The 60,604-nt window shown below is 46.9% G+C and overlaps 2 protein-coding genes across 2 annotated transcripts; both read right to left on the bottom strand.

Annotated features, from left to right (window-relative positions):
- Positions 1-11,160: 11,160 nt before the first annotated feature.
- LOC146197005 (high-affinity choline transporter 1-like) lies at positions 11,161-33,081 on the bottom strand. Its single transcript, XM_084597108.1, has 9 exons — positions 33,048-33,081; positions 28,114-28,221; positions 27,479-27,634; positions 26,578-26,726; positions 24,777-24,926; positions 20,921-21,050; positions 17,612-17,829; positions 14,035-14,233; positions 11,161-12,092 (listed from the first exon to the last, which is right to left on the bottom strand). The coding sequence occupies exons 1-9, from the start codon at positions 33,052-33,054 to the stop codon at positions 11,161-11,163; spliced, it is 2,049 nt and encodes a 682-aa protein (XP_084453234.1). The 5' UTR covers positions 33,055-33,081.
- Positions 33,082-38,942: 5,861 nt separating this feature from the next.
- On the bottom strand, positions 38,943-57,416 carry LOC146197004 (high affinity choline transporter 1-like). Its single transcript, XM_084597107.1, has 7 exons — positions 57,261-57,416; positions 56,351-56,499; positions 55,856-56,005; positions 52,744-52,873; positions 45,549-45,766; positions 41,617-41,815; positions 38,943-39,826 (listed from the first exon to the last, which is right to left on the bottom strand). The coding sequence occupies exons 1-7, from the start codon at positions 57,391-57,393 to the stop codon at positions 38,943-38,945; spliced, it is 1,863 nt and encodes a 620-aa protein (XP_084453233.1). The 5' UTR covers positions 57,394-57,416.
- Positions 57,417-60,604: the final 3,188 nt, after the last annotated feature.

Here is a 60,604-nt window from a genome sequence, read left to right as displayed (position 1 = left end):
ACAACGCTTGCGGGAGCGCGCTCAGCGTGCCAAAGAGACCTGCGCCAGTTATATTGAAGTCACAATTTTCCTTTGCGAACGTGCCAACTCGCTTATGTCCGAAGCGGATAAGATCTATAATATCCTGAAATTCATTGCTGACGACGAGTTTTAGATGCTCTTGGAGAAAAGTCCTGCCACTGTCAGTGGCTTCATCAAACTTTCCCAGAGCTACGACCAGCTCCGCAAACAGCGCTCTTCTACTCGGCGATACGGCGTCTCATTCATGTTTAATAACAATAATGTAATAATAATAATAAGCCAAGGTACTGCAGCTTCGCCTACCGTAGGCAGGAACGGTTGGGGCGGCGGGAAAGATCCGCTCGACATGATGGAGAAAGTACAGATTTCGGAACGGAAAACTATGCTCGAGTTCTCGTCGCCATTCTGTGGTGTCCGGTATCCAGACGGTGGGAACGAACAAGCGCAGACAGTAGCTCAGGGTAGACTCTTTATTTACGACAGAGAGTGAGCGTGTGAGCTTGAGAGAAGAGGGGGAGAAAAGTGCTGATGATGATAGCACTGGTTTAGGGAAAGCGAAATTGAAACTTATGCGGGATACAACAGTGTTGTATTAGTTTTTTTCTTGTTCCCTTTTCCTCCCCCTGTGAAGAATATTGTCTGCTGCGAATTTATGTTTATTTTAGAGTATGTTTTGCGATTACATATTTTCTGCACTGCCAACGTGAAGCTGTCATTGTTATTGTTTTGGGGGCCTGCGGCCTTGTCAAGTTGTCATTACGACAACCTTTTCTGCTGTGCTCCCTCATCATGTATACACATCGGGCGTAAATAATAATAATAATAATAATAATAATAATAATAATAATAATAATAATAATAATAATAATAATAATAATAATAATAATAATAATAATAATTTTTTTGCTCGCTTGCCTCTCTGAAAGACCGATCCGACTGACTTGCTCGCTGGGCTTTCCGTCTCCCGGAAAATGACATTCAAGGCATTTATCGATCAGGCCTGAAGCACACAGATGCAGACACTCTTTCCGCTCGCCGTTGCCTAGTGCTTCCTCATCTGACCACGTCTGTGCTTACGATTTACGTCGCTTGCCTCTGTCGGCGTGGCCTCCGAACACTGGAATGACCAGTGGATCACAGCCCTCCTGGGCTTTCTTTCAAGTCCCACTCCCGGTCATTCGTCCAGAGCACTCATACGCCAAGAACATCACTTCTACATTCTTGACGGCCTGCTCTATTGCCGCAGTTGTCTGCTTGACGGACGGAAATGGGTCCTAGTCTTTTCACGTCATCTCCACGCCGACATTTGCGCTGTGCCCAGAGTGGCGCATTGAAAACCTAAACGCACCTCCGTCTGCGGTTTAATTGGTGTGGAATGTACTGCTTTGTACGGAATTTCGTGAGCTCTTGAGAATCTTGTTAACGCCAATAACTCCTCACCCGTCTCCTGCTTCACTTCAGTCGTTACCCTGTCTTTCCCCTCCGTTTGTTTGTATTGGCATAGATCTCTATGGACCTTTTCCTATTACTCCCGCTGGAAAACGCTGGATTATTGTGGCAGTCGATCATCTCACTCGGTACACTGAAACATCACCAGTACCCTCTGCCTCTGCCTCAACACGAGACGTCGCTTTCTTCTCAGAAGCTGATTATTCGCCATGGTGTCCGTTACGAATTAATCATTGACCGCGGACGCGTTTTCCTCTTCGACGCTCTTGAGGCCCTCATGAAAGAACGCTGAATCATTTACCGCATCGCTACTTACCACCCTCAGAGGAATGGCCTGAGAAACGTTTCAACAGTAGTGTGAGTGACATGCTGACCATGTTAGTGAACCCTCCCGCCGCTCTTTCCAACTGGGACCACGTTCTTCACTTCATCGCCTACGCGTACAACTCTGCGACACAGAACATCCACTGAATAATCTCCCTTTTTTCTTCTTTATGGTCGTGAGCCAACCGCGTAATTCCGTCTCCTCAACGGTTAGGTCCCGCAACTTCTTTCTCCTCACTGGTTACCTTTCAGCGGGTTAAATGGCGATAGTTACCGAAAGGTGTCTCTGAACGCAACCTAAAGGTAACATAAACTCACTGAAGGCAGGAAATGATTACGGTGAAGGTGATTAGTGTTACCATTGTCATGCCATCACCTCGTGACTATGTTCAAGGCTGGTTTTGCGGCTATTAAGAAATAAAAACACTACATATTGTAACCTAAAGGGGAACACTCCCCAGGAATGAGCTTGACAGCTTATCGTAATGTTCAGTTAAAAAAAAAACGAAAAATTAAAAAGTTGTTATAACAGGATTCGAACATATGCTTTAATCGCTTATTGCTGAGGTAAGTAGTGTCAATCCATTGCACCACTGAAGCAACGAGCACAGTATGCTTTAAACCCTTTATTATTTATTTTTACAATATTTCCGCTATCTGTCGCCAGGTGACGCTGCTCAGAGGACCCTACCATTGAGGGAACGGAATCACGCCGCTCCGCGCTTACAACGGTCACGTTGATCTGGCGGAAGGACGGCAGGCATGGCTCGGTGAAGGGCGTCGACGTGAGGCTTGTAGGTCTTCGTCGCACAAGACATCAGAGCAGCAAAGTGTGGAAAAGCACGAGGTTAGGAGAATGCGTAAGCGAGATCAGGGTCCATCTCCTCAATGTAGCCGAGACACTCGCCGCGAAGAACAGCCGTCGGGAAGGCAAACTGTTTGGAGGCATAGATGGCACAGCTGCCATCGGTATTCTTTGGAACGGCGAAAGGAACGAAGCGCTGATCGTGGATGGAGGCGGCTATGGGCGTAACGAGGACAAGGCTAGGGTGGGCAGAGGTCGAATTAAGTGGAGCGAGAGCAGAAAAAAGGGAGTATTGTCGGTGTCTGCAGCTACAAGGAACTTAGCAGAGCACACAAGCGTGTCGCTGAAGGAAGCATTACACACGGGGGAAAGCGCAACTTCAGCACTTGCACAATAAATGACAGCACTGCGGGTCAAGAGGAAGCCGTTGCCGAAGATATCGTGACAGCAGTCACACCGCACCATCTTTATTATATACGCAAAGCCTTGTATCATGCACGCTGTCACGGGGTTGAGGCACTGTTAACTGGCTGTACGATGCGCAAAGGCACAAAAGCGGCGTCATGACCTTGCGAATTTGGCGGCAAAGGGCATCACTTATGACAGACATGGCAATGCCCGTATCCACCAGTTAAAGAACAGAAAGGCATTAAACGAATAATTCAATCCCATTGGCAGCGGAGAAGACAGACTTAACGAGTTAATCAAACGCGAATGTCTTACCTTTGGAACTGCGGCATTCAGCTTTCCCTTTAATGTCGCCCGAGCATCGGTGTACCAACATTGGCAAGGCTAAGTCGAGCGTTGTGTGATGTATTGAGCACGAGGTGGAGACTAACCAGAAGAGGCATTGGGCATGGGTGGCTCGGGATCGTATAGGTAATGACGCACATCATTCCCAGGACAAGGCGGACGCTGACGGCAAAGACGGGTGACGCCCAGTCGGAAAAAACTACAGAAAATTTTCTGATGTTACGACAGAATTTCTCTGCGGTTTTTGACAGGAAACCTGTTGTGACAACAGAACATTCTGTAGCAACATCAGAAATTTCTGTAGTTACAACAGTAAAGTGCAACAGAACTACAGACAACTTCGATATTTTACCGGCGCTGCGACAGGGGACGAGGAACAAGAAGAGACGACAAGACAAGCGCTCGGACTAACAAAGACAAGCGCTCGGAGTTGTTAGTCCGAGCGCTTCTCTTGTCGTCTCTTCTTGTTCCTCGTCCCCTGTCGCAGCGCCGGTAAAATATCAAAGTTGAACTAACTAGCTCAAATTTCTGTGTAACTATAGACAACGGAAATATACTACAGAAAAATTACAGAACTACAGCAAAGTACTACAGAACTACAGAAAACTCTGATGGTTACGACAGAACCACAGGATATTTTGTCGTATTTTTGACACAGTTCTGTAGTTGTTTTTCGAGTGGGCGTGGACCGGAAGCCCACAAGCACAGCAGATGGGGCGACTGTCGGCGGTTGTCATGGGCTCGTAATGCGTCTTCGGGGCGAGAAATCGAAGGTGACTGCGGTGGGCCATAAAATGTGGGGCTGCTCTGGGAAGACGGAGTGGGATATGGGCCCCCTTCCTAGCACTTAATTCGGCTTACGTCAGCGATACATCCACAGGAACAAGCGAAACACTCGGTATCAGGAATCCGGTGACTTTCTCTACAATGGCTTGTCGGATAGCTGGCACGATGGATAGCGCGATGTGCGAAGGACAGACGGTGGGCTGGTTGAACGGCATGTAGTAGGGACAGCTGGCATGCAACTTCTTCGCGGATGAAGTCATGAATGCTCTGCATACATTTTGACTGCTCCGTGGACAATGGAGCAAGTACCAAGTCAGCAATTCCCTCGGCAGGTGCGCCAGACTGCGGCTTAGACGCGCGCACGTAGCTTCCGTATAGCTCATCAAAGCTCTGGCACAGGGTTATAAAATCAAATATGAAATTATGAATTCTGGCCATGAGCATTTAAAACGCGTCATCAGCGATCTCTTTGAGAACATGGTTGTTTCTTTCGGTCTCGGGCATGGACAGATTGACACACTAGCAGAGGTCAACCACGCCTTTTACACCGTTTCGTCCGGAAGCTAAGCACCTGCACGCAGGCGTTCTGCGAGGAGTTTACGTATCCCGGGACGTTCGAAGACGTTCGTGAAGCTGCTCTTCAATATGTGTCACGTAGATTTGTTGGCTTCGCGGTAGCGAAACCAAAGATTTGCAACGTCTATGAGATAGAATAGGACGTTGCTTAGTTTAACGAAATCATGCCACCGATTGTAAGTGCTGACGCGATCGAAGGAGGCCAGCCAATCCACCTTTTTCACAAAATGTGGCGCCCTCTGGGAGTGGTTGAAAAGTATTCTGCTACTGGTTGAAAACGTCCTTGGCGCCAGCGAAATGCCGGAATGTTGATGATGATGATGATTTATTGACTCTACCCTTCGTATCGGGCGGGCACCATGTTGGCGCCGCAGGCGTAAAAAAAATTCATAAGCAATACAAAGTACCGTAGACACAACACCACACTTAACTCATACACACACGCACGCACGCACGCACGCACGCACGCACACACACACACACACACACACACACACACACACACACACACACACACACACACACACACACACACACACACACACACACACACACACACACACACACACACACACACACACACACACACACACACACACACACACACACACACACACACACACACACACACACACACACACACCAAAAAAAAACATTTGTTCTGGACAGCTACCGCCATCTGTCGCATACGCCTGTAAAGAATATTAACTATACATAGCCTCCGAGATTAGTTACAGCTGCGTAAATTACGGAGGCCAAGAACTGCGCATGTGCAGCTTAGGCTGGTGGTGTGTTTTCAACCAGGGGAGAGGCGCGCATGCGCAGAGCGGCCGTGTGAAAAAGGCGGTCGGTATACGACTGATGAAAGATGGATCACGCTACAGTTGTTCCCAGTACAGAGGACGGTGGCAGCGATAGCCGCGGATGGTTGGCTCGGAACTTCCATGGTAGCCGAAGAAGCGTAACGTGCGGTTCCGAAGTTCCAGGCTGGGAACCTTTACGAGGACCGAGACACCTCCTCAAAGTGTAAGGTGTTTATTGGAACTTCAGGGTTGTAGGTTACCATGTCGCTGGAACCAGCTCTCTAGTGTCACAAGGCTTCCAGCTCCACTTGGTCGACTTCTTGAATGTGTCGCGTGAGCTGCTCTCACTAGGAATCACTACAATATATAGTAAACATGCAAGTTTGAACGCAGCGAAAAATATTGGAAAAGGCTTAAGCTTCGCATTTAAGAGTTCAACGCGATAGTGTTTAAATCCCAATGCTTTAAGAAGATGGATGGATATATAAGCCTTTGAATCGGCCGGCAGCTCACGCCATCTTTTGCGGCAGCACCGTACGATCGAAGGATTTTTCCACTGATCGCGACATCGCAGGTAAGCAAAGCGGAAATGTTCTTTGCTCCTCGCTTAACAATTATCTATATAATGGCGCACCTAAACATTAGCTGACAATTTAAGACAATGCTTGCATAAGGATCACTTTTATTCGAAAAGAAGCAATGCAGTTTGATGGCGGAATGACTGCGTACTCGCCTCGCGTACTGGGAATACAGAAAACATTTGTTCCTTTACTTCCTTCTGATTTTCGTGTTACAGCCACAACGCCGACGCCGGCTATTCTGCGACACGTGGCCCTTAACGCTATAGCGTTAAAAACAGCCTGCATACCGACCAAGCACCCATCATACGCACTGAACGCCTCAAATTTTCTAACAGCACTTATTCAAGGAAGTTGTCAAGCGCACCACAACGAATCAAGAGGGGCAAGGTAGGCTCAGTTCACTACTAGCAAGCTAATAACACTTCCCAGTAGCTTCATGGTCAAATACCGTAGCGTCTAACACGATGCTACTCGTCGAAACGCTATGCGACACTTGGTGCACGAGTTCCAAAACAAGGAAACCGACGGAAAGACCTTCAGCGTAGTGTTTTACCAGTTATACATATTAGTATGCAAAGGGGTTCCCTGGACGTTTTTTTATTCATAGCGTATCATGGAAATACAAAATAAATTGTTGGACCCATAGCCAAAGGCTAGTTGTGGGTCAAAACTAAATGTTTTGTTTCATATTTAAGCAGTAGCAACCAGCAAAGTAGAAATTATAAATAAGAAATATCCCATGTCAGGTCGAGCGCCTCAACAGAACAAAACATGCTAGTGCAGAATGTTCTTTTCCAGTGAGCAAAGGATTGCAGAAATTTACAAAATACAACAGTCCAAGGAGCTATACCAGCCCCCCAAAACAGATAGTGATTACATTTTGAATAAAATGCACTTCTTGAAGGCAAAGTTTATCAAATCTTTGGTTCTAATAAAATTCAGCTGCATCATTCTACAAAATAAGACATTATGCAAGCATCCTCATTGTTCTCGCAGTCATGCACACGGTCAATATTCTTGCACTTTACCGACAGCACACCTTTATTTCAAAGGTAATACAGAATTCTTCCCCGCTCCTCACGTGCACAGCATAGCTTAACGAAGACTATGGCGTTTGTTTTCATGAAAGACAACAAACCGCCTCAAAGCCTGTGCGCGTGCGAGATTGCAACGAGCTGTGTCATTGACATCGATGTACCTACGGCGTCAAGGTTTGCACATAGCAGCAGAAAAGTGTGCAGTGATCGCATTGACGTACAAATGTGCTAGCCTTTCTCTCCCGATATCTCTTAATGGAGTTGCGATACCTTATGTTTTCAATCGCAAATTCTTGGGAATTATTGACAGCAGGTCACGTGGACATACCGTATCAACGTTTTGTCATGTTCTTCACTTAATAGCAAGTATCAAATGTGGCCCAACTGAGCACTCTGCTACGACTGTATGAGATGCTGTTCGTAGGATACATCTCGTACAGCCATCCGATACACTCTAAGATGAGACTTTTCTGTTTGCGAACTTTAGAGAGCGTATGAGCGCAAGCCTTCAAGATACTGCTTGGCTTGCCATGCTTCGCCTGAAACAAAGGCACGATTGAAGAGACACATATATCCCCCCAATATCAATATATTTGTCGCCCTTACCACTTAGTGTGTATTTACGCGTATTTACACGTAATCGTTAGCACTCAGTAATGAAGATTCTGGATGCGCCTTCGGACAGCAGTTTTTCGAGTGCACTCTTCGTTCATCAGTCGCCATTATGATCAGGCTATATCCGATCACCATGGGCGATGGATAAACCTTCGATGCGCTTGTATGTCCCTGGGATACTGAAGGAATTGATGGTGCCAATTAGCGGGATGAAGTAACTTTGGCATACATTTGAACAGAATATCACAGTTATATGCACATCTATACGGACAGGTCTGTGTCAGCACAAGCATCAACTGCAGGCGAGTTGACACTCGAGCGAGAAAACTCCCCCGTTCCTTCTGTGCCATAACACCATATCAACTGCAGCTGTGCTTGTCATCCTTAGGGAATCCGTTTGCTTGCCCATATCGCCTACTAGTTTCTTGCTCTAAACATCACAGAGCTGCTTACGTCAGCCTATATCCAAGGTCACTCGACAAGAGTTCAATGGATTCCTGCGCACTGCGAGCGTGATTGAAAAGTGCAGGCAGATGCTGAAGCAAAGCACGCCCACTGAAGTGACCTCTAAACAGTTGTGCCTTTTTCATAAGCGGGTATCGCGGTTCTCTCGAACTGTATAAAGAGTGGGATGGCGGCTTCTGGGCCCAGTCAGGCACCCGAAACATTCGCCTCAGAAGACTGGATCGGACACTCATTCTATGTTCGAAGTGGAATTCCGCGCCGTCATGTAGGATTGATCCATAAACTATATTTAAACTTGGCTTTCGCGCACAAATACTTGCATTTAATTGGACAGGCGCACTCTCAGGAATGTTCAACTTGCGCTATTAAGGAGTTGGTGGAGCATGGATTAGTGGTGTGTCCAGTGTATTCGCGCGAAAGGATAATGCTAGCTACTTTAATGAAGAGTTTGAACAGCAGGCGTCTCTCGAAAGCCTGCTGTTCCCATAAAAAAAAAGGTGTTAGGCAAGGAGACAATCTCCCCAGTACTATTCACAGCTTGCTTAGAGGAAGTATTCAGAGACTTGGAATGGGAGCATTTAGGGATAAGGGTAGATGGAGAATACCTCAGTAATCTGCGATTTGCTGATGACATTGCCTTGCTAAGCAACTAGGGGGATGAACTGCAAATAATGATTGATGACCTAGAAAGGAAAAGTAGAAAGGTAGGCTTGAAAATCAATATGCAGAGGACTAAGGTAATGTTCAACAGCCTCGGGAAGGAACAACAGTTTACATTAGGTAGCGAAGTACTGGAAGTAGTAGGCGAATATGTCTACTTAGGACAGGTAGTAACCGCAGATCCGGACCATGAAAAGGAAATAACAAGAAGAATAAGATTGGGATGGAGCGCATTTGGCAAGCACTCTCGGAGGAGAAGGAGCATAAACTATTTCCGTCGACAGGAAGTAGTAAATAGCGGGAGAGCAAAACACCATCAAGTGATAATGACCTCATGGCGCTCAGCGACTTCTAGCGCCCTTGTCACGACCCAGTTCTATGTGTCCGTGTCGGAGCTGAGCAACCGGGCCCCTCACCGATCTTAATTCCAATGCTGCCAATCTTCGAAAGGGGAGGGGGGAGGGGGGGGGGGGGGGGGGGGTCTCGAGGGCAAGTTCAGAGTATCTGTGAGACAGTGGCGGAGGATTTACTACTGGGCGCTTGGCCGGACAAGTGTAAAGTTCTGCAGGCAATGAGGGCCTTTACGGCTCTGGACTATGACAAATTACTGCGACTATATGTCATAACTCTTCTCATCACATCGTCACCCATCACGACCCTCTTTCTTTACCCTTTCTCTTTAAGTTGTAGAGTAGGAGCCCAAATTCTCGACTTTCTGGCCAGTCTGCTTTTGCATTCAATAAACGCCTATATATGTGTGAGCGCTTGGAACTCTACCTGAATAATATGGTGGTCCATTGTAAGCTCGGGCTTGTGATGTGCATTATTCTGTCAATTTTTGCTTTGTGGTGTGTAGTCCAAACAATGCGAATTACAAAACTTCTCTCAACTTTCCAAATTCCCAGATATTCTATCTTTCCTTCAAGCAGTACCCTCCATTTATCACCCCGTGCTGTGTGCCTCCATTACGACTGCTATTTCGGCATTTTACGTGTGTGGGGGATGGGTAAGAAGCTGTTGGGTTGTTCGGAGTGACGTTTAATTTAAGAGAGCTATACACGACTTTAGGAGAATCCGTGTTTGCGGCTGCGGGCTAATTTCAACCATGTGGATTTCTTAATCATGGCCAAACTTCGAAAACAAAAACGTTCGCACAATACGCAGGCGTCTCGCACTTCGCCTCCATCGAGAAGTCGTCACCGCGGACTGAATTTGATTTGAAGCAGTATCTCAAATCAAATTCAGTCCGCGGTAACGACTTCTCGATGGAGGCCTGCTGTTCATGAAAGACAACAAACCGCCTCAAAGCCTGTGCGCGTTAGCCTGAAAAGCCAGTACCGTGTAAAAGCTTTGCGGGCTCGGTGTAATCTGAACTAAGGCTATTTGTGCACGAACGACTGCATCTACATACTAAATATTGTGCCCATTTCCAAGAACGTGAGTAATATCACCCTTTCACTAAGTCCCGCAAGGAATCAATACATTTAATGTGATGACCAAGCCCTTTAGGTAAACTTTGGTATGCCATCGTGTTGCATGCAGCATTTAGCTCCCGTCAAGTGTCCAGACCAAGGGGCTTGGTTCTTAGACCTGCTGCGTGCCTTTTGGATCCTTAGCAACAATTTCTTCAGAAACAAAAAAAAAACAAAAAACGGGGAGAAAACCATGCCCTTCATCCTCCCAGGCTTTGGACAGTGATATGTGACAGTAATCCCCGTTGAACAGTTTACCGGAAAACTCTTTCGGCTATATGCATTTCACACGGGTTTTCCATACGCGAGCCGCCCTGCGCGCTGTCTGAATACAATAGTTATGCGTACTTAAAATCAGTGTTTATAATGAATCAGTGCAACAGTATCAGAGAGCAGCAATTAACTGGCTGTTTTGAATAAAGCAATTCACTTTCAACTAAGGCACTCGATTTTTATTCAATGAGTTGCAGGCGTGAACGAATATGATACTAATTATCCCGCCCAACTACATCGCTGCTGCAGATAAGCCAAACGTTCATAAGAAGCAGGGAGCGTTGCGAAAAGCCATCAGCCCAGCACTCACTTCCCGCGTTGGTTTTTAATCAGAGAATTCATTTTCACGTACGCGCAACCAGACGTATAGTAGTTCGTCCGTAAGCAGTCGTGGACCTATCCAGTTATTCGGTTGTGCGCACAAAGCAATACGTCGTGGAAATTCTCAAATTGTCTTTTGGAGCAGAATGGCACCGAAGGAATCTCAAACAGCAAGAAAGTCTAAAAATGCAATTTTTGGCGGGTCGGTTAGAGAAATCATCAGTCCACATCTTTGGGCGGAGTTTCTTCTGGCTGCGGGTCGGGTGCGTTGGCATTCGACGCGCTTCCAGCGGGTGCTGCCTCGTTGCTGCTTTGTTTTGCGGTGACGCTACGCCTGGATACCCCGCTACCCGCCACCAGACTTCCTTGCCGTTCGACTTCGTGTACCTTAGAATCGTATGTGAGGTCCGGCTTGGATATTTTCATTGAATTTGATCTCATCGCAGCCATCGATTCGGCTTTAGGTGCCTGCTGCAGGTTCAGAGAGCTTGGTCTATTGCGCTTTCCCACGTTCGTCGCACTGGCGTTCATGGCACCGTTCGCCGTTAGGTGACCACTCTTTCTGGTCTTGTTGCTGGAGTCCCTGACGCTGGTCTTGCTCGCCTTCCTTGAGACTGGGCGAGAGCCGGTCCTACGATGTCTGCTGGCGTCTACAAAGCTGCCCTTTTTGGCTGTTGTCATGTCAATAGTGCTGGACTTTTTGGACGCTGTGCTGGATTTGCTGACTGTTGACCCAACTTCTTTGGTGCCCATATCAGGTGCCTCGTCCTCAGCGCCAGGTTTTGTACTCGGAATGTTGCTCCAAGCCTGCTGCGCAGAAGCAGTGATGGAAGCTTTGCTTGAGATGTGACCTATCGTGCTAATGGGCGCAGCGCCACTGACGTCAGCTCCACTACTTTGTAGTTCCTTGTGGTGTTTATGACGGCAGCAGTGGAAGACATCGTAGCGCGCTGGCAACCAGTCTTTCTCGAAGACGCTTTTCGCAACGTAAGAGCCAAGCAGGATGACAACCACACCAAGCGCCATGCAAATCAGCCGCAAAGGAAGCACTTGGCTTTCCGCTTCGTAGTCAAATTGTTGGGTCCTAACCGACGGCATTTCTAGCGATGACTCGCCCAAAAGCCAGCGGAAGCCACAGCCGACGACGAAGGCTGCAAAAGTATAGGCCCATTTTAAGGAAGGGTGGCGAGTATACCTTTCGCAACAGAACGACCGTTATGAGCACAGTGTCCACAGCAGATGAGAAACTATATAGTGCTAGCGGTGTAAACGACCATTTCACACCAAGGTCTGCGTAAGCAAGCAGAAATGGCGCCCATTTGTTCTAAGGATGTTCTAAGAGGTGCCCAATTGTTCTTGAACTGCCATAAGTGCTAGCATGTAACTTGTCTTTCTGCGGCAGAAGATGGTATGTGTTTTGACATGTGCCATGTTTTGTGTTTTGATCCTACGTAAACTCAAGTACGTGTGCTCATTGCTCGTATCGCTTCTTAGAAATGCCGGGCAAGATGCATTTCTTTCTGTTTACGTAGGGGACTGTTTCCTGCAGAAGTGAGTGGTTTTTTTTTTTTTTTGTGTGTGTGTCATCGAGGCGTCTGTTGGTCATGTTAAGACGGTTTGCCGAATTTTCAAATCAGAGTTATGGAGGCAAATTCGGATTTTTAAAGACTGGATTCGTGCTAGAAGTTATGCATTGCACACTGCGTGGGTTGGGGGAAAAAGTTAAAGGAGATACGGCGTCTAGTGGCCCAGACAACAGAGTTTTGTAGCTACGTAAGAGTTAGAGGTACTTTGGATGGTCTTGTCTTACTGAGGTTGACCTAGATGATGAGGAGTGAACGTGAACGTTATATGTGGTAGCCGCAGATGTGTCGTGGTTTTTTCTAGGGTGTGTCTTTGTGGTGGAATTTGTGACTGTCATGATTGGACGATGTTAGTGTTGTACTGGGATGATTGTGCTACTAACTGCTTGGAAAAGAAGAGGTGTGCGAAGATGTACTTGGGTTTAGAAGAGGATGTTGTAGCTGAGTGGTGAAGAGGAAGTGCGTGTTCAGTTCCATAATACAGTCGGTAGTGTGCGCCTATGTTGTGTTTTCTATTCACTTGATTGTGTTATGCCACCTTTCTGGGTACTATGCAGCACCAACTCGCCCCTCAAGCTGTTATGTAGGAACAAATTGGGTTCTGATTCTGAACAAAGCTTCGTCGAGAATGTTGCGTGGGTCGAACAGAATACGGCATTAGTAATTGGCAGGAAACTCTGCCCCTAATTCAGATATTCTTAAGTTAACAAAGCTATTAGATGATTTTGTCTGCTTAAAACGATGGTAACAGAATTGGCAATCGCTTGCTGAAGTGGGCTTGCAAGTGACGCGTACTGCTACGCGCTTCGTTTTCGGCGTTAATGCAAGCGCATTTGTGTGTCGAAGCAGCAGCGACGCTATCGTGCTTCCATCGATCTCAAACCTCATGTGGCATCAGTATTCATACTTTGTGAAGCGCGTGTCTCAATTCCAGCAATTATCATGCGCCGACTGTACCAAAGATTAGATGAAAGCGCAGCAAGCCACCCGCTGCTGACACGGTGCAGTGGCGCCGCAGCGGTGCGGATGTGAACTAGGCGCAACAAGTCTGTTTCGGGTGATGCGACGGGCAGCACTTACTGCGGTTCCACTGAGCGACCGTGGTGTAGTGCTTTCGCTCCTGGATCAAAAAAGCTGATCTGATCGGATGGTGGAACCACCATGCGAGCAGCTCGCTGACACAGATTTTTTTTTAAGGTCAGTGCTAAGGACGTTTTCTGGCCACAGAAAGCATGAGGCAAGAATTCCTTTCACATTAAAATGTGACGAAAATTCAGTAGGTGAACGTGCAACTTTTTTTCACCGTTCGGAAGCAAATGCCACACGGTGCCAAGGCATCGCAATGTCTACAAGCATTATAAAACGGCTGCCAATTGCACGAGGATTATCTACCACAGAAAATTCACTAAATTCTGGTGTCTCGGTCAAATTCCGATTCGCATCACAATGCAAGGACTCGTCACAGTACATCTGCATCCCTATTTAGTATCATGAAACTGTCTTAGCGTACCGATTAATGAGCCGTATGTGTTGCTGCCCTTGAAGTACAGGAGACACAGCAACTGCGGGAACAGAAGAATGTAGACCAGCTCCGAGGAGAGCGACCACACCTCGAACACAGACTCCACGGACAACGCCAAGTATGTGGCCGACGATCCGATCACAAACACCATCAGGCGTAAGACCAGAGCTACCTCAGCTTCAGATGCCTGCAGCGAGCACGAAATCAAAGTGGCCTGTTCGGCGAGTTGGTTGGACATTATGTTAAAACAGCGCTAGATAGAAAGACAAACACACATTGCGCTGAACTGACAACTGAGGTTTTGAACGTATATCTACATCTACTGTATTTATAATTATTTGGCCGTTTTTTTTTTCTGGTGGCTGTCATGCAAACGATTTTTTTTTATTGTTTACGATCATCTACCATGTGGTACACCATTCATCAATTTAGTTCAGATTGCTACTAAGCGTAACATGGTCTGCGGGATTTTCTTTCGTTTTGTACAAAATACAACCACCGGAGAAACGTTTTATGCTGTAGTCAATATTATTGGCAATATCATTGATGAACAGTATAAACAATGCTGGTCCTAGTATAGATCCCTGCGGGATTCCTGATATAACGGAAACTGGTTTGATTGAACTTGTTCGGAAGTCACAAATTGTGAGCGATTGGTAAAAATTCGTGATCCAGCGTAATCCTTTCGCATCTCCGATTATACTGTGTGGTTCCGATGTTAGTTTGTATTAACTAACAAAGTGCTTACAGGCTCATCGTATCGAGAAATATAATCCAGCATCTCACCGTCCTATCATTAAAAAATTTATTAACTACAAAAGCAAGACTTCTATTTTAGTATAGCCCACAATCTGAAAGCTGTATCTGCGCCCAAAGCATGGATAGAGGATTTTTCACCGAAAGTTCAACTCGCACTGAACATTTTGAGAGATTGAACGAAGGCAAATAGAGGTGAAGTACAATTGTTTTTTTTTTTTTTTTTTACAACAGACTAAAATAGAACGACACAATCTACAGATATGACGCATCCAGTGACCGTGCCATAGAACTTAAACAAAACCAACCCTGTCCGAATGTTCATCAAGAACCGTCATTTCAGGACCAACTCGGTTAACAAACTCGGTCCACTGCCTTTTCTTCCTGCAAATTTCCGCACCTTTCTACCAAGAAGGGATGACTTGTCTCTAATTGACAGGTGTGAAGCAAATGTTATCTTAGAAACAGAAATATGGTTTCACCCAAGCATCTCGCCCTCCGAACTTTCTTTTTAATGTGAAAGCATTACTTCGCTATGTTCACAGATTTCTGTCCGCTGACCACGTCCGCAGCATTTGCCAGTATTTAGTAAGTGGTAGAGGTTAATGAGTGGTGTCAATCGATAGAGGGTGACGTAATGTGTTCGAAAAATAACTAGGCCAATAAGTTAATTAAGCAATTAATTAGAGGCAAAAAATGTAAAAGTAAAAACGGAAATGTTCTCATTAGCCATTGGCTTGGTGCCACATTTGAATGTATCAAATTTTAAAATAGTTAATTAAATCAGTCAAAGCGACGTCAAGGATGTGACGTCACACAACCTGAAGTCGAGCCAAAAAAGGGCCTAGGAAAGAATTGGCGCGCAAATTGAAAGCATCAAAGGCAGTCAATTAGGGTGAGGTCAAGGATGTGACGTCCCGCAACCTGAAGTCGATCCAAAAAAGGGCCTAGGAAGGATTTGGCGCGCAATTTGAAAGCATCAAAGTCAGCCAATTAGGGTGACGTCAAGGATGTGACGTCACGCAACCGTAAGTAGGGCCGAAAAAGGGCATAGGAAGGGATTGGAGCGCAATTTGAAAGTACCAAAGACTAAAAATGTAAACAAGAAGTGAATTAAGCAACTAGAAGCAAACAGAACCAACGAACAGCAGCATCCGTGCTTTCGCATTACTCAAATGCAGATTCTGCAGTGCTCTATTTTTTAATGCATTTACAGCTTATAGAAAAGATCACATTAGGGCCAAAGGAGGCAGTGTTATGATCGTTGTGTCGCATTCTGATCCATCTACAATGATCGATGTGCATTCAGAGCTTGAGACTTTATGGGTGAATATCGGTCTGGGCTTTAAATTTCAGGTAGGTGCGCTATACTTTGGCACAAGGAAGAATTACAAAAAGCAAGACAAGACTGGTGCGTGCGCGGACTTTCAACTGTTTATTACATGTATTCCTCTCCTTATAAACTCCCATACTAAGAAAAATGTACAAACGCGTGTTAGATATAAAATGATAAGGGCAATTCATCAAACCGTAATCCGTGTACCGCTTTCCATCGCGCTGCCTGTTAACAATTGAATCTCTATGTGCGTCAGCGCTATCGACGGATTGCTTACACATTCCGTGGAACCGGCCCGTGCCATTTCGTATGCTTCGAAGATAACTCTTTCACAGCGGTCTGTGAAATTCCCGATAACAGCGGTTTCTTCGAACCTTAGGATGCATTTTTTTTTGTCGCTATTAACGTTCTTGGCGAGGTTTCTCAGATAATTAATGGCTGCAAAAAATGGGTAAGGGTAATGTTAAAGCCCGAGACATCTTCTATGACGTGAACCTGAGCACGGTTTTGAGGAAAGTGATCAGGTCTATGATATTACCGATTGAACTATGGGTACGTGTGGGTAGTATAGCGTATTTTGTTGAACAATTATATATTTAACATTAAACTTGTGAGTGCCTTGGAGCAGTTGTATTGTATTGTGCATTGCTGTCCAATTCAATCCAATGCATGTCAGGTAGATTGAAATCTGTCATGATAATAATCCCCCAATTTTGGGTATGGTTCTGAAGCAATTCCTGAATTGCAGAGATGGATTCATGTCTTGCAGAATGACTTCTGTATAAAAGCAACCGGTACCTTTGTCTCTATGTTTACAAGCTATCTTCCAGAAAACAGCTTCCGTACAGGGAACATCTGGGAAAACAACGAAATCTATCTACTTATTTATCAGTGCCGCCACGCCCCGGGCCTCTTCATGAACCACGATCTTTTCTGATGACGGAATAATTCAGTGGGGCGATTTCGTTATTACAAATGTCTGGTGAAAGCCACACGTTTCGGTGATTACAACTGCGTCTGGCTCAAGCAAAGTGAGATGTTTTCAAGTGACTATGTTTTGTTTGCTATACATCTTGCATTTATATTTATGATGTACCATTCTTGTTGGTCACATTTTAGCTGCATGCCACAAATAAAAATGTCCAGACAAGACGTGGACGTTGAAAAAAGAACGAATAGTAGAACACGCTAATAATGTACCTAAGCACTTAATTGCATCCCTTTAAAGTTCTTTTTCCACGAACGAAGTTTCTGTGAAAGCTGCACAGCTCTCATTTGAGCCACATGGCCACGCTTGGGTAGATGCTAATGAGCGATTGCTCGCCTATTACAATTGTATCCTCTCTGGCTGTTTTCTGCTACATCTTTAATTTTCTCGTCAGGCAATTAGTCCAAGAACAATGAGCAACTCCGTTCAGTCTGAAAAGTATCTCTGCCCGTACGCATCGGGGGAAACCGTCACTGGACACGCACCGTAGGCCGAAAGAGGGCCTGGTAGATATTCTTGGTCACCAGAAGAGAGGCGCTGAGCATGGAAGAGTCCACAGACGACAAGATGGCTGCCGTGATGCCCATCATGCCAATGATAGGGACTGGACCAGAAGTCAGATAGCGGATGGAGTAAGGCAGCACTCTGACGCTATCATGGTCACGTAGACGGTACGGTCCCGGGTAGCCAACTGCTGAAAAGTCTGAAAAAAATATTCGGGAATGTTCAAGCGTACTTTTAATGTAGTCACACGAGCTAAAGCAATGGTTTAGCAAGGTTGTACAGGTTTGAGTGATCGGACGCTCACGTTTTCGGCTTAAGAGTGGACGCGATAACGTCTGTAACAACGCCTTTTTATTCAGCAATTTTTTATATCGGTCTTTAAATTGTTTCAAGGAAATGAAGGGGCAGTACCTTTGTCGCTTTTAGGTAGACATCTAGATTTAATAACGTCAATGTCATTCGCATTACGGTAAGCCAAATCTGAAGTTTCATTCCAAGCAGTAGCGCTTACGTGCTAAAAATTGCAGCCCATTTGCACAGGTAGTAAAATGCAGTAGATGGGCTAGCACTGCTTACTTAATTGTTTCACAGGAAGGGAAAGGCGCAGTATCTGTCACACTTGCTATGTGGACACCTGAACCGCGCTGTAAGGGAAGGGACGAAGGTGGGAGTGAAAGTGGAAAGAGAGAAACCCCTTCTATACTTTCTGTCCAAGGAAGTGCGGTTGAAGGCGTGCGCCTGTTAAGGCGGGGGGGGGGGGGGGGGGGGGGGGGACAAGCTGTTTTATGATGCAGCTAACGGCTCTGAGTCGACGTCTTGAAATCGCCGCGTAAGCGTGTTTAATTGATTGATTTATTGATTGATTTATAGGGAAGGGAAAGGCGCGGTAATTGTCTCACTTGTTTTCTGTGGACACCTCAACCGCGCCGTAAGGGAAGGGAAGAAGGTGGGAGTGAAAGTGGAAACAGAGAAAGAGGAGCCGTAGTAGAGGGCTACGGAGCAATTTCGACCACCTGTGGATCTTTAACGTGCGCTGACATCGCACAGCACAGGGACGCCTCTTCGTTTTGCCTCCATCGAAACGCAGCCGCCGAGGTCGGGTTCGAACCCGGGTGCTCCGGCGCACTAGTCGGGCGTCTTACCACTGCACCACCCCGGCGGGGCGCACCTAAACGTGTGCTCTCTGTGAAGGCCTGGTGAAGATGAGGTGATGGACGCAGGAGGAGAGAGACCGAATCTTAAGGTGCACGAGCGGCACGCGACGTACCAGAGACGCACTTGCGCAACACTGCCCGCTGACGCCGCCGCGACTGTCGCAAAAGTGACACGCGCCACTCTCTTATTGGCTCCAGCTCTGTGGCCATTGCGCCTCCTCATTGGCCAGGCCGCGTAAAGCACATGTATACCCTTCTCTTCCCCGTTCAAGTGGACAGAAAGAGTGCCGGAGTACCCGGGTTCGAACCCGACTTCGGCGGCTGCGTTTCGATGGAGGCGAAACGAAGAGGCGTCGTGTGCTGTGCGATGTCAGCGCACGTTAAAGATCCCCAGGTGGTCGAAATTACTCCGAAGCCCTCCACTACGGCTCCTCTTTCTCTTTTTCCACTTTCACTCCCATCTTCCTCCCTTCCCTTACGGCGCGGTTGCGGTGTCCACAGAAATCCAAGTGAGACAGTTACCGTGGCTTTCCCTTCCTATAAATAAATCAGTTTAAATCAGAGAGCGGCCTCAGGCGCATTCCAATGAAATCCGTGACTATTGCTAGTAGTGCTACGCAATAAAAAGGTGCAATGAACGGCATCAGAGCTCACACATGATCGCAGAACTTAGGCACGTATTGTACGTGTCGTGCTCCTTAGCCTATTGGTTTATGGAATGTAAGTCGGGGTACCCTTCGGGAGTCCACTTAGGTTTACGGCATTTTTTCCAGCCCAAATACATTTTTCTACAGTCAGTCGCAATCAGTGGCGATATCTCAGAAGCATGACAATTTAAATGTAGTCCAATTGGAGTGCCGTTTATGCCATTATTGTTCCGATATAATTGAAGGCGCGATTTCACTGCCACATCATTTTAGTAGAGTCTTAAGCCATTGATCCAGTATTGGGCCTCCATTGGTTGCGTGGCGTAATGATCAACAGTAACAAATGTAAGGCTGTCCAGGAGGAGTAGGAAAACTTGGAGGAAACATCCTTTCGCTGATTCCCATCAATCATTCCCATAAGAGTGATTTGGTGTAGGCAATCACTGGGCGAATCGAGTTTTCCGCTCACTTTTCTGCTCGAGTTTTCTGACTACGACGCGGACTACGTACATCACCAAGAATGTCCTTCATGCAATTATTACTGCGAAATATATTCGCTTGCTTGCAGCTGACGGCAGTATGTCCCTGGACGTCACACCGTGGTCTGTGGTTACGTGACTGCTTGAACATGACGGGGCAATCAGAAGGCTCCGCGGAAAAAAAGCTAATTCCAACCCTTCTCAAACCACTGGGCTGTAAAAAAGAAAAGATAGGCGCCTATGGCACATACCTCCAAACTCCAGAATATGGTCTCTACGCCTCATGAAGCCGTGAATAGTGCAAATTCATGAGCAACGCAAAAATTTTCGTTATAACTACTACGTCGATGACATCATTCAAACAAAAACAAAGCTCAAGTGATTTTGTATGGTACAGCTGTAGAAACATAAATCGATGGAGTCCTTCCAACATGATTCCCGACGATGCGAAGGTAAATCCAGTCAGCGTCTATGTTTAGGAGCTGGTGTATATCGTACCAAATGCGATAATTTCTAAGATCTAAACTCTTCCCAGTGTCAGACTAATGCCTCTCGGATTTAGTGGCAGTCCTCTTTACAACAGGTACACGGCCGCGGGAGCAATTTCTAGCGCAGTAGCCGGCTCTCTCCCTTATTTCACTATTGTTGCAAATGTCCAGCTGGTGCCGGAACATTTCAAATGCGCTCTGATCGCCCTCGGCAAGTGACTTCAACGAAGAAAGCGCGCAAGAAACTGTCGACACGCGCGCAGTCTCTGTTCACATACACACGCGCACACACAGAGTTGTGTGTGTAACTTGTACTTTCTGAGCGCCTTATAGCGTGGTTTAGTTGCAGTCATGTGATCGTCATGTGCGCTAACTCGCCCGACCCTTTTTCATGAAGTCAGCGGCACATTTCTATTTTTTAATAAAATATATTTCAGATAAGTGTACCTCTCATCGTACAAAACCTACGAGAAGCCATGAGCAGCAAAAGTTGTTCGACTCATTGAAGAGACAGGCACTCACTGGCAGTCTTGGCGGCACCACCGATTACAACCGGAGGTATGGCCAGGATGATGCAACCCAGAGCAGAAATGTAGGAAACCATGCGGGCGTCGAAGTCTGTGTAGGCGCCTAGCATTCGCTGGAAGTAGACCTGCGTCATAAGAGATAGCAACAACGTTTGCGTATACCACAACGGTTCAAGACCAGGTTGTGATTCAAGTTGTACACGACTTCTAGCAGACAGGTCTTTATCCTTACTTTTGTCGATAACAGCACAAAAATGAACACAAACTCCTTCATGCAGAGTCGGGCACAGTTCAAACTTAACGGTCACTTTGGTTTTGTTGGATTCAAACTGTAGCTCGTGGTATTTGAACGAGCTCTAATTTAGTTTGAAAACGCGGTTTTACAAAAGCGTTAGCTAGCTAGATGTGAGGGATTTCTCATCAGAAATTTGTCGGTACGTTGATGTCGTACTGGAACAAGTTAGAGAAAAACTAATACTGTAGTCGATAGAAGACGAGAAAATCTGCCTGGATTTCAAATTTGGTGCATGTGGGATAAGTAGAAAGTTACTAAACGTGGAAATAGGCTACCGGAGTATTGGCGACGTCCAGAGTGGTCGCGTAATACCTCACTTCCGGTCACGTGACCTACGAGAACTATCAACACGTGAAGTGATGGGAGAAGGTGGCGGCGCGATGGGAAAAAGTGGTGGCGCGTCGGCAAAGGTAGACGCTTTGGAAAAAAAATCCGAGACCACTCCAGAATCTGGACAGGAGAAATGCGTAAGCCTGAGCGATGCTGTCTTGACCGCGAGATGTGTCGTGTTAGCAAGATTTCGCAAGTGACAAATATTGCGCCTTTCCTTTCCTTTAAGTAGAACGCTGGTGAATTGTAATGTATTCAATGGAACGCTAAGTGTGTTCGACAAGGGGCGCGCGATGTACCGTGTGCAGCAGCACCACTCAAGTTTTGCCTATCTGCACTGCAGATTTTGCAGTGCTCCTAAAATTTTTATAACGTTGCTTGTGGAAACTGTTGTTTCAAAGAAGATGCAATAAATCCGCCTGATATGTATGGTAATGGGATTTTGGCCTATACACTTTCTGGGAAGTCTGGTGGTTTATTACAACACACGGATCCCATTCTTAAAAAAGAAGAGACGGTGAAGATATGACAGCGCATGTGTACGGAGTATGTACTATAAGTCTGTTGTCTGTGTGCTGCCTCCACAAGGCAGCAAAAGGCGAGAATCCGAATTGATATGGGACGCACGCCAGAACGGACTGGACAGGCCAGCAAACCACATTTCGTGATTATGATCCAAACATCAAATTCGTGATGCTGGTCGATCAACGGCAGTGTGCGGCAATTTCCATTTCAACAGTGAACACTTCTAGCGCTCCACTTCGTGCTTCCATGTTAGACGCTTTGCCTAAACAAAGTACACGCATGCACTGATGGACGCTGTGGCCCGCTGGAGTGTGGTTAGCCCGCGGTTAACTGCGATTAAATCCAGACTTTTTATTGTTTCATGCAAGAGTCAGCACTTTTTTTGAAGGTGGGGTGCGGGACTTGGAAGATCCTCTTCGGCCTGCGACTTGGCAGGTGGAGCACGTATTATTTCGACTGCGGCGGCCAGTGTGTGTGTTATAACGTTCCTTATTACTTAACGGTGCGGCCATAGTTTGTTTTTGTGTGAGACGCTGGGCCACAGCCTTAAAGGGACACTAAAGAGAGAAAGGAAGTGGGTTTGCATCGATAGAATGCCAGTTCCTGATTACAAAAAGACCACTCTTACTGAAAACAGAGCTAGGTATCGCCACCACAGCAAAACGGCCGAGGCTCGCAACTACAAATCACGTGACGCGCTAGGGATCCCGGAGGCTGACAAATGCGAATTACGTTGAATGTTTGAATGCGGTAGTACGTTTTTTCTCAAACATGATAACACGCTTTTATCATGCGTAAACGACGGCGAAAAGACAACGTAAACGTTGCATGGCAAATACAAAAATATACTTGGAGGCGCCACAGGCGCCCACTTCAGTTTTGGTTATGTTTCGGCTCAGGCATTTCATGCGCACTCGGATAGTTTGTTTGAACCTGCAGCGCCTGAATTACGAGCTTGGAGCAGCAGATGCGCCTTGATGGTTCCCATTTGAGCATTCGGAGGCACGAGCGAGCGAAATCCGCTACCGCCGACACACTCCTTCGTTCACACTTCTGCGCCAACATATCGCCGCCGTTGCCGCTTCGACTACGACCTGACCGCTTGATTGCAGCTACGTACGCCACGAAAAGCATACATATGCTAAGTACCGAAGGAAAAACGCATTATCATTCAATTGTTCACTAAATCATGGCACATCTGACCAACATATACTGCGTCAACAAGACCTTCAACGTGCTATTTGCAGGCGTCGTAAACAAAAGGGGCATACTTGCCGCTCATACCAAGGAGAGCGTCGATATATTGCGCTCGTCGCACGGCGAAAAAAAGGGCCTCGGGCAAAAGTAAAAACTCAAAATAACGAAGCATCAGAAATACATTACAAAAGGTAAAAAAAAAAGACGATTTGTAAAAAAAAAAAAATAAATAAATGCTACAAGCGGACTCGAACTCGCTACTGCTTGCTCCGTAACGATCAGCGCTAACCGCTCGGCTACGCCGCGCCACAAGAACCTTGGAAATATTTTTAGTTTTTATGTCATGGCCCCATTTACAATAAAGTGTTGCCGGTCTAAAAATTAAAACTTCTTGATCATCGGCGCATGCTGCCTGCTCTCACGTCTTGCAACCAATGTCCTGGATGCCTATGCGCACTATATTGTGCACTGGATCCATTTTAACATGTGGAATTTCACAGCGCTGGCAAATGTAGTGGCGCCGGCACTTCGGTCATGTTCTGCTACCGTGGACGTAATTTTCGCTGAACACGGAGCTGTAGCACAAACCTTGAAGGAAAAAAGTGCGACGAAGCTTCAAAACTGACACGCGCAGCAGCGAGGACACTATTTTGCTGGTAACTAAATCTTATTTGTATGTAAACATGTCGGGAAGCGTTGCGATGACCGAGAGCTCGGTTTGTTTATACACAGTGCAAGAAGGAGCGCAAAAGCTTGAGAAACATGTAAAGTATTGTGCATTACAAGCGCTTTATGTTTTTTTTTTCTTCTTGTATGGGCCCATCGCTCGGTAAATTACTCTCTTCATCGTTTTATTTATTTCGGCTGTGGCCGTCATTGCGAGTACGCTGTTGCCATGTTGGCCCTTGAGGGATGCGACGCCGCGGGCCGCCCCGGCTCGCTAGCTATCACGGAGTCTCCGCTTACGTCATAGTGTGCGTCACTCAACTCCAACTACGTAGTTGGAGGCCACAGTTTGAATTCGACCGGCGGGAACAAGAAAAAACCTCAACTTCTTATCGCAATATCTCAGCCATTATTCGATATTTTGCTGCCGGATATGCGGCGACAGCGTCACCAAATGTAGTTTATTAGATTTTCATACCATCTTTGGCTGTCTTTAGTGTCCCTTTAATATATAGTTTTACGGTAGCACCACACCGTTCGTAATAACCGAGCGTTCGTTATAATCAGGACAGCCATTTCACATGTGCTGGACAGTACACTATACCTGTCACTAATGGGCTAATTGAATTATTAATTATAACTGCAGCAAATACGAAGGGGTTCCTCATTTCATGCACTCATTCAGCCTTTTTGGAAGTGAAGGTCTTCTGGTGACGTTTTTAGCGGGTTGATGAAAGAAACGAAAAAGAAGGCAGGCATGATGTGGTGCCCGCTCAGCCAAATGATCTGAAAATCAGTACATGTTCCAGCAGACTTCATCTTGTGTCGCTTTATTCACCTGCCATGGTATTCCTCCGAGCGAAGTCATTAGGAACCGGTCGAAAAGAGGGCTGACATCGCCGGACTTCACGCTGCCAATCCAATCGTTGTGCGGAGGAGCCACCGTGCCAACAACTCTACTTCTCAGACAGGCATCCACGCATATCCACTGCGCGCAAAAAAGAACGACATTACTGCTGGAATGCTTAACTACATCACCGTTACGTACCGGCAAAGCGACGAAGTGGACTACGAAGAGGGAAACCAAATACAAAAGCACAAAAAGCGCTGAGTGGCGAATAGATTTTAATGTCATATTTTAGCAGTTAAGTTGCGGACCAGAATTTAATAATAAGATTTATCTGGTAGCTAAGTCCGTAATGGAGAGATATTCCTGCTCCCTAAAAGACAATTGAGCAATTCGGCGTAACTGAAAAGCTCTCTTATTTCTCTATTCAAATTTTCGTTAGCCTTGCGTATGTGGGCCGTCAGTCTCCTAGCAGACTTATGTTTTGGCAACATTTGGAGATATGGAATTCGCGTCTAGCTGACCTCCCTTTATGCCTGCTACACAGTCTGAAGGCATGATATCATGGTGAAATAACAGGATATTTGCGTTGTTGTTAGGTTCTTAAGGAACTCCAGGCATTCAGGAACGGTCCTTTTACGCAGTGTAGTGTGGCGAGCCCTCTTCAAGCCTGGTGTACAGCCCGCCCAGTTCTAGCCTGTGACGTATGACTTACTGTGGCACACTTATTCCGTCTCTTGTGCCACCAGGGCTGAGTGTATTGCAAAAGAAATTATCAGCAAAGCCACCAGCTAGGCTGAGTGTGTTACAGAAGAAATCATTAGCAAAGCCATCTCCTCCCCCAACACTTCCTAAACAAGTACAATTGCAGATGCCAGAAAACCGTAAACGAGGCAATTGACTGGACAGCAATTCTCTTAGCAACCATAATGCATTCTCCATGCGCTTTAATGATTGTGCGAAATGCACTGAATTACAAGGATTACATAAATATTTGAACAGCAGAGTTAATACAGATTACAGCTTTCTGAAACTGGCCCGTATTCTGAGTTTGCGTCGTTATCGAAGTGTCGCTGTCTCACGTGACCTCGAATCATCTGATTGGTCGAAACGCCGAACTGCGTGTTGCCACTGCGGAACCGGAAGAGGTGGCAATATCTTTTTCCAGTGTTTCCCCCAATCAGGTGATTCGAGGTCGGGGAGATAGCAACACTCACGATAACGATGCAAACTCGGAATACGGGCCATGGAAGACCTGCCTCGGAAGGATTAGGAAGAATATGAGTCCCAGGAACGCACTCGGTTTACTGCATATTGAATGCTGGTCAAAATGACTGAACACGCCTCATCTTGCCGAGGTGATTTAATATATTATTCATTTCTTTAAAAGCAACGCGCGTTCAAGAGCTCTGTATCAGACATCGAGGCACGCCGGTAGCCTCCGGTAGATTTGGAGCCACTATTAGTAGGGCAGCAAGAAGGCACATTAGCACATTGGCAAGACTTGCCAGAATTGGAAGACTTGTCAGAAGAAATGGGCATGGGTAGGACATGTAGGGCGAAGAGAGGATAACCGATGGTCTCTTAGGGTAACAAATTGTATTCCCAGGGAAGGAAAGCGTAGCAGGGGGCGGGAGAAAGTTAGGTGGACGGTTGAGGTTAATAAGTTCGCAGGGGCCAAGTGGATGCAGCTAGCACAGAACCGGGTTAAGTGGAGAAATATGGGAGAGGCCTTCGCCCTGCAGTGGGTACAGTCAGGCTGATGATGATGATGATGATGATGAACACTTGCCAGGCAGAAGAAAGTGGCGAGAAGTTGGAGGACGTCTGTGCGTGTGACTGCGTAGAAGCCGCCCATCGAGGTGTAGCAGAACACAACCATGGCAGACGTTATGACGAAGAAACGAACTTGCACTTGCAAAATTACCGCCGCTGTGTCGCCTGCGAGCGAGTGTGGCATTTAGAATATGAATGCTTATCAGTCGCAATATCTAGATAACCGATCTTTATGCTAGGAAGTGTTGCAAAGAGAATACTGGGTGCAATATTTCCACTTCCAAAAATTATGGACAAGTGCATGTATTTGACGGGATGTTTGGGAACAATTTTTTATGTAGCGCAAGACTGCAAGATGAAAATCAATATATGCGCAGATCATATCTCGGGAGACTTCTATTATTTTGCTATTTATTATCATAACGCTCCAGACTGTTCTTATGATAGCTTTAGCTATTCCATGCGAACGGTGGACATGCATCCAAACTAAGATTTTGCAGAAAGGCTGCACTGTTTCCATCAACTTGTTAAAAGACAGTTTCTTATAATATTATCGCAAGGTTGCCTCACAATTGTTCCCAGAGATCTGGGAACTGCAAGGAAAAGAGCAGAAAAAATTTAGTGCTCTATGTTCTTCGACAGCTGCTCCTGTATAATGACGGCTGTAATTATGTGAGATGAGAATACATCCCCAAATAAAGGTTCCTCGTAAACGGTTAAAAAAAAAACGATCCCGCGGTACTTGTTTTTATGGTGACCTCAAGACTGTATCTGCTTATAGTACCGTTGGGCACATGTTTTCAGTTTATACAAATGCCTTCAACCAGGCGTCATCGAACAAGCTAAGCGTGCTCACTTTTTCACAGCAGCGGAACATATATAAAGCGCATGAGAAGACGTGAACCAACCAGACGCACCCAGAGCCGCCAGCACAGCAGCCGTCCAGAATACTTCTGCGGCGACGGCTGGGAAGCAGAGGAGCAGTGCCATCCAGCGCCCGTAACGGTGCTGGAATGGGTCCAACATGGTCACCGGTCTCAGGGCGCGCATCCTATCAGTGAAGAAAGTACCGCCTGCAAACGGAAGATGGTCTTGAAACGCGCGCATCACACCATCTCCTTGATCCCAATCAGGTTCGAAAAGAAGAGCGGACATATGAGGATAATGAAGGTGGATTAGATGTGCTCCATTTTGAGGGCCATACAAAACTTAGTGGAAAGGAAATGAATGGGATGAAACGAAGCAGCTTCACTATTATGATTGCGGTCATACTCTTAAGCCTTGCATTGTACAATGAGGTGCTCCCACTTGAAAGGGCAAACACTATCGTATGAGTTGACAAGAAAATAAAAGGCCCCAGTTATTGTCGTGGAAGCGCAGAAACATTGTAGTACTCTGTAAATATAAGAAAGTTAAGATCGAAAAAGTTCGCCTACGTAAATGTAGAACAACGTCACTTGCGCTGTCTCAAGCGCCATCTAATACTTCCATATATGATGATCAACGCTCATGCTGTGAATAACGAATTTCATGTAGTACACTGCCTGCTTACCGATAACCAGACTGATTGCGTAGCCCAGCGGTGTGTGGCAGTGGAGGATGCCGTTCTTATACACAGCTTCTGCTGTTCCGTTGAGATAGCCGCCGCCAACCCATGTAGCTGAGGCAGAGGAATAGGACAACGTTATTAAATACCAACCATTTGCCACGAAAGTATAGGTCACATAACTACCACCGGCGCAATATGTTTCGACATTCAGAGCCTAAAATAGATGAACGAGTACAGAACTGGAAGCCTGGCTTTCAACCCTTACAATATGTTTTCCTCCTCCTCTCTAGTCCCAAACCAACACCTAAGTGTGACAGTTCGACCTACTATTACCACGGCGCCGACAACGCATCATAATTCTTGCCTTCTTTTGGCCAGCATGCATTTCTTCGCGTTCTAGGATCGCTTCGCGATCAGCTCTCCTCGCAAGCTTCTGTTTACTCATCTCGCTGGGCCATTGTGATATCTATATAGATAGATCGCGGCACACGACCGCCATCCAAGCGCTTGCCGCCACCCGCATAGAGGGTGGAGAGATGTGTACGACAGTATAGATGCGCAACGCGATTCGAGCAGGCATCGAAGCCACGCTTTCCATTCCTCGCAGCGCGTTTCCTCCCTGATTAAGAAAACATCGCGTTTGTAACATGACGACCGACAGGTACAGAGAAACGCGTGCAACATGTGGACTTCTCTCTATCTCTGTATTAAAATCACTGCAATTTTCGTTATAAGTATTCAACAAGCTCATACTTGTGTCCTAAACGTTCATTGCTAACTATACCATTTCCATAACTGCATTTCATGGTTCATTACGCTACCTACACGGCAATTCGTCCAAAATGTACCACATAGCATGTGGCCCCGGTGGGTCCCTCATGGACAAGTTTACGAGTGGCAAATATAATTTCCTATTTGGTACCTTTAGAGATCAACCGGGCAATACCAAATTGGGCTTGTCCCTCTGTATCCTATCTGGGCGTTGTTTAGATGTGCCAAGGGCTAACTAATGACACATTCCCACATCACACCCTCAACGGTCTCTTGTGGGGAATAGGGCAGATGCAAAACAATTGTGGACTTTATGCAGTAAAAGCCTGGCCTAACCCAATTGGGTCTGCTCACTCAAAAGCCAATCGGTCCCACATGGGTGTGGCAGGGCAAAAACGGGCATACCCGCCCGTTGCCCACATGGGTCCCTTATCGGTTACTCCAGGCACCGTCAAACGCAACTGCAGAAAAACCCTGGACAGGCCAAATGATTCTGTGAACCCAAAAATCCTATAGGCTGCGCACGGACTGTGACTAGGCTGAGAAGCTGTCACACCCTCTTGATGGTACATCGGTCAATTTCGGGGCACTTTAAGGCAGATGTAACGCAAACCTGGGCATTAAACAGAAAGATTGGCTATCCCAAGTGAGGTTGCCCACTCAAGAGCCCATTAGGTGGCGCATGGGCACTGACGGGACTGAAAAGCGGGCATGCCCACACGTTGGCCATATAGGCCTATTTGGGGGTACTTGCAGGCAAATACAACTTATATTCGGGCTCTGTGCGGTAAACAAAGAATATCCCTATCAGGGCTGCCATGAAAGCAGCAGTCGGCCCTAAGTGGTCAGTAGCCGAGCTTCACACTCCGGAACGCTTCCATGCTATTTTAGGTTGCCGTTTTAATTATGTAGTAAGTAATATACGCGCCCGTAAGTGCCACTCCGACGGAATTCACAGAAATGTTCTAAACATATTATACATTTATTAGATTACGTGCTTTGACCTTGGCAACTATGTCAATTATCCAGTATTGACAGAAATATGCAGCACTAAATGTGCCGCCTTACGAGTATATGTCGATTACCTCTGATTCTTCCCTGTGTCATTATTATTCGACACAGAGCATCCGAAATAAAGTTTTGTTACCAACATATAGGGGACATTGTAGACCAGCCAATAGTAGTACTGTTGTGTAAAAAAACGAACAAGTTTGTTCAGTATGCAATGACGCGTAAATAGTGTGCAGTATTCCACAGTTAACGGTTACTGGCATTGGGGCGGCTCGGAAATCCTCACATCCACCCATGAGGACAATGCGCAGTCCAGCCCAAATAGGTCTGGCTCCCATAGAACCCGTACCAGAACTCTTCGAGTACTATTGGAATGATTAGCCAGAATCTGCATAAAAACGTTCATTTACTGAGGCTGCCTCCGCGTATACAAATATAAGACCCATTTGTGATTTAATACGAGCCCACATTCGCCGATCTGAGCAGAATGTGGGGCGCCCTCTTAGGGCTGCCCACAAGGGTGAGAATCGGGCCGATCGAGGCACAGCAGCCCAGTAGGAACCTTTCTGGGTACATTTGCAAATTCAACATGGGCTGCACACATGGGGCCCGCGCGTGCTCCCACACAAGCCACTTCTTGTTACTTGACACGGAGTGACGATAACAAATACTACCCAGGTGGACAACATTACATTAGAGTGTGCTATAGGCGGCAATTGATAACGAATGCTCTCGAATGAAGTGGGGCGAAACGTGTTATAGCTAGCTGTGATGGCGATAATAGCATATTGTTTTAGTGACTAAGGGAAGATAGCATTAAATAGCATAATATATTCTGAGAGCCTAGAACGAATTTTGTGGCTTTTTACATGTCCTCTAAATTCTTCATCAACAAAACTTTAAGCGGACATCTAACAACATTACATGTTAGCAATTGAATCATAAGGAGTTCCTGACTCTTTTACAGCAAGTTTTCTGTAATTCATTCGTGGTTCTGTTTACGGGCCCCTGCGCGTCTGTCTGTGCACAATCAAACATCTCTTTAGGGCGTATAGCTGGTGGCTGACACTTCGCCAAATCTGCCCAGAGGTGCTCACATGAAAGAAATGAAAAAGATATTGAAACATATAGTCCTTTCTACTGGTCTGAAGACGTCAGTTATGGCTTGGGAAATTATGTAATGAAGTACCTGTTAATGCGACACCGTTAACGACCCCGTTCCCTCAAAAAATCTAGTGTCGGTGGCCGTGCGCCGGCGTTGACGTTGTGAGCCAAACATCGCGAGAATTGCGCTGGCAGGCGGAAGCTGGCAGCTGATATGGCCGAACATTAGATGGAAGTACGGTTGCCTGACATTACGTTTGGCAGGAGCTGCTAACTCAGGCCTCTCCTCTCAAAATAGAGGGTGATGTCAGAATCAGCCTGCCAGGAACCATGAATTCACGTTAGGAGAGGCCACGCAGGCATATTGACACAGATTCGTTAAAGCCGGGCTTTACATATGGGCTGGTAGAGTAACCTATCGCGTCATACCATTAAAGCCACAGCTTATGTGTCCCCATAATTTTTCCTGCTCACTCTTGGAATACTGCCGCAATTACGAACGTCGCTACTGAGCCGTATCAAAAAGCGTCATGTCTGTATACAAAGCTGGCGCTGAGATCTGCAGTGGTGTGGTAGGGCAGCGAAAGTGTAGCCTGCCACCACTCTGCCAAGAGACATATGCCTTCTTAACCCACTTGCCTGTCTGAATATTTCGACGTATTCGCACCTTTTATGTTGAGAAATGTTTCTCTATATTCGTGGAGAGCTACCAGCTACCAGCTAATGCAGCTACCAGGAAGAGTGCCGTATCAGCTTCCTTCTCAGTGGAGGCAAGAGTGCGGCAAAGGTGCGCTAGTGTACAGTTTTAAATGAGAGCCAGAAAGCTCAAGCTATGAAAAATACGAATCGCCTACACTCCGCAACATCCGGGCCGACTGCACAGTTCCTTTGATTTAGAAGAACTCAACCTCTTTCATCTTTGCATATTCGCTGATTGCGCTGGTAACTTATTTACCTAATTGTTCTTTTCTGCTTGGCGAAAATCGGATTTTGAGCCACTATTTAAAGTCAAAGGTAATACGTACACAAGGATATCTGCAAGAATGCTCTAGAGGAGAGCTGCAGAAGCGCAAATGCATTTTCCACGAGCTTTCAGCTAAAATTACGCTCACCGTGCTAGGCTATTTTAATATATTTCGAGAATCTTCAAATATCCGTCATGTCATTATGATTGTTTAGCATCCCCCATAACTAATTTCACTTTGGGACTTGAAACTTTATATGACATATATACCACGCTTATCCTGCTTAATCAGAATGCATGGAATATGTTGCTGTTGTGTTTTAGTCAGAATCTCAAATAGCGTGCAAAAGAAAATTCAGATAGCCTAGGAAATAACTCCGCGTGACTGTGTAGATATTCCAGCGACGTTTACTCGCTTTCTGAGGCGTTTAAGGATAAAATCAAATGTTTAAACTCGGGGAAATGTAAACAGCGAAAAACGTTTCAGCTACTTCGCAAGTCCGGTGCTATTTCCGTAACATAGAACTTATTTAATTAGCGGCTCGTTTGAGAGCTCAAATAATAACTTTAGTGTTCTTTTCGGTAGGAACAAAGTTCGGGCAGCAGTGTTGAGTAGGATCTGACAGCGCCTCCCCGGCGTTATTTGCGATAACATACGCACGAAATATCTTCTCAACTTCTTAGGATCAGAGTACAACCAAATGTGCGCTAGCTACACGGGTTTGTCTTTGCACTGTTCGTCCCTCGACCAAAGAACAACCACGAACATTAAGAGCTATAAACGAACTCATCGAGATTCAATCCAGAACTACTATGCACGTAAGCCGCAAAGACGAACCGGCGCCGAAGGGTCATCTTTTTGCGCTTAATGACTCTACCCTTCGCTTCGTTCTGTATCCGACCTCTCGTGGCGCAAAAAACCCCACTGCCTACCGAAAGATGCGGAATTAATTCGAAAACATGGCAAGCGCCTCACGTACAATGCTTGGAGATTGGCCGACACCACAAGTCGCTCTTGTGGCCAGCGCAGCCGCATCTACAGTGACGTCACAGGCTGAAAGGCTCTATCATTTAGCAGTCGGCTTACCGGTCATAGACCCGGAACCCAGAATCAGCGGCAGGTACCGGCGGAGCGCGAGTCCGCGATGGCCCTTCGAGCTGGTTGGCGAGGCCTGCAGGCTCTCGCAAAGAAAGCGCTCTCTGCTATGCGACCAGAATGCCAGGAGCAGGACCATGGTGTAATATCCAAAGATAAATGCCAAGCCCAGATAATTCATGGCCGTCTCGGGTATGGGGTGCCGTGAAAACACGCGCTGCTCGTGCGGTCACCCGCACGTGGTTCGCGCTCCGTTTCCAGCTTCTTTGTGTGCTTTTGGGCACGCCCATATATGGTGATGATAATACGTGCTGTATTTTACAATGAGAAGACTGCTACGTCAACCGCATGGTAAAGGAATAAGCAAAGAAATAAAGAATGTTGTTCGCAAAGCTTCATACACCCAAGGAATGACTAGAGTTCCGAAAGGAAGAAATTTGCGCTACCAAACCCTACGCCAGGTATGTTTAAGGCGGCTTTTCGTCACTTCGAACTCAGCGTTTCCGTCTCGAGTCTCTACAAAATCAAGAGGTTCCTATAGTGAATCTTGTTGGCCAAGGATGAATTGCAGTGCTGCCTAGCACCACACACTGAAGTTTTTCTTCCTCTGCACCAGCAGTTAGTCGGTATGTCCACCAAGAAGTGTGCTCGCGACGTTATTGTCCGTAGAGCACAGCAGAGGGTCTCTGCCCGCAGCCAAGTTTCTGGAGTCTTGTCATAGCTGTCCATCTCCACAACGTACTGCTTCCAATGTACATTCAAGGCCAGGGTGGTTTTTTTTTCTTTTTTTTTGCTGCTTCTGTCTATTAAGCTGTCTCCACTTTCTGCACTTGTTCACGAAATTTTGTGCTTGACGGCCCTTCGGTGTGTACAGGCTGCGGCCTTGCAAAGCAAATGGTTGGGAGGTCGTACCGGTCACGAAGGGTCCTTGTGCGCTTAGGCCGACATGTGGCTCTGCTCGTGAAGATGTCGTGCTCGTGCTGCCGATATGGCTACCAAAGAGACTCGAGAATCACCGCTTTATCAGGTACTTCGCCACAGTCTCCCGTGCCACGAACGAGGGTCAGCCCATATCGCCTTGCATCCCCTCCACCACAGCGTGCTTTGGAACCCCAGTGCGAGTCGGCCTACATCTCGCTGCCGCCGTTCCAGAAAACCCCTCGCCGCTGACAATATACACTGGACAGCGTTCCCATAATTCTGCTACGGTGATTGTTCTCTTAATGCGAATGCACTATTTCGCAAGGCCGACAACGGGCCTTCAGAATGTGCGACATATATTGCGCTCCAAGTAAGCTGAACGACTGCAACTGACTTCCGGTGTGCGTTTATGCAGCTCGCTCTAAGCTCTCCGTCCTCGACGACGGTATTTGGGAGCGCGGGTCTGGCTCTGCTGCTGCCGACGTGACGTAGTTCCTAATGCCACTTCCTTTCTGACGCCTTTTCGCTCCCCTCGTGATTTTGGCTGGTGGTGGTGGTGGTGGTAAAAACTTTTATTTGAAGTAGAGGTGTGAACCACCTGCGGCGGCTGCGGGTTCCGCGCTCGTCGCGAACACTAACGCCGGTACGTAATTAAACTTTGCTATTTCGCCAGGGACCCCATTTTAATCGTTGGAGCATTCGCAGAATTCGGACTTGAAACGGCTGTGGTAACTGTAGGCACTGACCTACTTGAGCTATGCGAAGAAGTGACGGGCACGGCGTCGGCTGCCCACGCGGGAACAGCTCAATGCGACCTAGGTATTATGGGGTTATTCTCGCAAGAATGCGCCACAGGGGGCTAGACGTTACAGTCGCCTTCTAGCTCAGGCGTGCCAGCGCTAACAGACACAACTGTGACCCCCAACCCGCGGTGCGAGAAGTCACCACTGTGGCGGGTTCGGGCCGGAGACAAGATCTTGACATTTCTAGCATAATCTCAGTTTATATTGGCCAGTGTCCTGCCCGTTTAGAAAGAATTTTGCCACGAAGCGATGGCGCTGTAGTTAAGATGCCCAACTACTGTGACAGAATAACCGGGGTCGAACTCAACAGCTTTCGGCTGCGTTTCGATGGAGGCGATACAGAGAGGCGTCTGTATCCTGTGCGATGTCAGTGCAAAAAATTGTTGTTGCGACTGTAGGAAGAACTAAAAAATTGGAGGACGCTTAAGCTTCGCCTTTAAGAATGGAACGCGATAGCGTTATCGCGCCCCGTTCGCACCGTCCAACGCACCGTCTACTCATTTGCTTGTCGCGCTTTTTACTATACTCATATTTATTAATTCTGCCGGGACGTAGAAGCGCTGCCAGCCACCTTGCCGAAACGCGCGGGCCTCAAGTTGCAGTCGTTTTTCGTCGGCAACATCGTTGCCGATCCGAGCCGGCGCGATGAAGATCTCGGAGGCCATACCCTGTCTATCGTATTCCGTGCGCCACACGCATGACGGCGCTACGTGCACGCCAAGCGAAGAGGAAGTACAGCGGAAAAGTAACTTGCCACTCGCTTAACTGCATGTTCTGTAGTTCTGTAATTTACATGCTCATAATTATTATACGTGACAATACACTTCTCTAAGGGACATTTCAGAGACAACACTGCAATCAATAGCACGCCTTTGTCCTTTTCAAACCATCTAGCTGGCGTGGCGGAGTCCCGATACACTTTCGGTCGAAACAGCCAGAAACTATAGACCACGTTTTCCTACATTGTTGGAAAGGGGTATACTTTTGGGATATTTTACGGAGGACTTTAAAAAAGGAATTTCCATTAGACTCGCATGGTATTAGGTACTTGCCAGTAGAGAATGAGGATGGGGTGCCTTTTGACCTTATTATGCTAATGGGCCTCCACTGTATTTGGCGCTCGAGAATGGCAGGATACCATTGCGATCCTGACGCACGGCCAGCACAGATCTATTTTCAAGAAGGCATGAATAGATATATTGAAATTCTGAAACTTGCTCCTGAAGCTCCCGAGTGCCTCGGAAGATTGGAGCCATTAGTGACCCTAAAAAAATTTAGGACGACGACGCCACAACCCAACTGGTTGATTGTTGATTGTGCCCTGTAAGTGGTTTTGTGTATTGTGCTGAAGTCAGGCAATAAAGAAAAAACAAAAAAAATGCTGGCGTGGCGGAGTGGTTAGCGTGCTCGTCTCGCACCCCGGAGGCCCACGTTCGATTCCTCAGGTCAGCGATTTTTCCTACTCGTTTTTATTATAGCTTCTGGGATTTTTCGCTCACGGCCAACGCCGGACGACGAGGGACGGCGGCCGCCGACGACGACACCAACTTTTCTGCGACACGGGGCCCTGATTTATTTATAGCAAGGGAAAGGCGCGGTAACTGTCTCACTTGTTTTCTGTGGACACCGCAACCGCGCCGTAAGGGAAGGGAGGAAGGTGGGAGTGAAAGTGGAAAGAGAGAAAGAGGAGCCGTAGTGGAGGGCTACGGAGTAATTTCGACCACCTGGGGATCTTTAACGTGCGCTGACATCGCACAGCACACGGACGCCTCTTCGTTTCGCCTCCATCGAAACGCCGCCGCCGAGGTCGGGTTCGAACCCGGGCACTCCGGCACAGTGGTCGGGCGCCTTACCACTGCACCACCCCGGCGGGGCACACGGGGCCCTTAACGCTACCGCGTTAATAGAGAAGAAAGAAAAGGAAGACGGAGAGAAAGGCACGCCGCAACAACAGCCGTCGTCCCGGGGCTAGCCTGCCACCGATTTTTGATCTGTTGTAGACCGTCATTGCACCCACCACCGTTTCGGTGGTGGACGACGGCTGTTGTTGTAGCGCGCGTCTTTCTCTCTTCTTTTTCGTTCTTCTCTATTTTCTCTTCTCTCTGCACGAGGCAGCGGAGGTAGCTCAGCTACAGAGCCAGTAGCAGGCCCGTGCATTTTCTTTTCTTTCTTCCTACAGCCACAACAAAACACCCACCATATGCACTGAACCCCTCTAACGTTCAAACGGCAGTTATCCAAAGAAGTCACACAAAGCAGAAAAGTGGAAGAACTTCCACTTAGAATCGTAAATGGTGGGCGGAAGGTTCATTTCACTGCTCCCAAGCGTAATGACACTTCCGCGTAGCATCGTGGGGAAATAGCGAAGCAATAAGAAATAAAGCAAACAATTTTTGTCATGGCTGTCCGAAAGGGAAAAAAATGTTGCCTATGCGACACTTTGTGCACGAGTTGCAAAAAATGGCACCGACGCAGCGACCTTCAGCGTATATAGCATTGTACCAGTCATATTAGGATGCAAAGAGGCACTGAGGACAACTTTGCAAAATGCTTCCTTAGAGTAAAAATCAACTATTTGCCTCTACGAAGAAGGAGAACAAGCAGGCAAGCACACAATTCGTGATCCTCGCTATAATCGAAATCATTAGCATGGTCAATATAAAACCTCACCGACAACAGACAGACACTGGACTTAAAAGGTAACACAGAATTCCTTCCCCCCCACGTGCACGGCACGGCTGAAACGAATAATCTGGTGCTTTCACGAAAGACTTTAAACCGATGCCTCTGCGCCTGAAACTCGCACTGAAGGAGATAGTTGTCCATTGTAAGTTTGGGCTAGTAGTGTGCATTGTTCTGCCCTCGTTATGTTGTGTCATCTTTGTCATCATTCCGCGACTGCTACTTCGGCATTTTACATCAGTGGCGGAGAGTTAAGGATGTTTTGCATTACCTGGAAGGCTTAATTTCTCAGAGGTACACGCGGCTTTAGGAGATGCTGTATCAGCGGCTACGGACTAATTTCAGCCATATGACATTTTTAAAAGTCGACACACTTCGCTCAACAACAAATTTCGCACAATACGCAGACGTTTCGCATATCGCCTCTACCGAAAAGCAACCGCCGCGCTCGGGATTTCATTTGAATAACTTGACCTGATTTAAGTTATCTGTGAGGCCAATGTCCAGTGAAAACTCAGTAGGCGCGGTGTATACCGAAACTAAAAATACTTGTGGGCGAACGTTTGCTTCTGCGTATCGAAATTGCGCCAATTTCATAGCCCGTGAGCAATTGCACCAAGTACAGAAAAACATCAATCCTCTTATTACGATAACCAAACGCTATACGAAACCTTGATGGATCATCGCGTTACATGAAGCATACAGACCGTCATAAGCTTAAAGCTTAGTGGCTTGCCTCCTTCCCTGCAGATTGCCTAGTATTGGATCCTCAGCGACCATCACCTCTCGAAAGCGGGAAGGAAACTATGCCCTCAATCCTTCCAAGATTTAGACTGCGAGAAGTGCCAGGAAGCCCCGCTGAACAGTTTGCAGGCAAACCAATTAAATATATATACCTTCAGCGGGGGCTATAAAAATGAGGTCTGCACACTGTAATTGTATGTGATTGTTACACATACCGTTCCATGTGTGTAAACAGTGTCCATGAGCTCGAAACGCCAGTAGCAGAGAAGAATCAGATAACTGCAATAACCTGGCCACTCTGGCCAACACCATTGGCCTTCAGCGCATTCATTTCGTATTTGTTCCAAGAGGAGCAGGCGACGATGAACATGGCTCCCGATATCTCGCCAAATTCCCGCACTGCTACAAATAAGATAATGTTCTACAGAAGTAGGGTGCGCTGCCAAGCGCGAAATGCGAGCAGCACGGTAGTCAGTTCGCACTTAATTTGTTAATGACAAAAAAATTGTATAATGCGCACAACGAGCAGTAAAGTAGTTTGTCTGTACGCAGTCGTCGCACAACTATCCAGTTCTGCAGCCGTGCGCACATAGCCATACGTCGTAAAAGTTGCCAAGCCCTTAGTTGGCGTGCAACGGCACTGAAAGAATCTCACACTGCAAGAAACCTTCTAAAACGTGATTTTCGTGGTCAGTAGGAGAAGCCGGTCCAGTTATTTGCCCGTTGTTTCTTTTGGCTACGGGTCCGCGGCGTTAGCATTAGACGAGGTTCCAGCTGCCACACCCTCGGTCTTGCTCGGATCGAGGCTACGCCTGGATGCCCCGCTACCTTCCACCAGACTATCTTGACGTTCGACCACCTTAGAATCGGATGCGGGCTCCCATTTGGCGACTTTCATCGGAGTCCATACCACCATGGTCATTGACTCGTCTTTGGCTGCTTGCTTCCGGTTCAGAGAATTTGCTGTATTGTGTATTCCCATGTAAGGGCCACTGACTTTCTTGACATCGTTCGCCAGCGGGGCATCACTCCTTCTGGTCTTGCTTCTGAGGTCTCCAACGCTGGATTTCCTCTCTTTCTTTGAGTCTGTGGAAGAGCTGGTTTTCCGACGCCTGCTGGTGTGTACACGGTTACCTTTTTTGGCCTTTCTACTGTCAATGGTGCTGGACTTTTTGGACACTGTGCTGGACTTGCTGGCCGTAGATCCAACTTCTTTCATGCCCAGATCGGGTACCTCGTCGTCTGCGCCAATTTTTGAACTCGCCCTCAGAATGTGACTCGAAGCCTGCTGGGCAGAAACGTTGATGGGAGCTTTGCCTTGGATGGGACCCATCACGCGATGGGGTGCCGGGCCTGTGACGTGAACTCCACTGGCAGGGTGGACGTCTTTACTGTGCTGTTTATAGCGGTAGCAGTAGAAGATGTCGTAGCGTGCTGGCAACCAGCCTTTCTCGAAGCCTCTCGACGCAACGTACGAGCCAAGCAGGATGGTAACCACGCCCAACGCCATGCACGTCAGCCGAAAGGGAAGCACCTGGCTTTCCTGTTTGTGGTAGAGTGAAAGCGTTCCTAGTGGCGACTCGATCAACAGCCAGTGGAAGCCACAGCCGATGATGAAGGCTGAAAGAGCAGGAATAATTTAAGGAAGAGTGGCCACTAATCCTACCCCAAAAGAGTGTCCATGATGGATACGAGGCTTACACCGGATGACAAAGTGTGCAGTGCTAGTGGTGCAAGCGAGCCTTCATGCGTCATGCATCACGTTTATGCGTTATCATCGGCATTCCTAGTAACGTCTTGTCCAAAAGAAACTCGATGCCAATGCCGGCGATGAAGGCTGAAAACCAGAGCGATTACAGTGAACCTAGGATTTAAAGCGGGCGGCAAACTGCGGTGTTAGTGGGATATGCGAGCCTTGGGGGGGCCACCATGGTCCACGCCTAAACCAGCAGAAATAGCACGTTTTCTTCTAATGAAGGGGTTCTTAAACTATCGTGAGAGATAGTACGTCGACTACCATTCTGCGGCATCATATGCTTTATAGAAGCTGTGAGCATACCGTTATGACAATATCTGCATTAAATTTGCCTCGTTTCGCAGTCTTGGATTAGTTTTGCGCATTGTACAGTTCGTTCAGTACATACGATTATCAAGATCGTAAATATTTATGATTAGTCACTTTAGAAATCTGGTATGGTATTAGGATTTGCTGAGAAGCCCCGCTAGGGTGGTGCAGTGGTTAGGGCGCTTGGCTGCTGTGGCCAAGGATGGGGGCCGAATCTCGGCCTCGGCCGCCGCTTATCGATGGAGGCGGGAAATTAGGCGCCCGTGTGCTATGCGATATATGTGCGCATTAAAGAACCTCAGGTCGTCTAAATATCCGAAGCCCTCCACTACGGTGTCGCTCATAGCGTGAGTCGCTTTGGGACGTTAAACCCCAAAAGCAAACCAGAATGTGTTTATATATATTTTTATGTGCAAAACGAACACGCAAAAAGTAAAAATGGCAGAACGATTGCCATGTATCATATTCCGGCATTTGCACGTTAGTTTCTGATTTTCAAATTACTCTGCATAGAATTCACGTGCCCACGTTGAATAGCACTGCGTACCAGGAATATTATGCTCAGAAAGGTTCGAGCTTCAGAGACGAGAGAAAATGCTCTTGGGTTACTTGGGAGTAACATTTAAAATTTCAGAGGTGTACTTTCTGCATTATCGCCGTAATGCTAAAACGTTTGTTAATATCGTCGCATCACCTTCCCCCTACGACTTCATTATTTCTACAAAGAACGTGTACCATCTGGTGACGGGGCTTTTTTCCATTGTTAAATGAAGGAGTGGCGCAGGTAGAACTTCAAGACGCTATGTTCACTGAAGGGCACGAAACTGTATTGCAGTAGGAACCTGATGTAGATGAGAATCTTTACTGCACAGCGCAATAGTGTGTTGCAGTTTTACACGAGGCGTGACCGGCTGCGTCTATAGTATAGTGCCCTCACAACTAGGCCAAGGAAGCTCACCTGCTCGAATGGTAACACCACCTTCTAAGCAGATCACCGGGTAAAGCGATTTTTTTCTTGTCAATGCGAAGAACGTTTTCTGGTCACACGAAGCATGAGACAAGAAATGCTTTCGCGTTAAAATTTTGCGTAAATTAAGCAAGTGCAGGGGCTATTTTCCACCATTAAGAAATAGTTGCTACTGTGTATCAAGGAATCGCAAAACCTCCTAGCATTCTCAGTCGGCTGCTACTTGCACAAGCATAATCAAGAGTTCGACGCAAATCTGGTGTCTCGATACAATTCGGATTCACACTACCAGGCAGAGTGCGTACTCTGTTCTCTTCAAGGTCATCGTTGCACTATATCTGTATCCGTGTTTAGTATCTTGGAGTTCTTGCTTCGTACCGATTAATGAGCCGTACGTGTTGCTGCCTTTGAAATACAGGAGACATAGCAACTGCGGGAATAGCAGCACGTAGACCAGCTCCGAGGAAAGCGACCACGCCTCGAACACTGACTCCACGGACAGTGCCATGTAGGTGGCCGACGACCCGATCAAAAACACCATCAGGCGCAAGACCAGAGCCACCTCATCTTCAGCTGCCTGCAAGAAATATAAGATATCGGTCACTGAAGAAACAAGAGCAGTGGGGTGAACACCTGTTGCTACCAGCGAAGCTCGCCGCAAGTCACTAATTTTGCTTGCTTGAATTCATTTTCTGCTAGTGATGCTCGGTTCCCTAAAACAAAGATGTTCTCAAGTCATCCGCTGTTCGCATTCTCTGCCACTTACGCGGGTTAATAAGCGGCAGAAATATCAATCTAACAGCAAGTTTGACGATCCGGGAATGCACTGGACCTTTGAAGAAAATAGCGAAGTTATGATCGTCTCCCAGATCAGAATACTTCAACTAAATTCGGAGATTCAATTAAGACGACAATAACGCACAAACGATAAACGTCGCACCAGAAATCACAGACGCTTTTACGGTCAGACCACTGTCCAAGAACATGGACTCAGCTAACCATGACGAAAGAAATGTCAGAGCCAAGACCCTTGACAAACATCTAAACAGAAAACATTTTGTGATGTGCGTCGACGCAGCGAGGCAAAAAGGCTGAGGCGACCGCAGCCATGGTCACTGACTCACGAAGCAAGCCCGTATACGGAACAACTATGCAAACCAAATGCATCCTGACGGCGGAAGGGTTGGGAATAGGCCTAGCAGTCTCGGAAGCAAACCGAAGACAACAGAGTTACTGGAAAGTCTGCAACTCCCAAGCCGTCTGTCGAGCCTTTCAAAACAGGATTACTCGCATAGCGAACAAGTTCCTGCCCGGCCTGCATGAAGAAGCAGATGAAGATAAGCAACACACGATTGTCTGGGTCCCTGACGCAGGGGTGCAAGGTAACGCTAGGGTAGATGTCGTCGTCTGAGGTTTTACTAGCCGGGCGGCGGAGCCATCGGTAGAAACTTTCACAGCACAAGAAATATACAAGGACACAATACGGGCCTGTAGGGAAGTCGTAGAAAGTATGTATTTTCACATTACACATTATGCCGAGAGTAAGCCACTACACTTCGGCGCCTACAAACACATATGCGAACAGAGCCCTGTACCAAAAGATATGGCCCACACGATATACAAGAAAATGTTTGGTGCGGAGCTACTACTACATTATACCGCACAACATATAGATGTAAGCCTAGCCCCATAATGCCTAAAATAGATAGCCCTAGCCCTGAGCAAAGGGAGAACCTTGTAACCGGCTCGGACGAGCCTCGGTCATGCTAGTGCAGCGAGCCACAGCCGCCGCTAAGACCAACAGACTCCTGGGCAAAGGATTGTCGACTATTACTCCCTCGCCAACTCTTTCCTAACCAACTACCCCTAACCTCCAATTTCAAGTAATAAACTTTATCAAAAAGTAATAGCAAGCATACAATTCATGATCAAAATCCATAACGAACTAGCCAGTTCACGTGGATAACATGACCGCACAGAAAAGCATTATGGTGGTCGTCCACTCCGTGTTCCTTATGGCCCACCCGAATAGCAACTGGCCAGATGACGAATTGTTGAAGCTTCAGTAGTTACACAGGCAACTGCTCATTTGGGGAATAACCCCTATGCCGAACAATTGCGTCACTGCGCGAAGAGGTAATCTCCATACCCGTGAAAAGTGAACACTACCATTGACGTGCGAATCCCAACGGGATACACTTACTGATGACTTAGCGCTCGCACAATTAGATGAACCCCGCCGGCGACCAAAAATAGGGTTGGTTTCTATCAGGACAGGGTTCTCAAGGTACGTTTTTCGAGCAACATATTACTCGCAAGATATGCACATGTTCAAAAGTATTAAGAGAAGACTGTTCAATTACCCAAAAGCCCAATTCTGATCCTACGCTGAGTACATATTTAACACGAGGCTGAAGAGAAGGCCCATTTGGCTATCCAACATAGACACGCTAACATGAGTGATTTTGTCTAAATATTCTTCGCCTAGTTCTTAATAATTTCCTGATCTTTGTCTACCGTACATTACTGTTGGAACGAAAGTTTTAGATGCCACGAATTCAGAGTGTCAACTGTCAGCCCTTTTCTAATGTTACTTCGTGGTTTCGACCCAGATGAGCCAGGAATAAGTTGATGAAAAGGGTATTGAAGGCCCAAAGAATCGCAGCTTGCTGCCTGCGCTTACATCCGTGTGTCTGTGTCATACAGTCAGTTCGCCCTTTTTGTCTGCACCAACGCAGCTCTAACGTGATGCTGTCACATCATGGCCAGTTGTGAAACTTGGTTGCGAAGGGCATTGCCTCAGTAGGAAAACTGTGACTGAGCAAATGAAAAGAGTGTTCAAAGAACAGCTAACTTGGAGTGAAGATTACCGAACTTAATAAGGAGACATCCCAATACAAAAAGTGCAAAACTCGTAGCACAAGAATAAACGTGCAGAATTTATATAATGCACGACCACGGCATGTACCTCACACGCAGCTGCCCGACATCCATCCAAGTGTTTCCCTTCATATCCTCAAACTGAACAGGCTCTTAATATACTCACCATTCATAATTTCGGGACATGCGAAACAAAGAACCTGTCTTTTTTATGTCTGAATCTTTAGGACAATCCCTTAAGTTAGAGTATAATTTGTAATTAAGGAGTAATTACTCGATAGCATCAACCCAAGCGCAGCCGTAAGGTCGCTAAAACTCTACAGTTTCGCAAGAACTTAATGGATGAAGAAATATTCATCACTGTCTAGGTTAAGGACCTGTGACCACCGCCTCTCCGGAGCAGTGGCTCTGCCAGCTGATATAATTAATGGGCTAGCAGAACAGATGAAAGGCTACGGAGAACCTGTCAGTAAGCTTGAAGAAGGAAAAGTGTTGGACTAATCTTTGTACAACGCCTCCTCCATCTTTTAAGAAAGCCATATACTCACCTTACTATCTGGTGTGACAGCCATTGTAGCTCGCTCATTTGTTAGACGTATAGCCACGTAAAGGCATTGATCCGAGTTTCAAGCGCCAGGCCATGCCGAATTTTAATGGTAAACCATTTCTTGGTTCATGGGTAGCGTGGACAAAATGTGTGGACAGGATATGTGACCACGATTGAGATGTGTACATCGTACACATAACGATGATAACTAACGACAGCCAAATAAATAACAGTATAGATCAAAAATGAAAATCAGGTAGGTCATAGCAATGCAACGAACAAATTACTTCTGAGTAATCCTAATCATGATACCGATAATGATATAAAAGACAACACAGAAAACACAACTCACTGGGAATTTAGATCACTATCAACGCTAATTATATGACGTCGTCAGATTATAAAGTTACAAATAATATTGCTGATAAGATAATGTAATTTATTGGAAGTGATGAAGATTGTGATAATTGCGATCATTTTAGTTATTGATAGCGCTAATGGTAGCTGATCACGTGACACGAGCGTTTCTAGACAAAAAGTCAGCAACGAGTTGACCTTATAGTTACATGCTGCAAACATGCTCATAACGAAAGTGGGCACGGAGCTCTCAGTACCTCCCTATTCACGTAAGGAGATTTATTTGCCTCCCTGTAATATTTTTGCAACAAAAAAGCTCCAGCGAAAGCTTCCCAGACTTTATTTGTAGCCTGGTGGCTGCGCTTAAGTGAGTGCTAATGAGTGCTCCCTGTTAGTATTTTATACACTCTGGCTAATTTTTGCAAGATGTTGCTAATTTCCTCATCGCGTCATTTGCGCCTCTTCGCTCAATCTGCAAAGTATACCTGCCTGTACGCATCGAGAGAAACTGTCACCGGACACTCACCATAGGCCGAACCAGGGCCTGGTAGATGTTCTTGGTCACCAGGAGAGAGGCGCTGAGCATGGAAGAGTCCACGGAAGACAAGACAGCTGCTGTGATACCCATCATGCCCAGAATGGGGACTGGACCAGACGTCAGGTAGTGGATGGAGTAAGGCAGCACTCGGACACCATCTTGATCGCGCAGATGGTATGGTCCTAGGTAGCCAACTGCTGTGAAGTCTAAAAAAAACATCATGGAGGTTTAAAGCAGGAGCTGAATCTAGTTACGACGAGCTAAACCATGCAAACCATGGTTTTGCATGGTTCAGCAAGGTTATGCACGGTTTAATAAAGGGAACGCTCAAGCTTCGCCGTCGGAGTACATGCGATTACACCGGCAACACGGCGTCTTTTCACTCTGCGATCTTTTATGTTTTTGTTTAGGTTGCTTTCCGTGAAATGAAGGCAGAATGTCACTTAATTCTCAGCATTTCGGCACATATATACACTTAATTATTTCAAGGTCATTCACACACAGCGAGAAGAAACTTGAAGTTGCACCTCAAGTAGTAGAGATTATGCTCTACAAATTACAGCCGATTTGCATAGGCAGTCCAATACAAAGTAGATATGCTAGTGCAGCTTACCCCTGTTATAATTTCTTATAAATGTTTGCTTTTTTTCAGTGGAGAAATTTAATTGAAAAGCAAGGAAGTGCAGTTGAATGCGATCGACCATGTAGGCATGGAGATGGGTATAAGCTGCTTCAATAATTCTAGGGGGCAATTTGGACCACTAAAGCGCTCTGAGGCAAAAGCTTCTGTTGCGCGTTGGTCCAAAGCTTTTCTCTACGGCACCTTTCTTTTTCACTCCCACCTTCCTCCTTTTCCTGCTGTTGTTGTTGTTGCGACTATAGGAAGAAGGAAAAGAAAATGCCGCTGCCTCGTGCGGACAGGAGAAAATAGAAAAGAAAGGAAAAGAAAAAGAGACAAAGACGCGCGTAGCAGGAGGAGGAGGATAAATATTTATTATTTTAGTAAGTCAGGCAGGCAGGAGCTTCCGCGCTAGATAGCCAGGAGCCCTTGAGCTCTGGCGACCTGGGTTGCACGCTCGATGGCCCGCAGTTGGATTACCGGGCCCGAGGTGAGTATAGCGGCCTCCCACTGCTCGCAGGTGGAGAGCTTCAGATCCCGCGGAGAGGGGTCTTGTGAAGTTGGCCCTCTGGTGGCATAAGTTAGAGTACGTGGTGTGTACAATGACTGGATTTGGGAAGGAATGCATCTATAAGTTTCGCCAAGTGACCTCCTGTGCATTTGTAAGAGATTTGCGTCCCGGAGGGTATAAGGTACGTGTTTGACGGAAGTGTAGTGCAATTTTTTGATAGGAAACCATACGGTCTCTCGTCGACCTCATGAGGGGTTGTCCCGTCGCCCGGCTGACGAGTCCTCGGGCGAAATTGTGGGCAGCCTCATTACCAGGAATGGAGGAATGTACTGGTGTCCAGATTAGCTGCATTGAACGGTGAGTTGTTTGAGAAGCAAGTAGCAATTTGAGCGCTAATGAGGATATCCTGCCTTTGCTGTAATTTCTTATTGCGGTTTTCGAGTCGCTAATTATATGAAGGGCTGAGGTTGAGCTTATCGTGAGGGCGATCGCAGCCTCCTTCGCTTCCTCCGGGGTGTTGGTAATTACCGAACCAGCCGTGAGTTGTTGACCCTGATAATTTACAGTCACAATCGTCCAGGCGCGTAGCAAAAGCCGTCGTCCACCACCGAAGCGGTGGCGGGTGCTATGATGGCTTGTAACCGATACAACCAGCGGTGGCAGGCTAGCCCTCACCGGAAACGGCGGGCACCTAGCAGTCCCAGCCCCGTGGGGCCAGTAACAGCCCTCCTCCTTTTCCTTACGAATCGGTTAAGGTGTCGCGGAAAATTGTGAGAGATAATGTGCCTTTTCTTTCCTGTAAACCAATTGGAAACACCGCTGATGCCTGCTGTACCGCGTCTGCTTCTTTATGCTGTTTAGTGCGGCGTTCGAGGAAGCGGCAAATGAAAGGCACCGCACGGACGCCTGCATGGAACGCCCGGCAGGGTCAGCTTCGTATATGCGTGGATGGATGTACGACAACTTTTATTGTCCACCTTAAATAGAGGCCCCTTGATCCCCACCCCCGGCCCGCAGGCCTAGGGGATGGGGGCTGGAGCCTCCGCGACTAAAGGCTAACAAAGAATTTGTCACTTCGCGGCCTCGGCCCCCAGGCGGACGGCTTGTTGCTGCCGAGCGGGGTCTTCGCTCCGCAGCAGGGCGAATTCCCAGCTCTCTCTGCTATTGATATTTCCTTCGACTCCAGGGGAGTCGACGCATCCCCATATAATGTGGTCGAGAGTACCCCTCTCCCCACATGTTTACAAAGAACATTTTCCTGTTCCCCTGTAGTATGTGAAAGGCCAATACTGGGTTAACGAAATTTCCAGCTTGCAGTCGCCGTCAGTCGGTCGCCTCTCTATTGCTTAGTGTCTTATCCGGTGGTGACAGTAGTTTTCCGTTTAATCTATAATTTTCAACGATTTCACAATGTGTTTGCGCGCGTTCATCTAGGTTCTGGCAACCCGGCAATTGCCTGGTAACATCATGACCAGATTTGACGTCCTTATGACGTCAGTTCCGGTCATTAATATGGCCGGATGTGACGGTACGATGACGTCACATCCGGTCATGACAAGGTAATGACGTCATAGCCCGTCATCTTTGTCACTAGCATGATCACAGTCAGTATCACTATAATTACCAATTACTACTCAGTTATTACCTAATTACTCATTATAGTAAACTAATTACTGATTACCTTTTTTACTAATTGCGCAACCGCGCTGGCATGATGCTAGAAAAATTTGGAGGACGCTTAAGCTTCGCCTTTAAGAGTGGAACGCGATAGCGTTATTGCACCTCGTCGAGAAAACTTACTAAACGCAAGGGTATTGGGGCATCCTCGCACCGGTACCCGCGCGGCCCGAAGGGGAGAAGCGGGTGAGCGAAGATAGTGATCTAAAGAAAGGAAAGACGCTTGATTCTACAACCTGTGAGGGTGCACGGCGAAACGTCAGGGGCGAGTGGCGCGCCACGTGTCGGGGCAGCGCCGCACATTGCGAGGAGGGGTTCTTCTTTGTTTGCCGCAAGATGGCTCTGCATGTGCGCAGAGCGCAGAAGAAATGTAGCGGAAACGTACTTCGCTACTCGTGTAACTGCGACTTCTGTAAGTAACATGCTCATAATTACCGATATACACTGCAGTATAACGTTCTACGGCATGTTTCTAAGGCAACACCGCATTCACTAGAAGCGCTTTTATACCGCTTTCAAGCATCGTGGTAACGTCTCCGTCTCACACTCCGGAGACCCTGGTTCGATTCCCACCCAGCCCATCTTAGAACTTGCTTTTTATTTATGAAGTGCATGCCGGGATTTATCGCTCACTGGACGCCGACGACACCGGCTTTTCTGCGACACGAGCTTCTTAACGCTACCGCGTTAAAAGGAGAACTGTCCGGCATGGCTGTCAGGATGATTGAGAACTTTAGTGTGATAAGGCGGCAGACGCCGGACACCGCATGAGGCATTAAAGACTTTCGCCTTGAAATGAAGAGAGAAAGCTATGACAAACTGAGGGCTACGGAGTATGTTCGACCCCCTGAGGATCTTAAACGTGCACTGGCATCGCATAGCACCAGAGCCATCTAGACTAGATAAAGGTGGCTCGGACAGCACACGGACGCCTCTCCATTTCACCTCCACAAAAGCGCTGCAGTCGGGCTCGAACCCGAATTCGATTTAGTAGTCGACAATCTTATCCACTAAGCCATCGCGTAGGGCCACAGCTGTTTGGTTTGGTTACGGAATCTATAGTACCAAAGCGACACAGACTGGGAGACGCCATAATGGAGTGTTCCGAAAATTTCAGCCACCTCCGTCCTTTATTGTGCGCTGATATCGCACAGAACATGACGCATTGTTTTCACCTACATTTTGCTATACTTTAATTCGGGGAAAGCAGTACTACCTTTATATACCTTTATATACCTTTATATACCTTTAGTGAACAGCACCGCTGGCTGCAGTCACGGATTTCGCCGGTGTCTGTCTGAAGCAGCTCTCTCTCTCTCTCTCCATCAATTTGAAGCGTGAAAGAGAAGGTGGCGACCGTGCAGCACGCGGCTTAGCTAATCAGGAGGTGCAAAGCCTTCGGAGCTGCAGCCATTAAGAGAGTGGCGTTAAGGATACCCAGCTCGTCCGAATTACTCCGTAGCCTTCAATCCGGCACATATTTCTCTTTTCGCTTTAACTCCTCCCATGCTCCCTTCTCTTATGGCGTGGTTCAGGTCAGGTGTCCCCGGAGAAAGTGTGACAGATACAGTGACTCTACTTTCCTATAAACCAACATACAACAGCTGTGCCACGTTCTCCCTATTCACTGCCCTTTACCTGGCACACATGGGGTCTCACTGCCTAATCTAGCATCAACCCACCGATCCAGCCCACATACACATCCTTAAGGCAAAAGCCTTTATCGGCACATGAGTGAGTCCGCGCCGGCGTCCGTCCATCCGCCGAAATTGTCACACTCGACATGTAAATTAAACGACGTCATCACCCACAAACGGGTGAGGTCCCATAAACAAAAAAGCATCGGCTACGAATCGAACGCCAATACATATCGATTAACGAAATAAATTATTGATTAACTGAAACAAGACTAATTACCTACAAAACTAAAATTTATTGGAATTATTGTAGAATAATATTGTTACACGTCATAACAATAGTTCCTGCTGTCTGCGTGGGGCGGGCTGGCGATAAAGAGGAAGAAGAGGAAGATCGCGGTGAGTGCGCATGAAATCGGCCGCCGCTGCTTTGCCTGGTTTCAGCTCCTGTTTTCTGCCTCCTGTGCCGAAACGTCCCGTCCTTGTCTTTTGACCCTGTCCTTCTGGACTGCCGTCTCGGGTCGCCAAAAGAAACCGTGACATTATTCACATATAAAGCAATTACAATTAGTGAATTCACCACGTGACGTTAACAGATGATTATCATGACATCAATGGGATATACCAATACGGTGCAACAGGTGGCGCGACAAGTGGTGCGAACATCATGCGAGGGGTGGCGTGACCATTCCATGACTTCGTAGAAACCGGTTTGACTGCGCGTTCAAGGGGGTAGTCATTAACTATTTCCTGTGGTACGAGAGAAGCCCATCGCCCCAATATGACAGCGCCCGTCTCCCCTTTGTGAAGTGCACTGCACGGATGGCATCTTTAAACGCCCCGTTTCGCAAGCACCCAAGCGCGCTCATGCTGCCAAGTGTAAACGTAAACAACAATAAGCTCAACCAGAAGCTCAGCAAGGTTCCAGTAGGCCTAGTTTCCTATCATTTCCCCTGACCACAAATCGATGATTCTAAATATAGACCCGGTGAAGCACAAGTAAATCTATGACTACATTCAAAAGCGAGACCTCTTTCTTGGATATTCAGAAATGAGCATACGCGAATCAAAGTTTTAAACATCTAATGTCCGACTTTGTCAAATTATTCAACAGGCGCTAGTCAGTAAGCAGTCAGCCATACTTCACTAAAGATCGCGCAAACGACTCAATAACCACCGCGCTATAAAGTATTCCGCCTCATCGCACTTTAATGGTCTAAAGTGCGCCTCGAATTTCTTTAACTACGCTAAATTGGCCGTCTTAAATCAAAATCAGCAGCGCGGCCAAATGAAGTGAGCAACAAGATGCTGCGAAATCTGGGCGATGACTCAATCACTGCTCGCGCAAGATGCAAGATTGCTGGCAACGAGTACGACTTCCGACCACCTAGAAGACAGCGCAGATCGCCATTGAACCCCAAACTTGGCAAAAAGCTAAGACTGAAAATCTAAGACCAATTTCTTTGGCGTCGTGCGTGGGGAAACTCACGGAACATGTGATCCAGACAAGACTAAACAGATAAATGGAAGGCAACGGACTCTACTCCGTCTATAATTGACTTCAGACCTGGTCTGTCGGCCCAGGGCATTATGCTGCGAATCCTACACTAGATCATCGAAGCGGATAATACTAAAAACACGCGAGTTATCCTGGGCCTGGACTTAGCAAAGGCGTTCAATAACGTCAAACACAAAGCAATACTAGAAAAACCTTCAAGATCTCGGCGCAGGTGCAAAAGCTTACAACTACGTAAGGGACTTTCAACGCGAGAAGCAACCATCCAAATTAAAGAGCACAAATCGGACAAATTTACGCTGTACAGCAGAGGAACACCCCAGGCCTCCAGTTCATTCACCCCTTCTCTTCAATGTTGCACTGATCAAGATTCCATCAAAGCTAGAAAAAAAAAATTACAGGGTCTCTTTGATGTCTCTTAAGAGGAGAAAGACGAAAGCCTACCCTTCCTATCCTATAATATGCCTCCCATCGTTAGCCTCTTGTCGGCATTCGTTACATATAATTATAATTGGCTTACAGGAAAGGGAAGGCGCAGTATCTGTCCCACTTTCTACGACAAGGGTGCGTTTGGACGGTACACCATGGCTCCTGTCGCGTGGCGTTCCTTGGCGCGCGTTCAAGTGTGGGATTGCAGATGGCAGGGACGCATCCCTCCTCGGCCAATCAGAACGCCGCAAACCCGGGACACGCTATGTCCATGACAGCATGACCAGCTAGATGACCATCTGATGGGGCTGGGACAGGTAGGTCACCACCGCTTGCGGCGGGGGCTAGCCTGCCACCGAATTTTTATCTGTTGTAGGCCGTCATTGCACCCGCCACCGCTTCGGTGGTGGACGACGGCTGTTGTTGCGGCGCGCGTCTTTCTTTCCCTCTTCCTTTTCTTTCTTCTTCTGTCTGCACGAGGCAGCGGAGGTGGCTCAGCTACAGAGTCAGTAGCAGGCCCGCGCATTTTCTTTTCCTTCCTATAGTCACAACTACTACAGCATGAGTCACTAAAAGCTTGTACGCGAACATTACACTCTGGACCGCAAGAGGAAGTGATGGACAAACTCAAGGCACCAAATGACCCAACCTTTAAGTAAAGGCAGCGGCACAGTTTTCTTCGTCTAATATAAATATTAATAAGATAAGGAGATTGTGCATATAATTGCGCAAGACATACAAGAAGCCCTCAGCCGCGAAAACTCTTGGACTGAAGTGAAGAGACTGGCACTCACTGGCGCTCTTGGCCGCGGCGCCGATTACGGCGGGAGGGATGGCCAGGACGATACAACCCAGGGCAGAGAGGTAGGAGACCATGCGCGCGTCGAAGTCAGTATCGCTGTGTAGCACTCGCTGGAAGTAGACCTGCGTCGTAAGACGCAGCAACGATGTTTACGTATACCAGAACTGTTCAAAGCTTATGAGGCCATTTCAGCTGCGCATTTAACGATATGACGCGATAGCGTATGCTACTGCCCGAAATATAAAGTCCGGTTTAAAACAAGCCATACCGACGTCCCTGCATGGTACAAGGATAGCGGGCCTCACTCAGTGAAAATCGTCTGGCAGTCTCATTCTCATATCACTCTCGCACATTGTCACGTCCCAAGGACCCGCAAACGTGCGAGAAGACGTATGGTCGTGTAGGCATGTACAGCGACGTGCAACGGACCCAAGAAGTAATCCTAACTTCGAACACAGTCTAGTAGCAGCGCGCTCCTCACGCTCCATCGCTTCGTCGTCGTTGTGGCATAGCGCGGAGACCCCGCGGTATACTAGGCACCTGGCAATATGAAAGGAGAGGACAGAGCTGGCAGCTCCTGCGAAACATAACGTCAGGCAACCCTACGTATGTACATTCAGTGCGGGGTCATATGCTAGCTTCCAGCTACCACCTACTACAAAAAAAGTAATAAATTTGTTGATAGGAAAGGGAAGGTGCAGTATCTACTGTCACACTTTCTCCGCGTTCTTCTGAACAGCACTGGGAGGAAAGGGAGCAAGGTGAGAATGAAAGCGGAAAGAGAAAGCGGCGCCCTAATGGAGGGCTCCAGATGGTCAGGCGGTTGTATCTGTAGGTCGTAGTATCTGGACTTGACGTATTTTAATTTAAAAACGCAAAGTTTAAAAAACCTCGCTTATTTCAAACGTCGCTTGTGGCATGTTTTCTTTTTCGCAGTAGACACAATAAGGCCGCTTTTCGAGGGGCATTCGTCAAGTTCTTATGATCAGTACCATAACTTTATAAAAGGCGCACAGGTGAAGCATCACAATGAACGTACATCTACCTACTTCAGCGGATAATAACAAACTTTGTTATGTATAACAGCACAAAATACCGCTAGAGCATGACGCCAAAGTTGAAAGCATTCTTTGAGAAATTGAACGCACTCTCTGTGTTTCGCTTTCTTTATTTGAAGGGCTGCCATTCAAATACGATTCATGCTGAGCTAATGGCGGTTTACAGCGATGATATTCAAGCCCGTAAGAATATCGTCAAATGATGCAGAAGATTTCATATCAATTAATCAAGCCTGGGCTACTAACGGACTTGCTGACCGTCTCTTGAGGGCTGGTGTACCGGTGCACCAGAAACTGCGACGAGAGCGGGGGCTCTAGCGCTTGCTGACCGGTGGATAACGGCCGAATAGTGTAACACGTTACTGTGAGTACAGGTTCAGTGCACACCGTTTTTTAAAGCAACCTGCACATTACGAAGGTTGCCGCGTGCTTTCGAAAATCTACTGTCTGCTCGATGACAATGCGCTGTTCACCCAGGACAGATAACGACAAAGCACGCTGCCGTCAGGCTACAAAACATTGCATCATACTCCACATCACGTGCTCCGCATACACCCACACTCGCAGGAAATAACTTTTTTCTTCCTTTCCATGAAGAACACACTGCGCGAGAACACTTCCGGGATGACGAGGAACTGAGTTTTTGCGTGAACTCTCTGCCAGCACGCAAATAATGAAGAGGTCTAGTGCGATGGTCTGCCCCAGCTGTCCATCAGTGGCAGAAGTGCGTGGTCTTGAGCAAAGAATATATATATATATATATATATATATATATATATATATATATATATATATATATATATATATATATATATATATATATATATATATATATATATATATATATATATATATATATATATATATATATATATATAATTACAAAACTGGTACTCTAGCCGCATTTTCTTATCTGCCTCTATCTTCATGCCGATAATACTAACTTTATAAGCGACGCTCATATAATCTCCTCTGCGTGGTACGTAAAAAAAAAAAAACAGTGGAAAGGACTCATTCACAAGGAGAAGAATTCCACGAGACTCCGCTGGAAACGTACAACTGAAATTTTCTGTACTTGAACTTAAACGACAGAACAGAGCGCAAATGAGCGAGCAACAACAAACACTACCAAGACACCAAGAAAAAGTATTAAAAACAAATATATTGATTCAGCGGGGGAAGACAACACATGGCCAACTCTGCGCGACAGCAACGCAGAAGGCGGGGATCCGACTTGGTACGTACCGCACACCACAAGAGAGCGGGTGGGCCATCAAGGCACATCTCGTGATTAGCATTAAGACATCAAATCATTGATGCTGATCGATCAATGGCAGTGTGCAGCAATTTACTTTTCGCAACTGCCCATTTCAGGCGCTTACTACGCATGCTTCCACACTGCTGACGAGACACATTGCTCTATCGAGGTGCATGCACGCGCCACCGAATAGACGTTGTACACCCTAAGGGGCGCTTGGTTCGCGGTTGACTGCATTTTAAATTCCCCTTTTCATTGCGGTATGCAATGACTCATTATTTTAAGGGCGAAGTGCGAGACCAGGGCGGGTCTCCGCCTTGGCAGGGAGCGCACGTCTTTCAAATGCGGCGGTGAATGTGCAGGTCTTCCTGTTCGTTATGATTGAGCTGCGCGGTCACAGTTCGTTTTATCTGAGACTCGGTGCCGTAGCTCTAATTCATAATTTTACGGTAGCACAAAACCCTTTTGTTATAACTGCGAACGTCATGAGTAGGCTTTGTACTGTATACTATGCCTAAGAATGTTTTGATTCAATTATGACTACTGAAGCCAATACGAAGAAGTCACTCATTTTACGAATACATTGTGCCTTCACGCAAGTCACAGCCTGGCGGTAGAGGTCTGTTTAGTGGGTCAATGAAATAAATAAAACAAATAGGGCACGAAAAATGCGGTGCACGCGGGGAGCCAAAAATGATCTGAAAATGAATGCCTTAGGCGGCAGTCCTTGTGCCACTTGGCAATATAATCAGCAGGTGGCATCATTATTGGTTAAGTAATGAATTCACCTGCCATGGGATGCCTCCGAGCGCAGCCATTAGGAAACGGTCGAAAAGAGGGCTGACATCGCCGGAATCCACGCTGCCAATCCAATCGTTGTGCGGAGGAGCCACCGTGCCAACAGCCCTACTTCCCAGACAGGCAGGCACGCAGATCCACTGCGCGCACAAAGAACAACACTACTGCTGGAAGGGTTAACTGCAGAATCGTTGCGGCCGGCAAAGTGACGGAGTTGAGTACGAAAGTTAAAAGCCTAATACAATAGCACTGAAGAGCACTGATTCTCATAAGATCACAGTCACTCTGCTATATAATCAATGCAGGTTAGACGAACTCTGAAAACTTCTTATCCTTGTGGGATGATTCAAAATATGAACAGTTACTTTAAAAGCAAGGCGCGTTGAAAGTGCTCTGGATCAGGTATCGAGTCACTCCGGTTGATTTGGTGCCGCTATTTGATAGGGCAGTTAGAAGGCACATTGGGCTAAAGTAAAAAGACTTGCCAGACAGACGAAAGTAGCGAGGATTTGGAGGCCGTCCGTGCGCGTGACTGCATAGAAGCCGCCCATCGAAGTGTAGAAGAACACGACCATAGCGGACGTGATTACGAAGAAACGTACTTCCACTTCCAAAAGTACAGCCGCTGCGTCGCCTGCGAGCGAGTGCGGCGTTGAGAACACAGGCAGCTTATTAGGCACCACATTTCGATAACCAACGTATGAGGAAAGGTCGCAAAGAGAGTAATGGAAACAATCATTTCACTTACAAAAATTCTGGATAAGGGCTTTTCTGTGGCGGGAAGTTTGTGAACACGATGTTTTAGAATAGCGTATGACTTCAAGACGAAAATCAATACATTCACAGATTATATGGAAAATTTCCATTATTTTGCGATTTTTAATCAAAATGCACGGACAATTTTTATGATGGTTTTGACTATCCAACGCGAGCGAAGGACATGTGCATGCTTAAAATCGAGATTTTGCTGGGAGGCTGCACCATTCCAATCACCTAGCTTGTTCTAGAAACATTATATTTCAGATTGTACAGTTGCCGCATAATTAAATGTGATTCCCCCAAAATCTGTACCTATATGGCAGCGAACAAAGCATATCAAACATAGTGTGTCAAGCTACCCTATCTCCGTTCTTGTATTATGACAGCTCTAAACAGTTCTAAAAAGTTCTTGGGGAAATAGGGCCCCAAATAAAGCTTCCTCGCAAGGGTTTGAGGTAATCTCGCGACTCTTGTGCGCTACCTCATTGTTGCGTCTGCATACAGAAGTGTTGGGTATCCGCTTTTAAACTTAATATGCCCTCAAACAGGTGTTATAAAACAAACTACGTGTAGTCACCGGACTCACAACAACGGATATTTTAAGCACGTGAGGTAACGTGAACCAACCAGACGCACCCAGCGCCGCCAGAACGCTAGCCGTCCAGAGTACTTCGCCGGAAACGGCTGGGAAACAGAGGAGTAGTGCCATCCAGCGGCCGTAGCGTTGCTGGAATGGGTCCAGCATGGTCACCGGTTTTAGAGAGCGCATCCTATCGGAGAAAAAAGTTCCACCTGCAAACGGGAGACGGTCTTGAAACGCGCGCAGTGCACCGATGTGATGATCATCACGGTCGAAAGGAAGAGCGGACATACGTGAGTAATGAGGGCGGTCCCGATATACTAGACTTTACGGATATGCAAAATGGAGCACATAGGGGATGAATGATTGGGTGAAAGGGGGAATCAGCATTATGTGATCGCGATTATAACCCTAAGTCTTGCACTGCACAACGAGAATCTCCCATAGAGGACAACTACTAGAGTGGGACTTGAAAAGAAAATAAGACGCCCCAGCTCTTGCCACCGGGAGCGCAGAAAGATTGTATTGCTATGTTACCGTAAGAAAGTAAAAAGCGAAAAAGTTCCGCCGTCTCGAAATAGAAAAATATTGGATGTGCCGTCTTTAGAGGCCGTCTATTAATCCCATATATGAAGCTCAACGCTCAGTCAATAGCGGATAAAGTTCGCGTATAGCACGCTGCCTGCTTACCGATAACCAGACTAATTGCGTATCCCAGCGGTGCATGGCACTGCACGATGCCGTTCTTGTACACAGCTTCCGCTGTTCCGTTGAGATAGCCGCCACCAACCCAAGCAGCTGAGGCAGAGGAATAGGACAAAGTTATTCATAGCCAACCATGTTCCAGTGAAGTATAGATCCCAATACAACTCCAGCCGCAATCTCTGTCTGCATTCAGAGCCTAAACATTGAAGAGCGAGTACATATCTGACAGTCTGGCTATCACTCCCTCAAATAAGGTTTTTCCTCCCGACCCTGTAGTCCCAAACCGACACACACGTGTGACAGCTCGAACTACTATTTGCAGCGCCGCAGATGACGTATCAGGCTTCGCACTTTCTTTTGGCCACCATATATTTCTTCCGTCCCTGGGATCGCTTCGCAATCAGCTGTCCTCAGAGTATACTGCTTACTGATCTCGCTGCAAACCGCCACTATCCTAGCGCTTACCGGCACCCACACAGAGGGCGCTCTTGATCCTACGACAGTAAAGTCACTGGATAATTTTCAGAGTACCGCAAAGGTGCCCGCGGGCACCATTTCCATTCCAGGCCGCCGGGACCGGCCGCTGTCTGAACGGCGAGTGACCGCATCCGTAGGCTTGTAACGTGTTTTTAAACTCAGCAAAACGGGAAGGCTCTGGCACGTTTATTCAGACAGTGTCAACACTGATTGTGCGGTCGCTAACTTTAATACCGTAGTCAGCAATCGAGGGAAAAAAGTAAGTGTGTGGGTGGATCGGCGAAAACTGCAGGTCGCCTGCTATTGCAAATCCCCGGCACTTTGAATCGACTTGTTTTCTACGCGCAGTGCTTAGGTGTTACAACGTTATAAAATGACGGAGTGTGAAATAGCATGTCAGCGAAAATCGCAGGAACGTGTAGGTATATTAAGTCGTGGAGAATGCCGTCCGTCGGCGCCGCGGGGCCGGACATGGTAAAACACGGAGCGAGGTGCGGATCGTTATCACGCTCTGAAACGATGAATCGCTTTGTATAAGCAACATAAAGTGAAGCAGCAGGTTCGCCGAGACAGCTTAAACAAACTAAGATACAATTTAGTATCGCCGTCTCTGCGCCAAGAACGCCAAGCAGGCTTTGTTGAAGCATATTGTTTTGCGCGAACTTAATTTTTTTTTTTTTTTTTTTTTTTGCGGCGCCGTCATTAAAGGAACGAAAGCTAAAGCACTGGCCTCGCCCATTTTCAGCGCGAAAAAAAAAACATGGCTTACGATACCATGGCTATCACCGCGCGGTTGTGAATATTGTACTTTTCATTGTTTCATGGTATCCCCTGATGTTTCATCGCCGTACACCTTGTGCCACCAATTTGCCAGAACCTCGCTCATTAACTGCCGTCAAAAATTGAAAGGGCATCAAAATCGTACATTGATGGTTGACACACATTGTCCAGAAGTCGCCAGCTGCGAACACACAACAAATATGGTTGGTTGGTTTAGTTTATGGGGTTTTAACATCCCGAAGTGACTCAGACTATGAAACACAGTTGTGGAGAGCTGCGAAAATTTCCACACCCTGGGTTTATTTAACGTGCCACTGTAAATAAATAACTAATAAATCTGTGCATAAAGCTTTATGTACGTTTACATTAATAATAAAAATAAAAAACGAAGAGGTGCGCGCGGTCATCGATCCGCCTACGAACACGCGCCATACGCTTTCATGCACGAGTAGAGAGTGTGATAACGCACAACTGAATATAGATGTATCTGCTGCCAGCTGGCTAGATATTTACCTTACTGTGAGGGTAGCTTTTGTAAAATTCCTGAAGTAAAATGGATGCTGCATATTCCTGTGCTGGAAGGTAAACAGATATACTGCGTTGGAAGGTAAACACATGTTGCGATCAGGCGCACCATGTTCACGTTGAGTATTTCCTACGCTTCTTTCGCGGCTAAATGAAAATAATTTGAAACCAATCAACCAGCGTATCTAGCACAAGGTGCTCCTTGAGGCACGAATTTTTGCCGGTCGGTTCTATGAAGCCACACTGATCACCAATGCAGATTAATTTTTTCTTTCAAGCACAGAGAACACACCTTTCCTAGCGCAGGCCTGGTGCCGCACCCAGAAGCCCAACAATCTCTCACGTGTACACTGCGAGAAACAATCGAAAAAAGAGGAACTCCAGCATAAGACACGTATTCCGCGCGCGCGCTTGGAAGGGATATGGCGACGTGAGGTCACGTGACGCGCATCAGGCAGTAGGCGAGCCAGCGGCGCGCGGAAAACGAATGCGGTACTCTGAAATTTTCCAATGACTCTATACGACAGCACAGATCCGCTCATTACAACGCGATTCGTGCAGACACCGAAGCTACTATTAATTCCTCGGAGCGTCTTTCGTCCCTGATTACGAAAACATCGCGCGTAGAATACAGGGACCGACAGGTACACAGACAAGTGTGCAACACACTTACTTCTCTCGGTTTGTATATTGCAAGCACTGCGGTTTTAGTCGTGAATAAACAAGCCCGAAATTCTGTCCTAACCTTTCTTTGCCAACTACATCCGTCCCGCAACTACTTGCTGCGGTCCACAACGCCGACCTACACGACCATTAATTACCCCGACAGTTGAGACAATTGAACTTAACATAGGAAAACTGAGAATACTGCCCAGATAGATGTGCCTCCTCAAGTCTAGGGCGTACTAGTTGC

Source organism: Amblyomma maculatum, chromosome 3 (assembly GCF_055883805.1).
Source record: "Amblyomma maculatum isolate TAMU_Amacu chromosome 3, ASM5588380v1, whole genome shotgun sequence".
Taxonomy (NCBI): Eukaryota; Metazoa; Arthropoda; class Arachnida; order Ixodida; family Ixodidae; genus Amblyomma; species Amblyomma maculatum.
This window is presented reverse-complemented; position numbering and strand designations above follow the sequence as displayed.

Bases quoted from the DNA above. Each gene is read 5' to 3' on its own strand.
- LOC146197004 (XM_084597107.1), bottom strand. From the start codon at position 57,393: ATGCGCTCTCTAAAACCGGTGACCATGCTGGACCCATTCCAGCAACGC. The intron at 56,500-57,260 runs GTGCGTCTGGTT...ACTCGCTCGCAG, and splicing joins TAGCGTTCTGGCGGCGCTGG to GCGACGCAGCGGCTGTACTT. The intron at 41,816-45,548 runs GTGAGTGTCCGG...TATTTCTTGCAG, and splicing joins AGGCCCTGGTTCGGCCTATG to GCAGCTGAAGATGAGGTGGC.
- LOC146197005 (XM_084597108.1), bottom strand. The intron at 27,635-28,113 runs GTAAGCAGGCAG...TTCCGTTTGCAG, and splicing joins CGCAATCAGTCTGGTTATCG to GCGGTACTTTCTTCACTGAT. The intron at 26,727-27,478 runs GTGCGTCTGGTT...ACTCGCTCGCAG, and splicing joins TGCTGTGCTGGCGGCTCTGG to GCGACACAGCGGCGGTAATT.